Source organism: Thalia democratica, chromosome 2, assembly GCF_965202585.1.
Source record: "Thalia democratica chromosome 2, ktThaDemo2.hap1.1, whole genome shotgun sequence".
Taxonomy (NCBI): domain Eukaryota; kingdom Metazoa; phylum Chordata; class Thaliacea; order Salpida; family Salpidae; genus Thalia; species Thalia democratica.
In genome coordinates this window covers 49,731,466-49,795,070 of record NC_139166.1, presented here as the reverse complement: position 1 = coordinate 49,795,070, position 63,605 = coordinate 49,731,466, and the positions used below count along the sequence as shown (strand labels likewise).

At 25.9% G+C, this 63,605-nt stretch overlaps 3 protein-coding genes across 3 annotated transcripts; 1 reads left to right on the top strand and 2 right to left on the bottom strand.

Annotated features, from left to right (window-relative positions):
* Positions 1 to 2,915: 2,915 nt before the first annotated feature.
* LOC145829714 (uncharacterized) lies at positions 2,916 to 18,041 on the bottom strand. Its single transcript, XM_082937576.1, has 6 exons — positions 17,892 to 18,041; positions 14,311 to 14,580; positions 12,661 to 12,818; positions 6,566 to 6,739; positions 6,395 to 6,506; positions 2,916 to 3,853 (listed from the first exon to the last, which is right to left on the bottom strand). Exons 1-6 carry the CDS (start codon positions 18,018 to 18,020, stop codon positions 3,299 to 3,301), a joined length of 1,398 nt encoding a protein of 465 aa, XP_082793702.1. The 5' UTR covers positions 18,021 to 18,041; the 3' UTR covers positions 2,916 to 3,298.
* A 15,516-nt stretch (positions 18,042 to 33,557) lies between these two features.
* Positions 33,558 to 37,837, top strand: LOC145829824 (uncharacterized). Its single transcript, XM_082937694.1, has 6 exons — positions 33,558 to 33,701; positions 34,251 to 34,372; positions 34,845 to 34,877; positions 36,231 to 36,331; positions 36,451 to 36,821; positions 37,274 to 37,837. Exons 1-6 carry the CDS (start codon positions 33,592 to 33,594, stop codon positions 37,569 to 37,571), a joined length of 1,035 nt encoding a protein of 344 aa, XP_082793820.1. The 5' UTR covers positions 33,558 to 33,591; the 3' UTR covers positions 37,572 to 37,837.
* A 10,278-nt stretch (positions 37,838 to 48,115) lies between these two features.
* On the bottom strand, positions 48,116 to 49,720 carry LOC145829277 (mevalonate kinase-like). Its single transcript, XM_082937028.1, has 2 exons — positions 48,955 to 49,720; positions 48,116 to 48,665 (listed from the first exon to the last, which is right to left on the bottom strand). Exons 1-2 carry the CDS (start codon positions 49,592 to 49,594, stop codon positions 48,349 to 48,351), a joined length of 957 nt encoding a protein of 318 aa, XP_082793154.1. The 5' UTR covers positions 49,595 to 49,720; the 3' UTR covers positions 48,116 to 48,348.
* Between the last annotated feature and the right edge of the window lie 13,885 nt (positions 49,721 to 63,605).

Below are 63,605 nucleotides of genomic sequence, written 5' to 3'. Positions count from 1 at the left end.
AAACCAAAGAAATGAAAAAACTTAAAAAAAGTATTTGTATAAAAGCTTTTAAGGTGTTTTTTAACAGTAGATGTAGAGCTTAACTTTGACAAAAATTCAAGCATTTTTCGAGGCTTTTTTAAACTTAAAAAAAGCAAACTTTGGCTACATTTAAGCTTACATAACTTTTAGTATACTTTAAGCAGAACAGAAACAAACCCAGTTTTTAAAAAACGAAACCCCGCTCTAAACAATTAAATAAAAATCTTGCTTTAACTGTTTAGTCGCGAAAATAGCCAATGGCCACTTGCCAGCCCACTGTGTACTATTTCACTTTTGTAACCCTCTTTGTTCATAAACAATTTATGTTTAAAGTCAATTAAAGTATTAGTCATCTTTTAAGTAGCAGGTCATATGTGTAAAAGTTCTTAGTTTCACACACAACTATAATTTATCAGTATTTTTTAGTGCGACTCTATATAGCTTTTCCTAATCCTGAGCTTTTTTGTAAGTTAATATTTTAATACAACTTTTTCAACGAGTTTTATACTCCGCAGTACTTATTTGTAGGTTTTAAAAGCAAACTCAATGCATATTTGTTTAGAAATTCATGTATTTTACCGATTTAGATACCTGTTTTACTTATTCAAATGTTTTAAACATTGTCTAAAATCTCTATTAAAAAAAGTAGTTAGTTAAATAACATCTAATTCATTTTCTTAAAAACAATTAACAAACTAAACATGCTTTTTGAATTATAAATAAACAATACTTTTATAAGATAAAAAGAAGTAAATTGTGTTAATATCGACTAATTTAGCACTAATAAACTTCAGTATTATGTTTAATATAACATTCAATAAAGGTTTTAATGCAGTACGTTATTTTAAAGCAAAATTAAAACATAGTAAACAACAAATACCTGAAGCTAATCAGTTTATTTTAATTTTCTAAACTATATAATACAGTGCAATTATAAATTAATTAATTTATTTTTTTTAAGTTATGTCAGTTATTTAAAGCTTCATAAGTTATTTACTTGTTAATATAGTTATATCGTGTTGTCTGTACTATGGACTTTTCTGTCAATATTTGCTTTTTAAAAACTTTTTTAAGTTTACAAAAAATATTTAGAACATGTTAAATAGGTTAGATTTTCTGTAAGTTTTAGGCCCAAAAAACTTTTATTTTTGTTTTGAATTTAAATATTGTAAAACAGTGAAAAATATTAACCTATTCAAAACTTATTATTAAAATTACATGGTATATGTTATCATCTTTTAGAAATTGATTACTAATAAATAAAAGTTATTAAAAAAATATGTATAATAAAACTAATTCTTAATTATAATTGTTTAATCAAAAGCTTTCATTTGTTTATTAAGATTCTTAACATAAATTCCATAAATTAATAAAAAAAAATAAAAATAAAAATTTTATATTGCTATTCCATGTTACAATTTTACAATAAATGATACTCTATATATAATCTTAAAAACTCAAAAAATAAACTTTTTCTATATGCATTTAAAAATTAAAAGATACTTTTTGTATGATTTGACTGAGCTAAACAAAAACTAAAACAAAGTATTTAAAACAACACTGGAAAAACTTATCAACAGCTTTTCATCAACAGAAGTCAAGTAAGACAAAATTCCAACAAACGCATCACTCAGGTTTCTGTCGTACAAGTAGGACGAAGTGGCGACGATCCCGCAAGCTACGAGCGTTTCGTCCGCTACCAATTCAAGCTTGCAAGCGTAAAAGTTGTTCTCAAGGCTTTTCACTTTTACCCACAACTGCTCGTATATTGCAGCCTTGTTGTAGTTCAAGCACAGGAGACACTTAAAACACAGTTTATGCAGCTCATCGTTTTGTAAGTTGGCGTGGCTGCTAATCACAACGATTTCCACCAACATTTCAATGCAAGGGTACAGTGTCGGCAGCCGTGTGATTGAAAAGTTGGTTATTTCCAAGGCAAAATATTCACCGTCGATTAAATCGGAAACGCTAAACGACTGTTCTGTTAAGTTTAGCAGTCTTAACAGTTTTCGCGTTGAGGCGTTTTTGTAGTCAGAAACGAGTTTGTTGGAGATGATGATCGAAACATATATGAGTTTTTCCACGTGAATTAACAGACAGGGAAGGAATTTTCTAAACATTTCTTCAGTTGATTTTACTGAAGAGCTGTGCGTTGCTTTGATGAGGTCTTTCCATATTTTAGAGTTGAACCTTTTAGGGTGAACTTGCCCTTCCATGAGCCAGTTGAAGAAATCTGCGTTCAAACACGCATCTTCCACGTTGGGCAGAAACTGCATTACGTATTTTTTGAACCTGTTCGAGCGTAAAGACTCTTGCAAAGCTGCCTTGTTGTTTAAGATGACGTGAGAGAAAAACAGCTGGAAAATTCTGGCTACAACTTGCTCAAAAATGTTGAATGAAATTAAAACTATCTCTTTGTTTAAGTTGAGTACCTCGCAAACTGAGTACAAACTGTCCACTATATCTCTGTTGGGAACTTCGTTCAAAGTGTCGTAACCAAAACTTATTGCGAACTTTTGGTAGCTTCTTCTCTTTACTACATTTTGTTGTAGAATAGTTTTTAAACAGTCTTTTAAAAGTTCATAGTCAGTTTCTACTATAAAGTTCTTGTTATGACAATTCATTATTTAGTTTCTAGTATGTAAATCTGTTATAGTAAGTTTTGTAATAAAATAAAATATTTTTAACCTGCTGACACTAAAATGTTATAAAGTAGCTTTTAGATATTATACCTTTCAAAAAAAATTTAAAACTTTGTTCTGCTCTACATAACTACTAACTTATTTAAAGCTGAACAACTTTATGCATAAAAACTACGTGAAAGACTACAGTATCTATGTTTATGAGTTTAAATCATTCTAGAAATATTTAATAAATCAATCGAACTTGGCTTTTATTAAAGAAATTTTGGTCTAAAAGAAACACGATCAAAGAAAAGATAAATTTCTAAATAAGTTGGAATTTTTACACCAAACTATTAGCATTAATATTGAAGATAATCAGTGTTTTTAAGAAAAGGCCTAATGACATAATTAAACGATTTGATAATAATGAAGTACAATTTAAATTTCGAAAAAAAAAACTATCTAAACTATGATGAAATTATTCACAACATAGTTAAATACTTTGAAAATACCTCTTAACTATGTTCAAAGAATATGTTTCTAGAGGTTGATGTTAACGTGGGAAACATTAAGGCTATCAAAAAAAGTAAAGTGAAAAAAAATATACACATTATGATTATATGCAATATGGTTATGATTCTAACTTAAAAGGACTAGGGGTTCATTTGAATTGTTTCAACATCCACCCAAGTATCGTCGAACTTGAAATCTTTATTCGGATAAATTTGGTTGTCCCTTTCTTGACGAACAAACTTCATGACTACACTGCTCAGCTTGTACCGATCATGAATTTGCTTCAGTTTGTCGTGCAAACACTCCATAGATGGTCTCGTGTCGGGCGTTTCAGCGCAACAAAGATGAATGATCTTAAGCAGACCGTACAGCGTGTCAGCTTCAACCTCCTTACCGTCTTTTTCAAGGTCATGCAGATTTTCCCTGATGGGTTTGAAAAGTTCTCTCTCAAAGCTTCTGTATCTTTCGTAGAACGTTGTCGGGAATGAGTGGCTGGTATTGCAGAGGGACGCGTACAAACAAACTCCAAAACTGTAGACGTCGTCAGATTTTTTAGGGAGCACGTTACGTTTTTTATGTCTTTCTGGAGAAATAAAAAAAAAAGTGAACGGAACTCCAAGCTTTATTCGATCAATGGTCTGCCTATTATAAGTCTGAGTTGCTTCAGTAGTTCCGCCGAAGTCACTCAGACGAGCCTACAAAAAACATTTTTTATAATACTACTTGATATGTTAAATAGTTGGGTATACTAACTACAAGTACAGTAACATGCCATCTAGGTACAAACTGTCGGTATGGTAAGCACTTTTTATCCAAAAAACACTGTGTCCAATTGCTTTTTTTTTTTTTGGAATAATAAAAAACAAACTTTAAAGTAGTTTTACATAAGTATTATATTTTAAAATATAAAAACATAAAATCAAAGTAACCTGAGTTTCTAAAAATTTCAAGCTAGCCTGAACTATCCTGATTGGCCTAATTGACCTGAGATTGTGGTGACCACTACAAATACATATAAACAAAATAAATAAATTATAAACTTATAAAATTAACATAAGTGTTTAATTCATTACTGCCAATATTGACTATCGAAACCACAGTCTACTATGAGCACTACATAACTTCCTCCTAAGAGCAACACACATGGTTGCCACTGATCAAGCTGATAAAAATTTCCTGACTTTTTCCTGACTTTTTACCAATATTTTCCTGACTTTTTTAAATAAAACTCTTAAATTAAACTTATTCTAAAATACATAATCTAACACTTGAAACTATATAAAGCTTTCAATCTAATTTTAATACAGGTTAAAAACAGCAGTTTTTTGCTGAATTCTATCATCAAACTTCCAGTACATTACTTGAACCATCTGTGTATGATTGATGTTTGTGATAAACAGCTCTATCAGCAAAATTTTTGTATTATTACCTTATAAACACAGCTTGTCTGAAAAAAGACACCATTTTTTAGCATTTCCTAGCATAAATGTATATAGATAAACAAACGACATATAATGAACTTTTACAATTAATACCTTGAATTAATAATACTTTCATAAATTTTTACAGTTGAAACCTTAAAACAATAAAATCGTTAAAACAATAAAAGTATTAAAAAAAATTAGAATTTCCTAGTATAAATGTATCTAAATAAACGAAACGACATTATGTATTTACTTAAAACATGCTTTTTTTTATATAAATTGTTCACTTAGTTTAATAAAATCCTACCCAAACTATTTAATATAAAATCCTTGAACTAAATTCAATTAAAAAAGAATATACTTGAGTAACTGTAAAAAAAATACATAAAAAAGTAAACTATATATCTGTTGTATATAATATTTCCTCTTATCATTTAGTATAAAATTTGTAACAAATAAATATACTCTTATTTACTTAAAAAACTTATGTACTCTACAAAAAATACAAATAATAAGTAAACTTAATCTTGGCATATACCTATCTTATAACTTATTTTATAAATTTAAACTATGAAAAAATTATAAAGAGGTAAAGTATACACATTAACTTGTTACATAAAATACTAAACTAACTGCTTAGTTATAAAGAACTCAATTATTTACTCAAACAAAAAAAAACTTTGATTCTAAAATTATGCTAGATAAACTTTTGTGTATATATCACAGTTTCATTATGGAAGTGTCCTTGCTACAGATCATCAATACTAAAAAGCTTACAAAATCTGCTTGTTCAAGTAGGGTACTTGTTCAATATGTTAATAGAAAGTTTTTTAAATTTTATAAACGAATTTTACTAATTTATACCAGATGAAGGCATTGGAAATAAAATTAAATGTTTTTGTAAATTTCTAGGAAAATTTTGGAATATTTTCTGACTTTAAAGGACTTTTAATTAATTTTTACTATTTGAAGGCTTTGGAAAACAATGAATTTTGTAAATTTAAACTGACAAATCTGACTTTTTTTTTTTTATAAAATTTCCTGACTTTTCCTGACTTTTTTTCAAAACCCCCCATTTTTTCCTGACTTTTATAATTTTTTTTAATTTTTCCTGACTTTTCCTGATTTCCTGACTTTTCCTGACCGAGTGGCAACCCTGAATACACCACTTTATCCTTTACTGTTGTGTTTTCTACCTAGACAACCAATAAAAATGCAAAAAAAAATTAAAAATTAAGCAGGAGTCAAACTTTATAACACTAAACAAGCTTTTTTGAATAAACACAACTTAATAAAAACACGATCAATGTTTCATAAATGTTTATCTTTTTAATATTAATATTTTATAAAATTTACTATGTAAATCTTAAACGTAAAAGAAATGAAAAGATATACAAAAAACTTTATGGGTTGAATATAAACATATATATACATACACAAATAAATACTTATAAATACATACTACTCATAAATACTCAAGATTTTTAATATCAACAAATATGTTATATTTAGGATGAAAGTTTTTGTTCTTTAAAATCTTGCGTTAATAGTCATTTGTAAGCTTTAGTGGCTTTAAACATGTTTGTATTAGGCTTAATGTAGGTAATTAAAGACCAAACTTCCCTATGTACGCACTGCCGGTTAGGGTACGCACTTTTGCACTGTATCCAAAGTGCATACCTAGTTGGCAGGTTACTGTGTTTTACTACTTAATTTTTCAAACATTTCAAAAAATGTGTTTGTAAGATGCAATAAGACAAGGTTTTCAATTAACATTAAGTTTATAGGGCAACAAAATACATTATTTCTCACCTCAAAGTCTTTAGTAATCAAAATATTATCCGGCTTGATATCATTATGCGTCATCCGGTGTGAATTTCCTCTGTGTAAGTAGGCAACTGCTTCAGCTACTTGCAAAAAAATCCTGCAAAAGTTTGATTAAAATATAGTTTTGTTTTTAAAGTAAAAAAAACTAGCACCTACTTGCAAATCACTGAAGGCGGTAACAAATCCATTTCAGTCAACTCCCGCAAGTTTCCTCTACTGCAATACTCCATTACAATCGCTTTTCTGTTGTGTATGCTCGTTGTTTCATACACTTTTGCAACAAATTCGTTTTCGCTCGCTTTCATGTGATAATCGAACTCATGTTTGTACCTTCATATAAAAAGTTCTTGAATTTTAAATAAAACTGTTAGACATCAACAGTTTGACTAAAAAAAGTCGTATAGTAAATAAATATAAGTTAATTTAAAAGTCAACTGTTTAAACGTTTTATTGTAAACAACAATGTTTGTTATAATGCTCTAAATTGATTATAATTTTGTTTTATTAATTTTTAAAACTGAGCATTTTTTTTAAATGTATTTATTTCAGGCCTAACAAAAATAGACAACAGAAAGCAGCCTTTTCCGTTATCATTAAAGTATAAAAAAGGTAAATATTTCTTTTTTTTTTATAGTACAAGTTTTCTTGCCACTTTTTGTATAAAAATAAACTAAAAGTAAAAAACTTTAAATATTTTTAAGAAAAATTTATTTCTTGATTCTATAGAATATATCTTTTAGTTCCTGTTTTACAAGTATAATTTAGATAGTGAAATTTTTTTTTTAAGTTATCACTTCATAAAGTATAATTTTACCAAACATCAACCAATTGAAAAAAAAATCTTTTTACAAAAGTATTATAAGTTTTACCATAAATAATTCATTACTAAGAAAAATACATGATATTTAGAACTTTACTAAATATTAAATGTTTAAGCTTTTTGTTTTAAGTCTTAACCAACAGCTAACAACTAATGACTCAATTAAGACTCTTCTTCAATGACTTTTCTCAGACTAATTTACAGTAGACTCTGGCGAATCTACGCACATTGTGTCCACTGCAAAAGTGCGTAACTAAACGAGAAAACGTAACTTAACGACAGATAGCAAAAATAACTGATTATGATTTGATTAGAAACAGTTTGGCGGGTTTCCCACTTTTAACAACTTGTTTACTTAACTATTTTTCATTTAAGTTTTACATATGTATGTAGTTTAGTGCTGTAATGGCTATCTCCCTTTGAAATAACAACGATGAAATATAAGAAAAGTTTTTTGTAAAAAATTGTTTATATGCATCACAGTTTTTTTTTTAATTTGTTCCTTGCCAACACAAGATTAAAGTTATCTTGCATGGTATTAAAGAAAGATTCAGGGATTTATTGAGGTGGAACTAAATTTTATGCCATAAATATTTCGAGGAAATAAATATTGTACTTTTTTTGATTTAAAGGTATTAATTCAGGTTCAGACACAAAAGACATAAAGGAAAATTATTAGATTCAACAGGTTTATATTTTTATCTCATCCATCAGATAATTATTACAGCTTAATATAACTTCAAGAAAATTTTAGAGATGTATAAGAACTTAGCGAGTTTCCAAGATTCAGTACATAGGTCATAGAAGGTAAGTTATAAAAGACAAAAAGTACTATTTAATTAAAACTATCATCAATTACAATTTTAACCAACTTTAATTTTGTTTTTCAGTTACTCAATCTAAAATAAATAAATTTTATTCACAGATTTTTTGACTCATAAGAAAAATTCTTCTAATTTAAAGTTAGAGTTTTTTGGCATTTTGAAGACAAACTTTTTTTTAATCTAAGACAGGAGTGTATAAAAAAAGAAATACCTTTAAAAGAATTGAAGTCTCTTTATTGAAAAACAAAAAATAAACTTTTAGCGAACCTAAGTTTGCATAAAATTTGAAATAAAAAAAACATTTAAATTAAACAGTTTTTTAATTACACACGTTTACAAATTTTATATTTCAAAAATTAAATAAAACTTTAATATTCACAACAAAATGTAACTTTGAAGGTTTACTTTAGAATTTCACAAATGAGCCTAATGCAAACTTGGTAAAAAAATGCATTTACCAGCCTATTACCTTTAAGTTATAGCTAAACTTGTGAGTATTAGGATTCCAAGTGGTTTAAACGCAAAACAAAACTTTTAACCACTTGTTTTAAATGTCTAAATTTAAAAAACAAAAACAGTCTAAAATAGTAAATAGTATTGTCAACTTTTAAAGCAAAAATCTATCTGAGTTAATCATTTTTAAATTGCTGTTTGAACATTTACTAAATTAAAAAATAAAAAGTAATTAAAAAACTATTTAAAATCATATTGATTTCTATGAGCTCAGTGTTAAAAAAATAAAAATAGTTTACTTTAAACCAAAATCAGGGTTGCCACAGATCAAACGAATAAAATTTCCTGACTTTTCAAAATATTTATTCTAAAATACATAATCAAACATTTATTCTCCAAAATATTCTGCAAGATAAACATTTGTGTATACATCACATTCACTATGGAAGTGTACTTGCCACAGACCATCAATACTAAAAAGCACACAAAAAAGGCTTGTTCAAGTAAAGTAATTGTTCAATATGTTAATAAAATTTTTTTGCAGTTTTATAAAGGATATTTCATTAATTTATACCAGATGAAGGCGTTGGAAATAAAAGTAATTTTGTAATTTTAGTCTGACTTCAAAGGACTTTTAATTAATTTTCAATCATCTGAAGTTATTGGAAAATAAAGAATTTTGTAAATTTGAACTGACAAAACGTTTTTTCATATTTTGTCTGATTTCCTGACATTTTTTCAAAAACCCCCATTTTTTCCTGACTTTTGTAATTTTTTTTTAGTTTTTCCTGGCTTTCCCTGCAAAATGGGCCTTTTTACAATTACACCTTAAATATTTAAGGAATAAATATACAAAAAACAATTTTAATCAAGCATAATTCGGTTATTTTTTATGAAACTTTAAACTATCTTTGGGTTAAGGGCATTGGTGGGGGGGTAAACACCCTTTTTTGGTTTTTGATCTTATTTTATATAATTTTTACTAAGCTACAAGATGCTTTTTAGAGACTTAAAAATTTAAAATAATTTTTGAGATATAGCCGGTCAAAGTCGGAGGCAACAATAGGTTCTTTATGGGAGGCGCAAACTAAAACGGCAAAAATAGACTATTTCACTAAAAATCTATCTTCTCCTACGTTTTTTGAGATAACTACCTCAAATTTTCAGGAAATGTTCCTTGATATATCTAGAAAATTCTGTCGGAACAAGTTTTTTTTAAATTTAAAAATAAATATTTTATATAAATAATAAACAAAAAAAATAGTTTTTTTTTAGTTTTTTTGTTATATAAAATATTTATTTTTTATTTTTAAAAATTGTGTTCTGACAGAATTTTCTAAATATATCAAGGAAGATTTCCTGAAAATTTGAGGTAGTTATCTCTAAAGACGTAGGAGGAGATAGATTTTTAGTGATTTCTAGTTATTTGCAGTTTTAGTTCGCGCCTCCCATAACGATCCTATTGTTGCCTCCGACTTTGACCGGCTATATCTCAAAAATTATTTTGAATTTTTAAAATCTGTAAAAAGCATCTTGTATCTTAGTAAAAATTATATAAAATAAGATCAAAAATCAAAAAAGGATTTTTTGGCAACCCTGTATAAAGCTTATGGGTAGCTGTCTAAATTGCACAAGCGTACAAAATTGCACAAAGATAATTTTGCACAAAGGGTCACTTTTGCAGGAGCAGACAATTTTGCACAGATTTTTTTTCTTCTAATTCTTTTATTAATTTTTTTTTTGTTTATCTATTTTTTATATAACTGTCACGCCTAACCCTTACCCTCGGTAGGTAGCTTTTTTTCAACTAATTTTTTCAAATTATTTTTATTTAATTTTTTTTTTCAAAAAATTTCTTTTAATAATTTTTTTAATCAATATTATTTCAATAATAACTTTTATTAGTTATTTTTACTATCACTGTTACCCTAACCCTGGGTCAGTAGCTATTTTATTTTTTTGTTTATCTTTCAGTTTTCGTTTTTTTTTTATTCTTGTGCAAAAATATAACTTGTGAAAATTTGTCTTCGTGCAATTTTGTCTTCGTACAATTTTGACCCGTTCCCAAACTTTATAAAATAAGTAATAGTTAAGATATAAGAGGTATTTGGGTACTTTTTATAAGGCCTAATTTGTTTTATTTAGGGGAAATAAGCATATTACGTCACTAAACAACTTTCATGAAAAAACCTTAACAAATCAAGAATTATTTTTTAACAAAAAAAGATAACTCTCTCGTTTTCTTCAGCACTTGTCAATTCATAAACTCATACAAAAAGGTGATGCTAAAATATTCTTGTTGCTACAACAACATTAATAATTTTAAAGTGCACTCTATATTTTTCACTTTGATAAGAAGTGCATATAACTCTAAAATACATATAAAATTTATAAAACCAAAAAAAAAATTGGTTATATTAACACAAAAATTTGAATCACCAAGTAAAAAAAACGAATTTTCAGAAACTTTCACATATTTTTCAACTTTTTCTAGGGATTTTTCAGAATATTTCAAATTTATAGGGATTTAAAGGGAAGTGGGAACTTTGTAGATGACAATTCAAACAGTTTAAATTCTTTAAAAAATGTTTAAAAGACCACAACTCAAAAATGTACATATATTTAAAAAAATAAAAATGCGTCTAACTCTAACTAATGCCGACCAAGACTTTTTTGTTTTTGGAAAAAAAATATTTACTAAAAAACAATTTTTAAAGTTGCTAAAAACTAATAAAATATAAAACTTAATTTATCCATTTCTCAAAAAAAAAAGTTTTTAAATAAAAGTGTTTGTAGGTATTAATAGAACTACATACGTATTTCTTATTATTTTAAATATAATTATATTTTACTTTTTGTGTTACTTTTCAATATTATTAAATTTTATACTTCCATTCAGTTATCGAACTTACACTGTAAGTTTTTGTAATAACCTTTTTTAAAACTACTTAAAATTGTTTACAGAGTTATGAAAAGAATTAACAGTTTTTTTTATTAACAATTTAATTTATTTTCATTTAAAAACAATTATTCAGAAGCTTTTTTACTTAAAACATAAACTTTTGTCGGTCAGCAACTTTAAGAAATCAAATATTTACAATACGTTGCAAAATAAAATAAAAATAACAGTATAAAACCATATAACAATTTCAATAATTAATTAAACCTATTTAATTTCTGTTTTTTTTTGGTTGCACGACTATTCATATTCGGACATTTAAATTCCACAATTCAAATTCTTTAAAAAAAATCTAAGGGCCACAACTAAAAAAGTAATCTAAATTTGTCAAATATAAAAAATACATATGTAGGTCATAATGGGTAGCTGTCAAATTTGCACAAGGGTACGAAATTGCACGAGGGCACAAAATTACACAAAGATACTTTTGCACAAGGGGATAAAATTGCACGAGTTCAATTTTATTTGGATTTTGTAAAGTTTTTGATAATTTTAATTGATTTTAGATTTTTTTATATATACTATCACTGTTACCCCTAACCCTTACCCTCGGTCAGAAGCTTTATTTTTTTTTTATTAAATTTATGTTTATTTTTTAATTGTTTTCAATAAATTTTATTAGTTATTTTTTTATTTTCACTATCACTGTTACCCCTTACCTTTACCCTTATCAGTAACTTTTTTTTTAATTTATTGTTTAGTTTGTTTTTTTTTCTGTTTTTTTACTCTGGTGCAAAAATGACCCTCCGTGCAAAATTGTCTTCGTGAAATTTTGTCCCCTTGTTCAAATTTGTCTTCGTGCAAAAGTATCTTTTGGGAAATTTTGTGCCCTCGTGCAATTGAGTCTTTATGCAATTTAGACCTGTTCCCCATATTAATATCTACAAGCCATTTTTTTTTTGAAAAACATGAAATATTTTCTGAGATATGGCTTTTGTAAAGTAAAAAACATAGCTATTTTTAGTAATTCTAAAATATCTTGAAAAATATTTAAGATTTTTCAAAAAAAAAAAAGTTGCTTGTAGATATTTTTAAGAGCTACATATGTAATTTTTATTGTTTTCAAATTTATATTACTGAGATATAGTTTTAAAAATTTGTTATAAGAATTTGAATTGTCGAAATTTAAGTTATACAAATTTGAATTGTCATGTAACCTTTTTTTTATGTAACACAGTAAAAACTAAAAACTTACGTTTCTTTTTCTTTTTTTGGGACTTTCAAAGCCAGCAATCTGTTTGTGTTTTCAGTACTAACACATACAAAAACCATTCCAAAACCCCCTTCTCCAACGGAACCTTTATTGTTTTTAGGAGTCAAGAACCTTTTACTACCAGAAACATGACTGACATTCTAGAAAAATTTATACAAAGTAAGTAACTTTATCGAGTATTGGCAAACTTAAATAAATACAACTTGAAAATTAAATTTTATTATCTACAGTAACCTGCTAACTCTGAACGCACTTTGAACACAGCGCAAAAGTGCGTACCCAACAGGCTGTTCGTATCCGACAAAATTTAATTATCTACATTAAGCCTAATACAGGGTTTGTGCGCAATTTTTTTTTTCATTTAGCCTGACTGGGACCAATTTAGCCTGACATTTTTTCAAAGTAAGGAAAATCGCCTTTAGAAGTCATTTTAGATATTGGGGATGTTAATTAGTACTACTGTAGTCTCCGACTTCAGCTAGCTTTATCTCAAAAATATTTTGAGCTTTAAAAATCTGCAAAAATCAACTCATAGCTTAGTTACAACTCAATAAAATAAGACTAAATTGTGAATAAGGTGATTGACCCTTTACAGCGTTTTTCAGTTAAAAAGTACGTACCATACAGGCAGAACGTACCTAGTTGGCAGGTTGCTGTACTTAAGGCCATAGGGGGGTCCACTTTGTTTTTTACAACTTGATATTATTTTGTAGAATTTAATCTGAGCTATCAGACACTTTTAACTGCTTAAAAAAACTCAAAGTAACTTTTGAGATATAAGCGATCAAAGAAAGGGCATTCAATAGGTTCCTTATGGAAGGCGAAAACTAAAAATGCGAAAAAAGACTATTTCACTAAAAATCTATCTCCTCCTTCATTTTTTGAGTAATCTTTCTCAAATTTTTACAAAATGTGTATCATTAAACTTTAAAGAGATCTATTGTAGGATTTTTTTTAATTTTGAGTAAAAAAAAAATTATTGTCAAAAAACTAACCTTTTTTTTAGTTTTTTGTGGATAAAATTTTTATTTTTCAAAATTTCAAAAATTCCAAAATTCAGATTCTTCAAAATACTAAAAGGAACATTTCCTGAAAATTTGAAGTCTCTAGGTCAAAAAATGAAGGAGGAGATATGTTTTTAGTGCGTTTTAAAATTTCCAAGAAAATTGACCCCGAAAAATTTGCGGTCCATACGTTTATATTGAAAAATTTTTACAAAAAATTAAATATCTCAAAAGTTAAATGATATTTTTGAATTCTAAAAAAACTGGTTTGTAGTTTGTACTTAAAGCTTTCATATAAAAGCCTAAGTTAATTTTTGTAAAAAAAAAAATGTTTGACCCCCCTATGGCCTTAAACTTAAAACTTTTAAACTTCTAAAAAAATTTGATGATTTTAAAAACATTTAATGTTTATATTTTAAACTAAAAAAATAATTTTAGTCAGGGATTATTAGGGGATTTAAATGTTATTTAAATATTTTTAAGTGGTTTTTAAGCAAACTTTCTATTAAGGTAAATTAAAAAACTATATCTATTTTTTGATAAAAAGAAATTTTTATCTTTTAAAATAATTTCATGATTTATTATAATAATTATACAGAATATTTTTCAACTCTGGTAAATAACTAACATATAAATTTTCTGCAGATGAGACTTCTATTTGGTTTGAACTATCAGTTAGGGTTACCAATTCTGGCTTGAAAACTTTTTCTTCTGGATTTTTGAAAAAAGCTGTTGGACTAATTGAAGGGGTTGAAACAAAATTTTCGAAGTCTTTTATAATAAGACCAATAAATTTATCTTTTGCATCCTTTTTAGATTCACTAACACCATCTGCTTTAAAAGTTTTCGACCTCCCTTTGTAATCTAAAACTTTTATTTCTCCTTTACAGACCCATCTCTGAAAATATGATAATATTATTTAACTTTATATTATTTTAAATAAAAAAAGTAAGAGTTCTTCTTAAAACATATATGTTTGCATAAGAACAAATATGTGAACAATTATTTATGACTAGTTGCAGTTAGTAATGTCCACAACAATTACAACTAGTTTTTAAAGTTGATATTACAATTTAAATATTTAAAGATCAAAGTTTCAAAAGTAATAGAACATTTTTGTTTATCAAAGGAAAATAATTGCTATAAACAAAAGTACTAATTAAAGAGTTATGGTGCAATATATTTAAACATAAAAATTTAAAAAAAAAGACCTAAATCTATGAGGAGTTTAAATTTTAAGTTTTTGTGCTTTATTCTAGTATAAAATAATATGTTTTGCAATTAATTTAAACTCAAACAAACATTCATTTTTCTAAAGTAAACTAGTTTGAACAAATTTAACCTGCTCACAAATTGTTTTATTGTTATAAGTATTTGTAGTAAACATAAAATTATAAAAAATTTACAGGTGTGAAATAAATTATGAGTAAATTGTTGTGATATATTATACATATGCAATAACTTGAGGTTTGATAAAACAAAAATATTTTTCACTATGAATTTACAAAAGTTAAAGGGAATGCAAAAATTGTCTTAAAAATAAGACATGTTATGTACAAAAGGATGCTACATTTTGCTAACTGGCTAGTTAAACAATCAGGCTCTATTATATAGAAAAATAAATTATGTAAAACATTACTTACTAATTGAAATTATTTACTGTTTATACTTCATATTAGAAAAAAAATACTCTCATAGTCCGAGGTTAGATAACTGAGCCCCATATAAAATGTAATCTGCAAAGTAAAAAAAATGCAGCCTGTGATGTACTATTAAGCTATAAACATATTTCTATAAAACAAAAAAATTGTTGTGATATAAAATTTCATTTAAACTCTTAATTTAATGATTAGTAGCTGCTAGTGGTTTATCATTGCTTATTTCATCACATTTGCAACTTAAAATAATACTCTTTTGTTAATTACTAAATTATTTTATATATATGTGACTCACAAGGAAAATATTTAAAGTAGAGTTTGCAAGAAACTTTTTTAAGAAAATTGGTCATTTACTTATAAAAAGCTGCTGACCCTGATATACAGTATTTATTTACCTTTACATTTGTTATTCTGTTATATTAGGGTTGAGCAATCTTTTTATTGGTTTTTAATGTAGGGCAAGAATTGAAAAAAATCTCCTGCAGTTGTTAATTTTGAAAAACTAAACTTGAAAAATTTAAAATAAAAATTTAAATTGTAATCAAATTATATTTTAATAAGCATTCATTTGTACAACAAGTCATAGGTCAAAAACTTTTAGTGGTAGGTCAAATTCAGCTGATCGCTAGATTATAAATAAATAAAAAGTTTAAATAATTACATACAATACTAAAACTGATTTATATTAGGAATAGTCTATAACAGGGGTAAGTTTTTTATAAATCACTAGTTAATTTACATTATAGCCAATGTGTATGTGGGCCAAAATCAATTCAAAATTAGATACAGTAATCAGTATAAAAACTTTATTTAAAAGAAAAAATGTATTAAAATTAGCAATAACAAAGAATTAGTTGATGACTGCATTTTTGGAATAGCATGGCAACAAAAGATAAAAATAAAAAAGTGTTAAGACATAATAGTCTTACCAATAAGTACTTAACCCTCAGTCAATGCAGGCTTCGTCATGTTTTAAGAATAGGTGAAAAGCAAATTCTCAAGTCTTTGTAGTGGGTAGCTGTCAATGCACAAGGGAACAAAATTGCACAAGTGCACATAGGTACTTTTGCACAAGGGGATAAATTGCAGGAAGAAACTTCTGCACAAGCAGAGAATTTTGCACTGGCTGATTTTTTTTTGTTTTTTACTATCACTGTTACCCCTAACCCTTATCCTCGGCCAGTAACTCTTTTTTTTTATAAATTTTTTTGAATTATTTTTTTTTAGTTACTTAACTTTTTTTTAATAACTTTTATTAATTAAATTTTTTTTACTACCACTGTTACCCTTAACCCTTACCCTTGGTCAGTATTTTTTTTGTTTTTTTATTAATTTATCTTTTAGTTTTTTTACTCATGTGCAAAAATGTAACCCGTGCAAAAGTATGTTTGCGCAATTTAGTAACCTTGTGCATTTTTGTTTTCGTGCAACTTTAAGCCTGTTCTCCTTTGTTGTATAGCAAGTTGGTTGTTGGCAAACACAACCACGGTCGTCCAAAACTAAGTATTTAGGGGCTAATGTAAGCACAACCTAAAAGGCATGAACATAAGAACTTATAAATGGGAGTTGCTTGCAAATGACCGCGTCAAATGGTGATCTACTATACACAAAAGACTGAAAGAAAGAAAAAATAATTACTTCAAGAATTCGAAGCAGAGGAAGAAAATAAGAAGCAGGATGAAGTTTATCAACTTTATTGTTATTAATGTGGTTATATTTTTCATTTATCATTAGTTTGCTTTATTTTCGAATCGCTGTGTTTAAAATTTATTGTAATTATTTTTTTTTTCTTCCATGCCAACACACATAGCTGATTTTGAGATAAACACCAAGCTAAAAACATTAGGTAACTAAAAAAGTCAGGAAATCATAAAGTTTCTATAACCAAAATATTATACTCATTCTTTACTTTCATTCTTATACTGAAACAAAGTTATATACTCATACTATTATAAGGGTTGCAACTTTTTGAAGCAAAAAGCTAGTCTTAGTGACCAAAAACTAGTCTGAGCTACATCAAACTAGCATGAGTTTATAAGAAATTAAAAATAAATAAAATAAACTTGAAAAACTAAATTTTCAAACTTAAATACCTAAAAATATAATCACAACATCAAAATTACATAACTATGTATAAAAAACACACTTAAAAAAAAAAATCTTTGAAAGTAGGTTAGATTCAGATAAAATATAAAAATAAGCCTAAGTCAGCTGGAGTTTTATAAAAATTCAAACTATTCTGAGTTTGCATGAAATTTTCAAAAAAAAGAATTACGCTGAGTTATCTTAAGTAGTCTGAGTGTCTGTCAACCCTGTCTTATTTTGTTTCAGTTTAATTTATTACAAGTCTCAACTTCTTGTTTTACTTGTAACAGACTTATTACTGTAAAGTTTTTATTTAAACATTGTGAGAGATTTTTGTTTAAAGTAAAAAGTAGAACTAATTTTTCAACAACTTTTAATAATGTGTAGAAGCTTTTAAATTCAAATAACTTACTTTTGAAATTAAAATTAAATGTGATAGAACTTTTAGATAAAACATCAAACTTACAGGCATATGATCATCACCACCTTCTCTACTACAGGTAAAATCTTCTTCAGTATTTACTTTGTACCATTGTTTAATATAATTATAATAGCTTTTAACATTGTCAAAGCTATCTTTCTTTAAACTTGACATTTGTGCTTAAAAACTATCTAAATTTTCTATTAAAAGTAGACAGTTTTATTTAAGTTGTTAATACTATCTATAATTTTTTTTTTACAGAAAAACAACAATGTTTCACCAAAAATTGGAACTCCCAAGTCTGCAAAGTAAAAATAAATGATGACAATGGATAACTCAATAAACAGTGTAAAACATTTATATTTGAGTAGATAAAATTATTATTAGTATTGTCTCTAAAAAAATTTTTGTCAAGACCTCTTGTGTTAAAAGAATATTCTTCACACATACCTATCTTTAATATTAGCTTAATTGTCCCTCTTTACAACCAGCAATTCTGTTTAGTGATTAATCATTGAAAATTACCTGTGAATTTGCCTACATTCAGATAAACCTATTTGAATTAACAATAAATTAAATGAAAGTTATAATGCTATACTTAATAACAGATTTTTTTATTCAGGTTGGTAAAAATATTATTAGAAAGTATTTAAAACGTTTTAAATTTTAATTGAGGTTTTCTACAATTTTATTCCATAGTTTTTAAATTACAAGTTTTCTTGACCTGTTTTGTTGTTAAATTTATTTGAAATAAATAAAAGTGGCTTTGGCATATCATTAGTATTTATAAAATATTTAACAGGGCTGCTACACAATATCTTTTAACATTTTTTGTATCTTTTAACTAACATTCTTTGATTTAGATACTAACATTTTTGACTGACCAGCATGGCTTATAACCAGATGAAACACCATATAAATAAAAATACAGCTTAAAAATTTAGTTGTAGTGACATAGACTATTACCAACTGGCTTTTTCTTTCAATTTCATAATATTTTATTAGATATGTCCCCTGGATAATATTACAAAAATTTGAGCTGTTGGAACTTAACTTGTTATGGATCTGGTACATTTATAATTAACTTTTTACTTTTACAGTGCTAAATCTTTTTTTCTTTTTAACTTCAGTAAAGCAACACTAATACACTCAGTTTCTGATACTTCCTTTCACTGATAAATACATTTTTGATAACCCCTGAATGAATCAAAAAAAAGTTTGAAATTTACAAAACCTATTTTTGTGTAAAAAATTAAATTTTTATTTGGAAAGAAATTCAAAAACAACTAATTTTAAGAAAAAAAAATACTCAAATTTTGTTTTGAAATTATAAATTTCAAAGCATCTTTACTTACAAATTTTGACACTGCTATTATTGCCTTAATTTTTAGTAAAATTAAGGGTACAAAAACCAAATACTTACTATGAAAGAAACTCATCATAATCTACTTAAATAAATCTTATTCTAAAACATTTTTTTTAGAAAATAAGAAATTTAAAGTATTTAAATTGATAAACTGACATTTTGCCAGTGTTTCTAAAAAAATATTTTTCTGACACATAGAAATCCTGATTGTAGTGCTACTTAAATTCTTTTTTTATGCCATTGAAATCTGTATAAACTTTTATATCGAGTTCTTTTAAGTTCTTATCATAACATTTCCTAAGACTCAGCATTGATATAACATTAAGTTGATTTTTATATAACATGTGATGCATTATTTTAAATACAGAAAGTCTTTTTTTTTCATATAACATAAATTTTAATAAAATTTATACTTACCCTATATAGAAATATTGAGTTTTTAAAAAATTAAAAAAACCTTTAGACTGTAAACATATTTGTTACATATTATATTTACAAAAGGCTAAGAAAAATTATTTTGTTATATTAAATTAGAGCAAGCCACAAAGCAGAAACTTATACCTTATTAGTTAGAGGCTAGCTCTCTCTTTTATGTTGATTTATGAATAAGGCAATCCTATATTTACATCATGGCTGAGTTTAAAGTTTTACAATGTTTTTATTTTGTTAAGGCCATAGGGGGGGTAAACCATTTTTACAAGTTGATCTTATTTTATAGAGTTTTTTCTAATCTTCAAGATGCTTTTTATTGTTTTAAAAAATTCAAATTATTTTTTGAGATATGACTAGTCAAAGTCGGGCCGCATAATAGGTTCCGTATGGGAAGGGAAAACTAAAACAGCAAAAATAGACTATTTCATTTAAAATCTATCTTCTCCTACATTTTTCAAGCAATCTTCTTCAAACTTTCACAGTCTAATCTTTATACAATAACAAAAAAATGTTACTTTTGAATTTGTAAAAATATTTTTTTTTTAATTATTGTTATAAAATTTTTATTTTTTTAAATTAATTAAATTCTAAAGTAACGTTTTTTTCCATTTATTATAAGGAACACTTCCTGAAAATTCGAAGAAGATTGCTTTAAAATGAAAGAGGAGATAGATTTTTAGTGAATTTTAAAATTTCCAAGAAAATTGACCCCAAAAAATTTGCGGTCCATACGTTTATAGTAAAAAATTTTTATAAAAAATTAAATATCTCAAAAGTTATATATTTTTGAATTCTATAAAAACTAGCTTGTAGTTTGTACTTAAAGCTTTCATATAAAAGCAAAAGTTAATTTTTGTTAAAAAAAATGTTGGACCCCCCCCCCCTATGGCCTTAACGTCTCCACGTTTTGCAAAATAAAATAAAACTGTTCTGAAACAGATTGAAATTGATGCCTTAAACATTACAAAAAGAAAAAAAAATTGTGAGCAAGTTTTCCTTATAAAATTTTCTGTTCCAAAAATAACATTTTGATACAGTAAAGTAAATCTTTTTTGTAATCTTCAACTCCTAGCATTTGGATACAATTTTTACTTAAATGCATGTAGAATATGTAAATGACAGCTATTGATCTTCATTAGTTTGAGCATTTAATTGACTGGCTATTTTCACTTTCTTTACATAAAACAAATACAGTATACTGCTGGACCATCCATCAATAGCTGCATTTAATTGTTTTGGTAAATAGATAGTAGCGTTGTAAAGATAATGTAAAATCTTTTGATAAACAGTGTTAGATAATTTGAGATTATCGGTAAAATACACAAAAACTAACAATAATGAATATTTGAGCCTATTGCAGTTTAATTAAATCATTAAAATATAAGTCACAAAAAATATTTTACCATTTTTTCTCTACCAATTATTTTGATTAAATAGTGTAGTACCAAAACTGTAAGTGTATAAACCTATGTGGTTCTTGTTTATAATTAAAACTAAACTGTAAGTAAATATGATTTTAGACATTTTGAAACCTGAAAACCAAATTTTTAAAAAAGGTAAAATAAATATGAACAAATTTCTTAAAACTAATTTTGTTTTAAAGCTTTAAATATTTTGCTTTTAAATCAATTTTTGTACCATAAGTTTGTTTTATCACTCAAAAGCATTACCATATACTATTGTGTATACAACTAATTATTACCCAGCACTAAGTAGGGAGTACTTGAGTAATGTTTGCTAAACTTATTTGGACATATTAATTGGATGTAACTTGGCTTCATTTAATTAGGATTGAAAAAAATATATGTCCAAAAAGTTTACTGCCCAAAAAATCACATGTTTTAATGATTTTTGACTTAAATAGTAATAAAGTCACTTATACATCCTAGGACCTAGACTAATAATTTATATCTTAAATTTAAGATTTAATTTATATACATACATTTAAAGACATTTTAACTGCTTTTGATGTATTATGATGTCATAATCACATAATACATGCAATTTTGTCTGCAAAATGGTACTTTTTTCTAAGGTAAAAATCAAATTATTCTGCATTTTTCCACTTTGCTGAGGTTAGCACTCAACAAGACCTTCTCAATGTAATTCCCGAGCTGTATTATAATCTCACCATTGGAATAATGAACACTCTGGACGCATATGTAAAACATTATCCACATATTAAGGTGTTAAAGCCAACTTCTGAATTGTGTTGTAAAATTCTTAGTGTGTCTTCATGCCGCCCAAGTTTTGATTGACAAACAGAGAATATGGATTTGGAAAGAATTGTTTGTCAAATACACCGCATTCTACTAAGCTCAACTTATTAACTAATGAAGAACTGGCAGGACTTTCAACCCAAAAACTTATAATCTGAAAGGCACATTGCTAGATTAGGAAAGCGAGCAGCAGTGGCAAAGTTTAGGAACCAACACTTCACAGCAAAAGGGATAAGAAATGATTGTACATTACTTATATCTGATTCTTTTCAAACTAAACATGAAAAAATTAATAAAGTTGTAAAATAATTTTTGAATGAGATTAAGCAAAAGTGGAACAAAAAAAATTATAGCTCAATCAGATTTGAAAAAATTAAAAAGGGGTAGAAAAGGGATCAATACGTGCAGAAGCTATTGCAAAAGTTGTAATTGTGTAAAAGTTTGGGTGGGCCTGCAGTGAGCGTGGAAGAGCTGTGTTCTATTCTAAAATCTCATCCTGATCAAAGTTAAGTTAATGTTTGTAATGAGTTAATTTACTTTAGAAATTCACACATATCTAAGTGTTATACAATCCTGAAATTTTTTAGTTAAATGGAAATACCCACAACAAAAAACTTCTAAACTTATGAGCTGTTGTTTCAGAAGATGATGAGGGCTTGCTATGTTCTTTGCCAACAAACGCTGATGCATTAATAATTGTTTGGGCTTTTTCCCCACTAAACTTACAGAAAAAAAAAAGAAAATATTGTGCTAGGGCATATTATGCCACATTAATTAGTGAAGGGTCATCAGACACATTGTATATTGCTACTTGTGAAGGTAAAAATGTTGAAGGGACTTACAAAATGGACCACCTCAAGAGAGTTCAAGATGGAAGAAATTCAAAGTGGAATACCTACCTGATTTGCTGAACTTGGATATAGATGCTATTCTTGATTGTAAGATTGATGGGGAATGGAATGTTTCTTATGAAAGATCTTTTACTGAAAAATAATATCCATATAGATTTTTTTAGTAGAACTGATGTCTTTTACAGAAGGTTAAATGATTGTTTTCTGTATTTTTATAGGTATAAACCTTTATATTTCTAACAGATAGTCCATTAGATTTTATCAATCATGTGACAGTTATTTTATAATAACTATTAAAGTATCAGTAATTTTGCAGTAATGTTAAGTGTTAATACTAAATGATACAGTGCAATGTTTGTTTTATTTTGCAATGTTCTTTATTTTTATATTATAGTCTTTATTTTGCGGTCATTAACTTAATGCTTAATGCCATATACATTCTATATCAGGGTTTCCCTAACTTTTTTTTCAAATTGCCTCTTTTGAAGAAATTAAAAAGGCTATTGTCCCCTCCAACAAGACTACCATATAAAACACCTAAGACCTTTATTTTATTTTTGTTCTTCATCTGCAACTCAAGAATATCAAGTGTAAGTTTCAAATTTACTAATAAAAACACCCAAGACCTTTTTTTTTTTGCTCTTCATCTGCAACTCAAGAATATCTAGTGTAAGTTTCAAAATTACTAATAAATACACCTAAGACCTTTTTTTTTTTTGCTTTTATCTGCAACCACGGTTTGTGCACAAACTTTTTTTCATTTAGCCTGATTGAGAACAATTTAGCCTGACATTTTTTCAAAGTAAGGAAAATCCCCTTTAGAAGTCAATTTAGGTATTGGGGGTCTTGATTAGTACTATTGTAGTCTCTGACTTTAACCAGCTTTATCTCAAAATCATTTTGGCATTAAAAGTCTGCAAAAAGCAACTCATAGCTTAGTTACAACTCAATAAAATAAGACTAAATTGTGAAAAAGGTGATTGACATTCCCCTATGCCCTTAACATAAGAAATTCAGTGATAAGTTTTAAAATAAGTGTTATATCTAATCTATTACTAATGAACAAATTTAATATATATTACTAAACACAATTGTTCAATTTAATTAAGCACTAAGTAAAAACATTATAACCAGAAGAGTTATAATAAATTGACGGGCATTGTGTCTTTTATTAAAATTTAAAATGAAATGCTTACACAAGTATTAAGTATTAAAATAAGCAAAAATGTTTATTATAGCATTTTGACTAATACTTAAAATTGATGCATAATTATAAATACTTAACTCTAAATAAATACAGTGATTGTTGACGTCGTATCAGATTTAAAAAGCTTACATTTACATAGAAAAAAACCTTTAATGTTTTGTTCTTGTAAAGAAAAATGAATTGTACCTAAAATTTGTACTCCCACAAAACTTAGTACTTATATCTTAAAGCTAAGTTTTAGTGTTGTGAATGTCTCTAATAACTTTAAACAAACAGTAAAATATATGAATAAACTGCTAAGAGTTTTAATCTAAAAAGTATTTGGTATAAAGCCTTTAAATTAGAAATTAAAACAGTTCAACTAACTAAGCTCTGAAAAACATCGCTGAAGTAAACAAATTCAAACAAACAGCTAAGTTGTTGAACTAAACTTTAATGTTTAAACTGTATTTTTTTTATCGAGTTTCATAATTATGACGTATATAATCTACTCAAAACAAAATAATGAAGATTCTTAAATTTTTTTAGAGATTCAACAAAAGGTCTTAAGCATTTATATTTACAAACACTGACTGATTTTGTCTTTAATAACTAAATCTTTATTTAGAAATAAGTTCACATTTCAATTTGATCTTAAAAATATTTCTCAATTTTTTTTATCAAAAATTTTAAAGCATCTGAACTGAGAAAAACTGAGATTTTCAAACTCTTAAATAAAAAAACTGATTTAGTCTGACTTAGCCTGACGCGCACAAACCCTGTGCAACTCAAGAATATTTAGTGTAAGTTTAAAAATGGCCCAAAATTTTTAAATTTCCTCCCTTCTCTTTGCCCCTTTACCAACTATTGCACTTCTACTTACTGAAATTGGCCTCAGGGGGCAATAACGCCCACACTTAGGAAACAGTGTTCTATATGATAGATTTTTCATTTCAAATCAAAAATTTACTAGATAACATGTAAAAAATTGTTTAAAATCACAGGTTTGTAAGTGATTTTTGTACAAAATTCCAGGTTTTTTATAATTTCTCAAAATCCAGGTTTTTCTAGAATTCCAGGCTTTTTGGAAACCCTGCCTACCCTTACACTAGGCTACAAAAGTAAGTTTTAGTGATTTAGATATTTTTCAATTTATCTAATGTTTCCTTTTTTTTTTGTAAAACTGCAAACCAACAGAATCCACCTGCCACCTGCATTTTTTTTTGTAGGATTTTTTAAAGTTAGGTTTTAAAGAAAATAAATATTTACTTTAATAGTCTAATATCATCTTTTAATTATAACAATCTACTATTTCTAACAAATCATTTTTAATTTTCTTCTAACCATTTCCTTTACTTGCCTACAACAAGCTTATTGACAGAAATGTACTATATTATATAGTGATACATAATTTTAATGTACTTAAGGGACCTTTTTTTATTGTAAACTTAACCCATACATGTTTAAATATATTCATACAAGCATGTTTCAAAAAATTTCATATCCAATTTTTTTAGTTCAATACAATATTTGCGGTATGTGTTGTTTATAGACTACACAGAATTTTATAGCTTTATTTTATTTTGTATATTATGTGATAACACTTTTAAAAATTGAAATTAATTTGTTTTTTACATTAAATGTAATAAATAAGTTAAAATTTAATAACTGAATAAATAAATGAATACAGAAATTCCATCATTAAATAAACAAGTAATCTTTAATACCATAACATCTTACAACATTTATACCATAAGTTAAGTAAAAATACAAGAATGTTCATTCATTGAATTAAGATAAATACACTATCAGCATGCTTCAGCATTTAGTTCTTTAAATTTCAAACTCACTAAGATGATCGAAAGAAAAAATAATAATTAATTGCTAACTTACAAAATATAAACTATTCTTTTTAGTATTGTTACATGCTTAAATCACTTTTTATAGTAAAAAAATAATAAACATACTTACTTTGTTTAAAAAGTATGTTTTTACTCATATTTAAAGCAGTTAAAGAAAGGTTACAAAATGAAAATTAAAAGCATAATGATTTAAAATAACTGCCACCTAAAACAAAAAAAAAAGTTTACAGATGTTTTGTTGTATAAACAATATGTTAAATATGCTATCATTATGCTTCGCTTCTTTCTCTGACTTATTTTTACTTGGAGCGAAATTAATATTTATACAAAAGAGTCAAGTATAATTACGTAATAATCTATAAGTTGATCTTAAAAAGACACTACAGAACAAAAAATTTAGATTTTTTTTTTAATGAAATATAATGCATTAATTTGAGTAGTAGTTATTTGCTGTTAGCTTTTATAAATTGCTAAATGTCAATGAAATTTTCATGAGTGAAAAATTAAATCTTAATAAAAATTAAGACTTTTGAAAAATAATGATAGTTTTATAAAATGAACTTGATAAAAACTAGTTATATAAACTGTTTGATTTTTTGTTGAATTACAAGGTTGTTTTTATAATCATTATTAAGTAGTCGATGCTTACGTTTTTCTTTCTGACTTTTTATTTGAGGCTTTAGATTTGTTAACATTTTCTTTTTTTTATTCAGGTGCATAATGTGCATCCTTTAAAAAAACTTACCTGTTGTATTTATATCTTATCTTTCTAAATATGATTAAATAGTTTTGTTGCGTGTATTTTGTTTAGGTTTGTAAATGAATTTTTATGATTTCAGTGGTTTTCTTAAACTGTTTTTCGGTTAAACTTATAATAAATTTACTGTGTATTCGGGTTTTAGAGGAGCTCTGTAGATTAATTTTGATTGTAGTAAAATTGGTTGTTTAGTGAGGACCAAGTTACGTTTTTTTTGGCAGCTGTATAGTGTACTAATTGTCATATTACTATTGTTTTTGTTTAAGCACTTACCTATATGTGCTATTCTCTTTTTGAAAAATTTGTACGTTTTTTTTTTACCTTTTATCTTACATCTTCGTGAGTTTATTTGTTTAGTTCTTTTGGTTATACAGGTCTTATCTGATTGGAGTATTAGTAGATCTTCTCTTATTCAGTATTCAAAAAATAGAGATTTTTTTTACATTATATATTTCTAAGGATATAAAGACAAAAATACTATTTAAAAAGTAACTATAAAAATTCAAAGTTAATAGTTTGCTAATAGAGAACCGAGCGAAGCAAGTTCACTGGAATATATGATAATAACAAGTTCACACAGTACTCTTTCTTTATTCGACTAACTCTAACACATGTTTCTGTGTTTAAAAAAGTTAACACACTTCAAAGAAACTTTGTAAAAAATCAAAATTTTAAGGAAAGAATAGAAGCTAAAGTAGCTGTATAACTGTATACATATGTTTCTTAAAAATAATAATTACTACTATAGATTATTGTAGACTAATACTTAATAATAAATATAATATATAATGAGATTAAAGAAATATAAGGGATTACATGATCAAATAATGATAGTTTTAGTAAAACTTACATGGATCATGTGACATGTTTTACATAAAAACAGTTTAGATTTTAAAAAAAGTGTGAACCATTTAAAATAGTCTTAATAAGTGTATTAAAATAAGTTTTTTTTTTGCTACAGTGATCGTTAGAAAATTAAAAGTTTTTGAAATTTATAATCGGGAATATTTGAATATATTAATAAAATATTAGAAATTCGAAAAAAAACGACAACCCTTGAGAACACATCAAACTAAGAATAGTAAAAAATATAATAAAAATATTTTCTAAAAGATCCGTTGGAGTAAAAACTCAAAAAAATAAAAAAATTTCTAAAGGACCCCACTAAAAAATTCAACTCCATATCCAATAGATTTTTTTTTCAATCAAAGGCAAAGAAGCGCCCAAGAGAGCTAGTAGGTTTTATACTGCAGGTTTATACTTAGCATATGACCACCTTGTTATTTTACATTTTAACTTTCATATATAATACAGTTTACTTATTTAATATTTAAAATATCTGTATGGGATATTTAATTTAAACACTCGACTGCTACTTTATAAATCAGTTATTTTTTTATTTATAATTATTAAACACAGTACATATGTAATTTAAGTCATTGTGATTTTATGTATGTCGCTGCAACTTATCTATCGGTCAGTACTTTGTAAGCTCAATAACAAGTTAGATTTTTTTTTGTGTTTTGATTTCTTAAATCTTAATTTTTTTCTATTTTTGATTTTTACATTTGAACTAAATCTGCTTCCTAATTGTATTTAACTTTGATTTAATCTTTACAAGCATTTGATGTATAGTATACATGTTACATCGAGTTTCTGTGACTTTTATTGTCTTCGCCGTTGTTAAGTTTTATTAAATTTTATTGATTCACTTACTAATGGTTGATGTTTTACTTTTGTTCAAAAAAGATTAAAAACATAAAAACTAAATTAACAAACTTTGCAATACAAATTAAACAGTTGAAATAACCTCATTTATATTTTGACGTAATTATTAGATGTAATGAATGTATTTCGTTCATTCATTAACAACAGTAAATTTGAATCAGTTATTCTTTCCATTTAACGTGAGTGCTTTATTTATATTATGATTTGTTGTTTTATTGTTTATTTTAGTTTACTTTAATTGTTTTAGACTTAATAATTAGAAATATTATATAGTTTTATAACAGTCGGATTTAGTATTAAGTATTTTGCCTATTATTAACTATTATGTGTAGAAATTATTTTATTTTAATAAAAAACATGTATACACCCACTTTATTCTATGCATCTATTCTTACATTACAGTAATCATTTTTTTATTTTTATACAGAACTCAGTTGAAGTGTGTTGATTCGTTAACACACAGAAACATATGTTGGTACAATAAAGGAAGATTACTGTACAATTTGTTTTTATTTATATTCCAGTGAAGTTATTTCACTAGGATCTTTTGTTAGCAAACGATTAAACCTATATTTTGAACAGTTATATTGTTAATATTATTTTTGTTGCTGTTAATACAATTTTTGTTATTATGATTTTTATTATTATTATTGTTTGTATTTGTTAAACGTTAAAAAACAAAAATCTAAAACTTGTTGTTTAAAAATTCTTTGTAAATGAATAATATTTAATGTCGTGCTTTTTATTAGTGGTCTATTAACTTTGCAATAATTTTTGATAATTAATGTTAAGTTTTATGATGATTCTTAATGTAGTAGTAAAGTTTATAGTTATACTATCAAAAAAAATTCTAATAAAATTGTTATTTAAACAAAAACAGTTAAAAGTGTTAAAAAAGGTGATATTTTGACATAAAATATTTTAAAATGCTAAGAAAACTTTTTCAATATTCCTTTTAATGATGCATTGAAAATAAATTTTCTTCCTAACTTTGCATCTAGAAAAACTATCAGTTTGTATACATTTTAAACTTATTAGTTTTACCTAAACTTAAGAATAGTTGAGGCATTTAAAGTTTTTTTAACTAGTTGTTGTAAACATTATAGTTTTTGAAATTTTATGTGTCTTACATCTATTCCTGGAGTCGGCAAACTACGACCTGCGAGCCAAACTAATTTTCTTTAAGATATTTAGTTTCTAATTGTTACTTTCTACAACTATTTATCCGTTATTATTATTTTTAATTGTAAAACCGCTGCTATCAAAAAAAAAAAGTTTGATTTTTTTTTAATCTAACGATTGTAAATGTTATGGACCTGGAATTTTTTATTGATAGCATAGCCTCTTAAAACATTTTTTTGTAGATATATCTATTGTAAGTTTTATGGTGTTTGACTTTTATATTGTCATATGTTTAAACGCGAAAAGTTGAGTGTAAACATTCTTCAGAGAATAGAATAACCTGAAGCAAACTGTTTCTATAAGCATTGTTGTTGTTGAAAATATTCATATTGTGTTGGCTGGCAACTCGATAACCGAGAGGTCTTTTTGTTGCAGGTCCTTAAACCACCTTTTTGAGGGTTTCGTTTTCAAGTATGCAGCAAAATTTATTGTAATTTACACTTTTTGCACTGAAATTGCAGCTTTATAGCAAACAGGTTGATAATTGTATGTAATACATGTGAGGTAGCTTGAGAATTGTTCAAATTATTCGCATATTTGCTGAGACAGAATTAAAAAAAAAAAGTTTTTTCAAAATTTGATTTCATTTATTCCGTTATTCCTAACCCACCTTACCCAAAAATATAAATATAACTTGAAAAATTAAGTTTCTATGATTAAAGTTAAAAATGACATGAATTTTTTTTTCTGAATCATCACGTATGATTTGCTACATTAGACTAATGATTTGCACAATTCTCAAGCTACCCAATGTAATGTAGTAATATGCAAACACAACCAGGTTAATCTCATAGCCGGGGATTCCCACAAATTGAATTTATTTTTTTTTGTTCAACTATTAATTATTGCAGACAAATTTAATCTTTTATTTAAGTAAACAAATACCATTGTTGGTCTTTATCCTGAACAATCCTGAGTCATTGGTTGGCATTTTCTTGTTTGAGGTTTGTAACACACTCAGGGTAGCTAAGACTAGTTTGAGATTTTTCAAAAACTTTACTATTTTCAGCTTTTTTGAAAAAATCAGGCTAGTTTAGATAATTTTCTTTAATCTTAGGCTAGTTTTTTTTTAAATTTGTTTTTTAATTTTTCAAAATCTTTACAAATTATTTTTTTTAGCTTTCAATTTGTTTAAATTTAATGATATTTTTAGATATTTAGGCTTTAGTAATGCTTTTTAGTTGTTTTTACTCATAACAATTATTTTTTCTCAATAATCATAAGCTCTGGCTAGGTTTTGAAAACCTGAGTGATTAAAACTTTTAATCACTCAGGTTTGCTTAACTGGATTAAAGAGTGTTTAGAATAAACCATTAATAGTATTCCTTCTAATTTGAATTTAAAAAATCAAGTTTTGTAGTATTTTAATGTATACTAACTTTTGAACTTATTTTATTCTATCACTATATAGTTTGTGAATTGGTCCTTTAAAATTTAAAATGCTAAAAGTTCTGTATTTTAAAAGATTTTTTTTTCTGTCACAAGAGTAAAATTTATATACAAATGGTAAATCCTGCCTAACTTTCTATTTTAAATTCCATATTTTTCGATTGAAACTATAGTTAGTTTATGCTACTAATTATAACTAAATGCTCAAGCATTTTTATTTTGCTTCAAAATTTGGCAAATATATTAAATATAGAACATAATCTGTTTCTGTTAACCTAAATTTAATTTTTCCTTTTTTTTATTTTAGAACAAGGTTGTCACTAACTTAGGATAACTCCTGCTAGTTTAATCTTTATTAGAAAACTGAAGCCAGTTTGAAAATTTTAATTTAAAGCTAGAGTTATAAATATTTTTCATAACACAGGCCAGTTTTGATATGTTCCTTAATCTCAGTCTATTTTTTTTGGTCTGATTAGGATTTTATTAAGTCTTTTGTTACTATTTTAGTAAATTTAGGTATTTTAAAGTTTGAGTAACAGTATTTTCTTAATTTTTGGCTCATGTTAGCTTATTTTTTTCCATTTTTTATTTATAAAACTCAGGTTAGCTTGATGTAACTTGGGCTAGTTTTTTGTCCCTTAAGCTAAAATTTTGCTTCAAAGAAAGGCAACCCTGTTAATAAATTTAGCTAATAGTAGTTAAATTGTATAAGTTTTAGTACAACTATCTTTTTCAAAGACTACGTTGTTTGCCACACTTATCTCAGAATAGTTCAAATTTATTTAGAATCTCTGCAAACTAAAAGATTTTTGTTAAAACACAAGGAAGTTTTTTGATTCAAAGCTCTCTGTAAAAACAATTTTTTGACGAAGTAGAGTTTTCTGCAGACAAGAATTGTCAGGGTTGTTTTAAACTCAAAACACTCACTATAATTCAGGATATGTAAAAAAAATTGAGAATCTCAGGATGACATAGGCCAGCTCAGGATATTTTGAATTTTATTTTAAACTCCGGATAGTTTTTTGTTTAAAGCTCAGAATAGTTTTAATATTTTTAGAAAATCTCAGCAAAGTTTTTTCTAGATTTTTAATGAGATTCAGTTAATTTATTTTCGAAATTTCCTTATGATATTATTTATAATGAATAAAGAACTTGATTTTTATCTAACAAAGGATTTGAAATAACTTTAAATTAATCAGGACAGATAAGGTCACTAAGGACAGTTTTTTTGACTAAAATAGTGGCAACCCTGATTTGTAAACTTTTTGTTAAAAACATTTTCATTCTAAGTGTTAAGATAAATTTATATTTTTATGTTAATGCATTCATTAATTATCATTTCAAAACAAAACTGTGATTAGCTAAGGACCGCATTCCAAGCTATGAAATTTTTTATACTTACAAATAAAGATGTTTAAAACAGAGTTCTAATTTTAAAGTTTAGTAACTATAATGACACAACAAAAAAAACTTATTTTTGGTTTGTTAAATAGATTTTTATTGTGGCATCATATCTAATGAATGCATTGGGTAAAAACTAGAAAGTGGTTTTGAAAAAGCTTTTGGTAGTTAGTATATGAATTTTATAGTTAAAAGTGCACTGTGTTGTTACGTACTCCAAAAATATATGCTTAATTTTTGTTAAAATTTAAACAAAAGTAAGTTAAGTCTTATTTCAGTATTTAACTTTAAATAGTTAACTCATGATATACCATTCATTTTTTGCTATTTATTTAATTATAATAGGAATGTTTACGTAATTTCTTTTACTTTGCAGTTAGCTCAGATTTATTGAGGGTGTCCATTTTATCTTGAAACCTGGAAAATCCTATAGTTCTAATACTAAAAAAAAGTTTAATGTGACTGCACCGTCAAAGTAATTCTTTCTTTTTATTTTATGTAATCCCTTCTGTCAGCGTTTGATATATACATTTATCACAGAAACAAGTATTGCATATTTTTTGCAGGTTTAATTGCTCTATTGAAAACAATGTGCTATTTATAAATATATATCTACTTGTATAACTAAAATTATAAACTAGTTAAAACATCTTTAAAATTTGCAAAGTTCTAAAAGTAATAGTTTTTAATCCAAACTTTTATAGCTACATCATAATGTTAATTTGTTTATAAATACTAAGTTTTATTTAGCAGTTCATTTCAGTAAAAGTTATGTTTATCAGTTTTAATTTCCAATACTTCCAGTTCTTATTAAAATGAAAGCCTTATTGAAAAGCTTATTTTTTTAATAAGCTAAATTATATTTTGTAACTAGCATTCAAATATTAATATTATTTTTTACACATTTTAAGAATAGTTTGTTTTTTAAGTAGTTTTAGTTTTTTAAATTTTAAAATAATTCTTTGAAATATGTTTTATTTTTATCAGGTTGAACTGAAGTTTAAAACTCTAATTGTTACTTCTAAAATGAAAAGTATGCTATTTAGCATTAACTTTTTATACTAGAAAAGAACAAGAAACTTTTACTTTTAAAAACCTAAAAGAAAGTTTTAGAAATTCAGTGGCCACACTGTTTATTGTAACATTGTTTTTTATGTTTGTACAAAATCCTTAATTGATTTCTTACAATTAAATATCTGTAATAGTTTATTTTTTTCAGATTTCTTTTAGGAATTATAGTTCAGACTTTGAAAAATCCAATTAAGTTACCTGTATTAAAACTACATCAAGTTTAAGTACTGGATTGTATTTTTTTAAATAGAAAAATTTGCAGAAAATTAAAATATTATTTTAGACTAGTTTGTTTGCACAAATGAGTAGTAGTGGTAGGACAAATTTAAGAAAAACAAAAAATATGCATACAACATCGTACAGAATTACACAAGATCATATAAAAAAAGTAAAAATGAACCCAAGATTTAGGTGAGTTTAAAAACGTATAATATTTTCAAAAAAGTTTTTTTTTTTCAGATAATGAAGTTTTTCCTAAGTTTTAGTGGTTATCAAACTTAAAAGTTTTGATTTATTAATTATCTGAGAGCTGCAATACTTATTATACACTGTCTAATTTACAAAGCTAATCGCATTTATTTATAAAATAAAAAAATAACTTTTCTTAACTATCATAGTTTAAATATACTTATATCTATGACAATAAATCTTTGCTTGTCTTTCTGTGCACTGGTTTAGGTGTAGAACAATAAAAGTACTAAATTGCTTTGTTAAACATTACTTTTTAATAAGAATAATAAAAAATCTAGCTTTTTAGAGTAATTACGTTTTAGTATATTAATTTTTGTTTAATATTAATTATATAGTTATTCAACAGGTATAAAAAAAGAATTAAATCATTAAATTTAGTATTGTTTTGATGCTTAAAATTTAATTTTTTTCTTTAAATTTTTATTGAGTATTAAATTAAAATTGAAGTTTTCTATACTACTTAACATCAATAACAAAAAATGAACGCAGAACATTTTACAAGTGTAAAAGGTTTAAGCTTGTACGAGAAGCAAAAGTTACCAAAGGAGAGGCTGAAAAACTTCTAATTGATCAATGGATTGCAATGAGTCAACAAGAAAAACTTAAATATGGTTTTACTGAGAATATTTATTTACAAGTAGACTATGATATAAACATTATACTTTTTGTTACAAGATGTTAACAAATGACTGTTTTTAATGTAGTAAACTTTAAAGTCTTTTTTAACTATATCTTTTATGCTGTGTTTTACAACAGGAAGTAAAAACATACATTTTGAATGGCTTTTACATTGTGTTATAAATGAAATGTATATATTTGAAATTGTATTAAATATTTTTCTGTTGGTCAAAGATTCTTTAATATGAGTTTATCAAAAAAAAAAAAGTTGCATATCTAAATTGATTTTGCGTTTAAAAAGTATTGTTTAGTTAGATAGTTTATTTATATGCTTTTAAACATTCGGACTAAACAATTAAGTAGTGTCAAATTCTAAACAATACAGAAGAAAATTAGTTTAAGTTGAACTACCTTATGAAAGTAAAAACCTTTTTTTAACTAAATACCTAAGTAGTTTGTTTTCAGATCCAGAAAAAGAGAAGTTACAAAAATCTAATGGTAAGTTGATAGAACTGTAAATAATTCACTTAAGCAGAAACTCTATGCAGAGCAGAGTGCATATTGTTTTTTAGGCGTTGTTATATAAATAATCTTTATACTGCTGAAATTTCGTCAAACTTTTTAGTTAACATTTGAAATTCAACTTTTTTGTTTTCTTAAGATATTATTTGTTTACAAGTACGTTTATACTTTATATAAAACAAAATATAAACAGAAATAATTTCTGTCAACGCCCATTAGTGCTTAAATCGTGCTTAAAATTTCTCTCATAACATTGAATAGTAATAACTAAGAAATTTCAACCTTAGAAAAATTAACAAAATGTAACACAACTGTAATAATTGATTGAATTAAGCAAATTTTTAATCAGAGAAATAAAAATGTAACAGTACTGTATTATTTAGCTAAATAGAGCATTAAATTAATCAATGTAAATTCAACAAAGTAAACAATATGGTCGAATAGACCAACATTTTTTGCTTTCACACTTCTGATTTCAGGCTTAAAATGTAAATTTGGTTTTAGATTACATTACTATTATAAGCATTCAAGATTAACAATACAGACATACCACCTATCCTTAACACCAGCAATGCAATCTATAAGTTTTTATGTTTTTGTAAAGAAAAATATGTGGGTAGAGCCAGTACTAATCTAATAAACAGATTTAGTCAACATTGACTAAAATCTACTAAGCAATATTACGTTGTCTAACAGAAAAAAGGATGTTGGTAAACTACAAAAAATAAATAGTAGTTGTCAATTGGTCATTATTTAATGAATTATTCGGAACCTTTGAAAAACTATATTTTCAAAATAATATAAATAGCGCGTAGTGATTTCCATTAAAAAACTCGAAAATAAATTTAATTCTAAACCGGAAACCAGAACTCTACAAGCAGTTTTTTTCTGAACATAATATTTATTTTGTTGAGTTCACATTGACTAATTGTATGCTTTATTTAGTTAATTGGTACAGTGGTGTTGAATATTTATTTCAGTCATTAAACGTTTCTTTATTCAATTAGTATTTTCATTTACTTACTTCAACTTAGAAATATCAATTCACAAACAGTTTTAATTTTAATATTGGTTTATTCATTTATATCTGGATTTCCAAAACTAATTTTCCAAAACGCCCCATGGAGTGAAATTAAAAAAATAATCGCGCGTAAAGACAATTTTTGATTTATTATTTCCTTTATAAAAGTAAAGAAATAAAAAAGTAATAAAGCTAACTATTTTAATTAGTTAGAACTATAAAAGAAACTTACTAGCATATAAAAACATTATCATTTTAAAAACTTTCCTAGAAGGAATAATTTTAGTGCTATTGTTGCAAATTTTTAGACTCTGCATTATTAACAAAGGGGAAAGACTCTGGATCCTCAAAGAAACTGCTTAGCAAAAACAACGACGAGTATTTTAGTACTTCTAACAATAGTGTGCAGGTTAGTTTATTAATTACTTAACATATTCAATATTTACAAATTGAGATGTATTTAGAACTCATAAATAGAAAAAGTCAAACTATCTACATACATGTTGTAAAACATTAGTCAAATTCAAGGAAACAACCAACAAGTTTGTCAACGTCGGATCCAGCATGCTTTGTCTTCCAAGTCATTTGACAGGTCAAATCAACCTAAATACCGCAGAAAAACAAAACAATCCTCATTCTTTCATGCAGTCTCAACTGGTGATCGGAACTCAAGAAAGCGACCACACAGAAGGCATTTGCTCATTTATAAAACAACAACACACGCACATGGCAGATTTAAATCAGCCTGAAAACTTCAAGAAGTTTAAAATTCCTGTTAGTTTTACTGATTATGCCGATTCTGAGGACGAAGACTCGCAAATTCAAATTTTCACTCCCGAGTTTTTGCAATACAACAAAAAGAAAGAGCAGCAGTTGAAAAATGCTTCTAAAACTGCAGGGTTAGTTTTTTATTCTTAATAAACTTTTTTACACTTAATGAAATGTTTAGGTAATTTCCAAATATCTGCAATTGCTCCTTAAAAAGCTATTTTTATAATTGAAACTGTTGTTATATTTGGCACAAGTACTTAAATAATAATATAAACAAATACTTTTATATTTAAGTTGTGTTTAAAACCTAATAAAATCTTATTTATTATAAACAACAGAATATAGGTGTATAAATAGTTAATGTGGTTTTAAAGTTGTATGAAAAGTTATATTTAAGCTATTAACTTTTAATTTTGATTAATAAAAGTTTACATAGCTTATACGTAGTTTTTATTTCTTGCCAGTTAATGATCTTTACACTAAAGGTCTACAAAGCATCATTAGTAAAAATAATAAATTAATAATAATTATTTTTTTATGATTACTTTTTAGTGTATGTAAGAAAAATATTCATTAACAGGAAATTGTCTTCCATCAACAATATAATGTTGCAAAACGATAAAAGCAGTGAAAAAAGGTTACTAGAGCAACGCAGTCTTATACAAACAAATAAAAAGAAGTTAAACGACCTTCGAAGTAAAAGTAACGATACAGAAGCTTCATTCGTCAAGTCTTTTGCTAACCTTAAACTTCCAACTAAACCTGATTTGAAAATAGAAGAGAACTCTTTGGAGTACTTAAAAGAGTTAACTAAAATTTTGCAGGGAAATGATCATAACAACTTTAAAGCAAAAGTTTTAAAAAAACTTAGCAAATAAATTTTTTTTTGTATGATTTTGAGTCCTGTTTATTTATTACTTTATGATTAAACTATTTTTTTTCAAAAAAGAAGAACTCATTTAATTTCTCAATTTTCTTTTAAATTTACTAAATGAAAAGCTAGTAAGATAAATGTACATTAGAAAAGCTAATGTTCTGTTGGTAACATGATTTTTTCGTATTTTATAAAGTATATACCTCTCAATTGTTGTTGTTTTTTTTAATCAACTGAAAATCAGAATTTGTTTATGTTAGTTTATTGTCAAATTGTTCATAAAATTTGTAAATTGTAAGACATAATGTCTTTAAAGTAATGTTAGTAGGTAATTTATGAAGTAGGTAATGTTGTAAAATCTCTGAAAATACTTAAAGTTCATGTTTAGTTAATAAATAAGTTTAATAAATTATTTGTTTAAAATGCAGAAAGTATGATATTTTTAAATGTAATCGTTTTATATTGATATTATGTTTAAATAATTGTTCAAGATAAGAATGTATCTACAAGTAAAAGTTTTATTAAAGGTTTTTCTAACTTAATAGAGCTATACATACTTAATATCAAGAAAAAAGAAGCTGATTATATAAACTTAATAACGTTAACTACTTAAAACTTTGCTTTAGTTATGAAAACATTTACGAATTAAATTAAATAAAAGCAAGGACGATTAAACCTGTTTTTTACTTTTTTAACACTCCAGTTGTTAATACTATTTGAATTACACTGTTTTTTTACAAAAAACTGTTCAGCTTAGTTTTTCAAGACAATCTTAAAGTCTTGCCACTGGCTAATAACATAAAAAGTAAATCAAATTTTATTAGTAATTTATTTATATTTTTTACCAAAAAGCTTTAGTTATTTATTTTTTAAAGACATATTCAGTTATTCAAGCTAGGTTTCACTTTATTCAAAGTTACTTTCGAAAATCCTGAAACTAGTTGGAAAACTATTACTGTTTGCTATAACTATATAAAATATATAACGTCGCTATTTTTAGCAACCAGTACTCCTTAAGCTTAACTACATTAAATAAAAACTAGGTTTATAACTATCTTTTGACTACGCTGCGCTATGTAAAAGTAGGTCATTTTGATCAGTGGTCTTTAAACTTTTCGAAAACTGCACATTAAATTACTAGGAAGAAAATTATGTGCACCATAAAAAAAAAGTTTAAATTATTAACGAAAACCCAGTTTTTATGTTTTGATAAGAAAATATAAACATAAGGTGTTAAGAACAGCTAATGTATGTTATAGTATAATAACTAATAAGAAGAACGAAACAAAATTCATTTAAATTTTTTTTTATAACTAAATTTTCAAAGCGCAAAAAAATGTAATGTGCACAATGTGAAGACAACTGGTTTAGATGTATTCTATCTTTTTAACAAAACAAACTAACTAGTTAAGTTAAATAAGACGAACGTCTATCTCACAGTTAGTATTTTTATATGAGCTAGCCTTTGTAAGTATTAACTATCTTTAGTTTAATCTACCTGGAAGTAATAAAGTTGATGTATCATTTATAACTAAACTAGTTTTATTAAAAAGCTCTATTCATGAAGTTCTAAACTTTTTAGTATAATGTATTGGTAGAGTTCTTTAAACTAGGACTGAACAATACATATAAAAATGAATTTTATTTAGTTTTATTTTTAGCATAAAACTATTTAAAAAAAAAGAATAACCAAAATTCTAGGATCTCAAGCCGTACAAGTCAAATTAGAAAAACAGCTTTTAAGATTTTCAAAAATAGGTAGATTTTATTTAGGAAATCAAAAATTTATTCAGTAATAAAGTTTGAAAAACTTCAGTAACTAGCGTAACATTACCTAACTCCGATAACTAATATTTTATTTACACAATATTTTCAAGAGTAACTATCTAAAAACGAAATAAAGAAAATATGCTAAGTAGATAATGATGTAAGTATCAAGGAAAGTTTAAGCTGTTTGGACTGATTACACTAAACATTTTTTGTGGGTGAACTAGGTAATAATAGGAAAGTGTTCGAAAAAAAAAACTAATATTTCTGGGAACAGAAAAAATATTTCATGCGTACTACTGAGCTCATTAAAAAAAAAAACTTCAATCCTGTAATATAAAACTGTTATCAAGTTGGTTTTTGACAACCACTACATTTAGAGCATCTTAAAAGTCTAAAAATGTCTTTAGGATTAATTAAAAATTGTATAGGCTTTAAACACAATTAGAGAGAATTTTAATTTAAAAAATAGCACTCTTTTTCATTGAATAAGGTTTTAAGGCAATTGTATTTTAATTAGTTAAGATAGTTAACTAGACAAAGTATTTTTTTATAGTTTAGAAATAAGCTTTTTTTATAATTTTGATTTTTATTACACATAAAACTAATACACAAAGTTTGTTGTTGAACACTAAAAGATCATCTTATATATCGATACTGTTTTGTATTTATTTTTTTTTGCATAAATAAACTAATGATCCTTATTTACTTTTTGCCAATCTATTATCTAATCAATAATCATCAGATGCTTTCTTATAAGTAGTAGTCTATCGGATTTGGATTTTGCCGTATCCGGATCGAATTACGGGAAGCTGAAGTTTCGTAGATATTCAAAATAAGATACTTGCGTTTTTGAACATTTGTTTGCTATAGACACGTTTTCGTAAGAAATTAATGGAGCTTACAATTCTTATTCAATTTAGACAAGAAACATCTTATACGATTTGTCTTGCTTTGCAGATATAAAATTTTTGGTTTAGATTAAACAAAAACATCAAAAAATAATAATTGTTTGACCTCCAAACTCAACTTTTTTTTTCTAGCTTATTCTACATAAACAACTAAGTTTCTTAAAAGATTTGTCGAACTTGCAACTCTTATATAACTTAGGTAAAAGTACCTCAAACGATTTGTCTTGCTTTTTAGATATAGAATTTTTGGTATAGGTTAAATGAAAACACCAAAAAATATTATTTTTTGACCTAAGGTTAAACTTTTTTTTCTTGTTTGTTCTATATTAAACAATTAAGTTTCGTAAAAAAATAATGGAGCTTTCAATTCTTATTTGATTTATACAAAAGTCATCTTAAACGATTCGACTTGCTTTGTAGATATGAATTTTTTGGTTTGTATTTAAAAAAACATCAACAATTATTATTTTTTGACCTGAAAGTTCAACTATTTTTTTATGTTTATTATATATAAAACGATTAAGTTTTTTAAGAAATTGATAGAACCTAAAGTTCCTATTCAATTTATACAAAAACATCTTAAACAGTTTGTCTTGATTTGTAGATATGACATTTTTGGTTTGAATTTAATGAAAACATCAAATTTTTTTTTTCTAACCTAAGAGTTTGTTTTTCTTGTTTAGTCTATATAAAACAACTAAATTTCTAAAAAATTATTTAGATTACTACTCTTAAAATTTGAAATAAAAAACATCTTAAACGATTCGTTTTACCATGTATTAATGACATTTTTATTTAGATTAAATATTGACAACGAAATAAAATAAAATTTAAATGAGATTTAAAGAGTTTTATTATTCTAATCAAAAAAGTAAAAGTATTTAAATTTTAACGATACACTTCATTTTTTTTTTCGTTTGCTGCTTATTTTTTAAGTTATCTGTTAATGAAGTTTAAAAAAATTATAACTATTATTATATTTTAGTTTAATTTTATGTTAATTGTTACTTTTTTTAACTGTTACAAACTTTCAGCTTCTAAAATTGAGATTCCAATTTCTACTCTTTTTTTATCAGACTTGTTCACCGTATTACTAAATTTTACTTTTTCATGTGGCATTGTTATAAATACTCTCAGTATTTCTTCAGCCATCTGCATAGAATTTGCTGAAATATTGAAATTTAATTTAAGTTAAAGCAATTTCTTGTTTACTTAAAATGTCTTATTTTCTAACCTTAATGACATGAATGCCACAACTTTTTCCGTCTACTTGTTGCTCATGCTTAATAAAACCTCCTTCCTAATTATTTAACTATTCGATGCTTCCATAATCTATTTTAAAAGTAGCGCTTAATATACATAAAACTGTTAAAAAGTTTATCTTATTTGATAAAAATACGTAAGATACTAAGAGCTTTATTTCGGTTTGACGAAGGCTTTTTGTATTTGTAAGTGAATCAGACTCTCCTGTTACAAAGGAACCCAAAAATGTAGATTTTTTTAGCGTTTAACTACTGTAAAAAAAAATTTCTTTACATAAAAAGATCTTAATTAATATTTTTATTAAACTATTTTTACTTACGAACAGTCTCCGGTATTTGTCATTAAGTTGAAAGAATGACAGTATTGCCTCGTAAATGTAAAGTTGTTTTTGTGATTTAATGTTCATTTTAAATTTAAAATATTTACTTTTTTATTTTATTTTTAAATAGTTTTTTTACCTAAGTTACAAATTTAAGATGATTTTTATCACAGGGAAGATCTAAAAATAGATGTTGGGGTATAATCCCTCAATAAATCCAATATTTTTTCCACTTTATTAATTAAGCGAATGAACTTGTTGCCAAAAATCTACAAGTAGTTTATCAATGAGCACTTATTTTGAAATATTTCACCAAATAAAAATAACTTACTGCATTGTTTAGATAATAACCTAATATTCAAAGAAATCCTACCAAAAAAGTTTTGTGTATGCATTTGGCATGTATGCAAAACTACAAACCTTTTCAAAAATACCTTACTCCATCTATTTTATTAACTGTTTAGAAAAGGTTAACGCTTATAAACTTTAATAAACTATTAATAAGACTAACAGCTTTAAAATCGTTTGAGATGTTTTTTATCTAAATCAAATAAGAATTGTAAGTTCCATTAATTTAAAAAAAAATTTAGTTGTTTTATATACAATAAACAACAACAAAAAGTTGACATTTTAGGTTACAAAACAAAAACATTTTTTGATGTTTTTATATAATCTAAACCAAAAATATTATATTCAAAAATGTTATATCTGCAAAGCAAGACGAACCGTTTGAGGTATTTTTTGTCTAAATTGAATAAAAATTTTAATCTTTATTATTTTTTAAGAAACTTGGTTGTTTTATACAGCATAAATAAGAAAAAAAAGTTTAGCTTTAAGGTCAAAAAAAAAAACGTTTTTGTCTAATGTTTACCAAAAATGTCATATCTACAAAGCAAGAAAACTGTTTGAGGTATTTTTTGTCTTAATTATATAAGAATTGCAAGCTCGATTAATCTTTTAAGAAACTTAGTTGTTTTAAATAGAAAAGACAAGTAAAAAAAAACTGAGTTTGGATGTCAACCAATTATTATTTTTTGATGTTTTTGTTTAATCTAAACCGAAAATGTTATATCTGCAAAGAAAGACAAATCATATAAGATATTTCTTGTCTAAATTGAATAAGAATTGTAAGCTAACAAGTGTTCAAAAACGCGAATATCTAACTTAAATATCTGCAAAACTTCAGCTTGCTTCGAATAAGTTGGAAAGAAAAAGTTTTTTTTATTGTGAAAGTAAAGCGTCGAAAATTGGAAAAAAATTTGCACTAAAATTATAATAAAAGGGCCCTAAAAATAAACAAGCTCTTAGCAAACATTACAAATTTATAGTGTTAGATACTTTTACAAATAGTAACTTGACTGTATAAGTTTACAAATGTTCTTAAGTATTTTTTAGTAGTATTTAAAAAAAGTACTTTTAAAGAAATATTTTAAATTTTCACTCCAAAAAATAATTTTCTTGTAAAAAATACATTTAAAGTATGTTGATTTTCTAATAGTTTTTTTTCTCTATTCGTTTTATGTCACGTTAACACTTTTTATCCATACTTTTTTTTTTGATTCTTCTGTCAAACGAATTTGTTAATTTTATTCTATGCTCTTTAATCTTTAAGGAAATTGATTGACTTTGAAATTAATAAAACAAGAAACCATATAAGTTGAAATCTATTATTTCTAAATGAGTTGTTTTTGAATTTTGACAACTCCGTGGAACTGTGTTAATTTGCCAGTTCAAGAATGAAAAGTTACTATGCAACTTGATTTTAGGTAAAAAAAAACTAACTAGAAAATATGTATTATAAATTAAACTATAGAAATTAATAATAGGTAAAAAAATAGCAACATTGTACTCGTAGTTTAATTATGCATTTGTTTGAAATTTTCAAATAATCAGGATCCGCCAAAATCGTTACTTTTTTAATACTTCATAATTTCAATATACAGCTAAACCAAAATCGTGAATCGTTTTCTTAAGATTATTTTAACTAGTTTAATCTTATACAAAGTTTGTTTCTACATTACACTATGGTGTTATCTTGAAACATTATTTAGTTTGTTAATTAAAAAAAAAAAAACTTTTTCTAGTTATAACTCTTTTAGTTTTATATGAAACTCTCAAATTGACTTTAGAAAACTTTCGTCCATTCTGTTGTTTTAATTAAAATATAAAATAATGAACTGGTTGTTTCTTAAATGTTATTGTTTATTTATTTTAAATTCTTTCCATAAAGTTTAACACTTAGATCATTAGACGATAAACTTTCAGTAGACTGATACCTTGGTTCATTTAAAAAAAATATATAAATAAAAAACAATAACTAGTGATGAAATTAGTTAGAAATTCCGTGGAATAGTAGTTATCTCTATTTTATAGAACGTTTTTTGATATTTCTTATTTTGTAAGATGTTTAGAAATTTAATAGATCAAAATTTAAATAAAAACAGTTGTTTTTTACTTACTATTTTTAGTATAAACATTTTTTATAAGATGGTTTATGTACAAAATAATTTGTTGGTTTTTCATGATTATTTTAGCCAGTATTTATTTCGGCCATCATCAAACAAGTTTGTGATGTTTCGCGCTATCAAAAATAAATAATGAACTAACACAAGACCATCAACAACAGCATCCGAGATAACCTAGGAACGGTTTCGTCCTTATTAGGACTCACCAGGCAGGTAAAGTCGCGAAAAACCGCTACAAAGTATTAATAACTAGTTAGAACTGATCAAACGAGCGTAGACTAAAATCTCACAATAAGCTGACAATGTCTTAGACCAAGGGTCGGCAAACTGCGGCCCGCGAGCTCTTTTTTAGCAAAAATTATACATTTTAAAAACAAAAAAATTTAAAAGTCTTGTATTAAAAACTTACAGTTAGACTTTTAAATCAATAAAAACTCTTTATTTGTATTAATATTGCTTAATTTATCATAAAACTTTCTACTGATTACTAGAACTTTTTTAAATAAGTGCGGCACTCAAAAGTTTTTTTTCTAAATATTGCGGCCCACGAGCAATTTTTCCTAGGAAAATTGGCCCGCGAGTTACATAAGGCTGCCGACCCCTGTCTTAGACATTGGGCTGTGAACAATTTTAAGTGTCAGTTTTCTTGGAATTTACCAGCAAACGGTCGTTTCAATGCATATGCATTTAGCCTGCTTGGTTAGGTCTCTAGCGGTTTCTCACAACTATAACTGCCTGATGAGTCCTAATAAGGACGAAACCGGTCGTAGGTTATCTTTAATGTTGTTGCTGATGGTCTTGTGGTTAAGTTCATTATTTATGGTTGTTCTAAATAATTTGAATTAAAAATTGATAATACTATATTTTAAAAATTAAAATTTTAATTGTTTTTCGAAATATTTTGCATTTAATTGTTTAATACTTTAAGTAGATTTACTAATTTAATAATTATGTTTATGCTAATAAACAGTGTATTCTTATTAAATTTTGTTGAATTGTTTAATAAATTTTATCCTTGACTATAAAGAATTAAAATATAAAAAATAGTATTAAAGTTTCAATTAAGACTATTCTACAATTGTTCTTACAGGATTAAAAATTATCATGGTTTTTTGTAAATTTTAAAGTAAAAGGATTTGAAACAAGAATATATATAAGTCGTAGTAACTAAGATACTGGGTCGAAATATAAAAACTAAGAAATTTGTTTAAAGAACTAAGATAAGTTTTGAAAACAACGGAAAATGTTGTTTTGAGTGATAAATTAGAGTGAAGTATTAGTAATATTAGATTTATTAGTAAACTATGTTGAAATATTACGTTAGAATAGTCAGAAAACTACTTATCTGTGATTTATATAAATAGTACTTCACTCGTTTATTTAGTTATAATATGAAAAAATTATATAACGTCGATATAAATTTACTAGTATACCGTATAATAGTTTTATTTTTGGTTGCCACATGCTATAAAAAGGGTCAAAAAACTACAAACTGCGACTAACAGTTTATTTGTTAAGTAATTAAAATTATAAATATGTTTAATAAAAATTATGACCCAATCATAGTTTGGTGTAAAAATTGGTATTAATCTAAATTATAGTTAATTAATGTATAACCGATTTTTTTTGCTTAAATTAGATCGTAAAAACGTTAATTCTTTAAATCTAGCCTAGCACGTTTATTAAAACAGGGACGGGTCAGATATGCTTGAAGGGTCACTTTTGCACAAGAGTAAAATAAAAAACTACCGACTAAAGGTGTAAGGATTGTTAGGGGTAACAGTTAAAGAAAAAAACATATAAGAAAAAAAAAAAAAAAAACAATATATGTATTAATAAAAAAAAAACCGACCATGGTAGGGCAAAGTTTTTTATCAGCGGGACGGATCAGGAATAAATTAGTCCTTGGCGGGCCGTATCAAGTATACGGACCCGGTCGGATAATCTCTTTTTAGATCCGGATCTTAGTTGGAAATTGTTATTCGGATCCGGCCGGATACTAATTTTATGGATCCAATTAAACACTACTTCGAATTTATTTAATGAATTTATTTTAAAATAGTTGTCAATTACTTGTTGGGAAAAAAAAAGTTACTTTACTTAACATTGATATAAACAACTCATTATTTATTCAGGTAAAAATGACATTTTTGACTAGACCATTGTTTATGAATGCTATTGACATAGTATATTTGTAAAAAATAAGATTTAAAACAAAACAATTTGCTTAGGGTAATTTGACAAAAGAATATTCCAACTGAGTTTATATAAAAAAAATATTAGGACAAATTTGTGTTTTTATTACTAAACATAAACTAAAAAATAAATTTAACATGTTTTAAAAGTAGCTCTTACGTTTTGTTTAAAAAACATGATACATAGCTTTATACAGATTTTGTAATATTGACCTTGGGGGGTCGGACTCCATAGAAATTTAAAAAACGTTTGGGGGGCCGGTTACTTAACTCTGTTGGCCGTACGTTGCCAACCCTAGGTTAGGGCCTAGGGGTAACAGTGATAATAAAAAAAAAAATTTAAAAATAAAAATGACAAAAAAAGTTACCGACCAACGGTAAGGGGATTTTAAAAATAAATGAAAGTGCGTGGGGTGATTTTTTTTAAACTCATATTTTTCTTTAGATCAAGTAAAAAATATAAAATAATATTATTAAATTAATTTTTTACCTAAGTTCTGAGAATTGAAGGTTCTTATTTAACTTTAATAGTTGGACGACTTATTTTTATAAGTCGTGATCATTAGTAACATTTTTGATGCCAGTCATAAAAAGAAGCTTAAAAGTAAGGAATTTGAATTCGATTATACTATAATAGCTATTGTTAAATTTAGCATATTAGAAGTTCTAATTTCTTAATTAAAAATAATTCAAAAGTAAATTTTAGTTATTATCAGAACTATAATAATTATTGATGCAGAAGAAAAATTACAAAAAAAAATTGACTGTATCCTGGACTGATTTGAGAATTTTATATAAATCCTGTCCAGAAATATTTTATTTATGCTGGATATGAAAAAATATCATTACACTAATATTCAAAAATAATATAATATTTTCATTATAATGTTAACTTGATAGAACTTTATTAACATTTCTTAATCACAGATATTATGTTTACTCTAATAAATAAAGTTCGTTTTTGACAAACTAAATCTTGCATACTTTTTGAAGTCAAGGATTTACATATCAGTCCAAAAAGGTAAGAGAATCATGTGTATTTTGTAAAAACTGCGATTTTTAAGAATAGAAAGTAGCATTAAATATATGGTATTGTAACTTAAAATTTAATGTGCATAAAAAAAGTGAATATATATTTTTCTAGTTTTTGGAAAAGCGATTACTATAAAACAATAAAGGTTTAAGATAACTTTAATCTAATTTAGCGATATCAAGTAATATAAGAATGCTTTTAAGTCAGTAAAAAAGGTTGTTAATTTTAATAGTATTTTTACAACTAAATATTTTTTATAAAACTAGAGAAGTATTAAATTCTATCAAAAAAATTGTAATGATCAACAAATAAGCTAATTATGTTCACTAACAAAAATTTTTATGGTTTTTGAAATCATATAGAAAAATTTAAAAAATTAATTTCCTACATAAAATAAAGCACAATAATCTTTACAACTCTAAGTCTACAATAAGTACATAGTACTATATATCTGACTAACTTAAAATGTGTGTGTATTAAAAAAAGTTTATAAGTGTTTGTCACAAATTTGATAAAGCGATTATTTTAAACAATCAAGGTAGATTATTACAATTTAATTTGATTTTTCTTTTTGTGAGGAAAAACTACCCTAAAATAAAAAAGTTTTCTCCTTTTTACAAAAACTTAAGTTTTCTGTAAATATTACGAATGAAACATTTAATTTACATCTAAACATTTACATTAAATTTTTATCGATGATATTGTTGTGACCAGCTAATTATTTTTAAGTAACAGATAAGTTTACACTTCTTAAAGTCATATAAAAAAGTTTTTAAAATAAATTTCCTAGAAAAAAAAAGCACAGTAAAAACTTTACCAATTCCAAGCTTATACTTCTTGGTAGTCTTCAATTTTAACTCCCTGACAACCGAATTTCACATTGAAATGTTCCACTTCACCGTCCAGCGTCAAATCGCGCTTCAGCCGGTCAACTTTGTCCTCGCTCGCCCCATTGAGCATGATGATGCAGCAGCCTCCGCCACCAGCTCCCGTGATTTTGCAGGGCAGCTCTAGGTTGGAAGAAGTTTGGTAAATTTTAGTTAAAACTTGGTGGCCAGTTCCAAGGCAGTTGAGCAGATGGTTGTTCATTTGCATCAGGTCCTTGATTTTAGTGAGGTGTTGGGTTTTGGTTGTTTCGTCTGATCCTGAACAAATTGTAAGTAAATATGTGCTTTGGTCTTAAGTGAAGTCAAAAGTTTTATTGTTTATAGCCATTCTTTATTTAAAAAATTGTGTCAAAAATTATTCAGTTTCTGCTAAGTCATTTTTAGTCTAAAAACAAAATACCAAAACTTTTTATCTAACAATAAAGGTTAACATATATAAGCTAATATAAAAAGTAGATGTTGTTGGTATCTAAAAACATGTTAAATTATAGTACAACCTAAAATAAGTAAAATTATATATTTCAACTAAACATAATAACAAGCTAACCTTCAAGAGAAAATTGGATAAAGCATTCTTCCGCCATGTTGGATATCTGATCCATTGAGTGTAAAACTGGCTCAATTACTTCAATGTATTGCTCATAATTTTTTTTAACCTTTTCCACAATTTTTTTTGTGTCCCTAGAAACGCAGCTGTTAACAACAAGCAGATTGAGTTGTGGTGGTTTTGATAAAAAGTTGTAGCTCCCACTTTTGTAAATAAGAACACCTCCAAATGTTGAAACAGTATTGTCTACTCCGGACGGACTGCCATGGTTGAGCTTCTCCAACTCATAAGCAAGATCATTTATAGTTTTCAAACTATCTGTATCGAAATTTTTCGATGGATCTAAGTAAAAAGCGCTAAAAAGAGTTAAAAAAGCAGCTGATGAAGCAACAGAGTAGGCGGCAGAGGAACCCAGACCGCAGCCTGTTGGCAGCTCAGAAGAAACTTTAACTTCAATCGAGTCGAATTCCTCTTTACAGTGGTCAACAGATTTGCAGTAAGCAAACAATAAGAGAACTACTGCTTTTTGGTGGAAATTGTCAGCTGAAGGCAAGTTGTGGTGAACAAATTTTGTAATGACATCAGATGAGTCTTTGTGGTTATCTGATATATTTGTGCGCAGATTGGATATACTTTTCATTGTGAATAATAATGAGGTAGTTTTATCAAAAATTACTAAAAATTCTTTTTTATCATCAGTGTAGCCACAAGTTTCAACTGTTATTCTTGAATCAATGGCTCCTGCTATAGCTTTTTTCTTGTAAACTACAGAATGATCACCAAAAAAAATTATTTTACCAGGAGCACTGCACCTCACTGTTTTCTTCCTCATATTAGTTCTAATTAATTAAAGTTGAGGAAAAAATTGTTTAACTTTATTTTTAGACTAAAAATTTTTTTAAGAAATTACAACAGCTACACTAGATACAGAAATGATCACAAATAATAAAACTACTTTTTGTAATATATGTTTTATTTATCTAGATTAATAAAAATTCACCTATTTAAAAAAACTAATATTCCATGATTTTATAAACATTTCATTTTAATTTAAAAAGCAATTACATTTTAACACTTTAAATGTTATTGCTATTGTCTTTACAAATAAGTAAACGTCAGGATTGCCACAGATATAAAGAGAAAAATTTCCTGACTTTTTAATAAAACTTTCCTGACTTTTCTAAATCAAACTCTTAATTTACATAATCAAACACTTGAAACTGTATATATTATAAAAATGTATTATTTTTTTAGAGGTTAAAACAGCAGTTTATTTGCTGAATTCAATCATCTAACTATTATTACATTATTTGATTCATCTGTGTATGATTGATGTATTTGCAATAAACAACTCTATCAGCAAAATACTTGTATTTTTTAACTTATAAACACATGAAATATTTCCTTTTATCTTTTAGTACACAACTTTTAACAAAAAAATCTCTATTCTTACTTATTTTTAAAACTTAAGTTATTCTAAATAAAATTATATAAAAGTATACTTAACCATTGCATATACCTCTTTTATGACTTATTTTTGAAATTTAAAAAACTTTGAAAAATTATATAGAGATGAAGTATACTCATAAACTTGATACATAAAATACTAAACTTAGTACTTAATTATACAGAATTTAATTATTTAATTATACAAAAAATATTTTAATTCTAAAATTCTGAAAAATAAACTTTTGTGTTTATATCACAGTTTCATTATGGAAGTTTCCTTGCCACAGATAATCAATACTAAAACGCATACAAAAACTGCTTGTTCAAGTAGGATAATTGTTCAATATGTTAATAGAAAAATTTTGCAGTTTTATAATGGATATTTTATCAATTTTTACCAGATGAAGGCATTGAAAATTAAGTTATTTTGTAAATTTATAGGAAAACTTTGCAATTTTAGTCTGAATTTAAAGGATTTCTTATTAACTTTTTACCATTTGAAGGCTTTAGAAAACAAAGAATTTTGTAAATTTGAACTACAAAAACTGATAGTTTAATAAAATTTTGTCAAATTTCCTTACTTTTTTTCAAAATCCCCATTTTTCCTGACTTTAGTCATTTTTTAAAGTTTTTCCTGAGTTTCCTGACCTTGTGGCATCCCTTAAAAGTATATATATTTTTTATTTTATTTAGATGTGTTGTTTAAAATTTAAAACTAATAGTTTTACTTCTATTGATATACATAATGCCTGTAAAGTTTGTCATAAAAATTTTGAAACTACAAATGTGGATTCTATCTATTGTGATAAATGTATGAGATGGATGCATTTAAACTGTTGTTGAATATCTTAGCATGAGTTTAGTTTTTATGTTAATATTAAGATCCTTTTTATTGTATTGACTGTGTAAAAGAACTAGGATTAAATACTGTTGGGAGTAATGATTTTTGCAGATCTAATTAAAAAATAATCTTATCTAGATGACTGTTTGTTTTGTGAAGGATGCTTCAAGTGGATACATTTAAAATGTACCACAGTATCTATTAAAAGGTTTGAAATATTGTGCAAAAACGATTTACCCTTTTTTTTGTGAAACTTGTGAATTAAGAATGCCTGTTGATAAAAATGTTTATATTTGTTTAGTGTGTAAAAAAATGTAAAAAATAATTGTGTATATTGTGAAATGTACGGCCAATGGCCACATTTTAAATGTAGTAAAACTTTTAGTTCCCAATTTGTTTCTTTTAGTAAATCTAATGAAACTTTTTTGTTTAAACTGTTTAGTACAGGTTATACCTTTTAGTTTAATTAGTAATATAGAATTTGAAAACCTTTACTTATAAACGTAAAATACCCTTGTAGAGTATGTGGTAATGCATGTATAAATTCTCAAAATAGGATTAAGTGTGATTTGTGTATGCATGGACTCATTTAATATGTTCAACTTTAACTCTTAAACAATTTAAAGTCATGTAAACAATTAGGATGAAACTTTTTTGTATAAAACTTGTTATAGTAGTGTTTTTCCATTTTGTAAAATTAATAACACCAAACTACTTCTGTTAAATTATTGTCTCACTAATGAAAATAATATTTTAAAAATTGATACAGAGCCTACTACTGCTTGTTCACAGTACACCTCTGCAGACACCCTAAAAACATAATTTTGAATAATGAACTTGGCTTTTCACATGTAAATATAAGAAGCTCAACAAAAAACATATCCCTTTTAAAAGAATTAAGGATTTCCTACAGATATTTACCTGACATAATAGGTGTCTTTGAGACCAATTTAAATAATAACAATACTCTTGATTTGATATTGTTGAACAAATACACATTGAACTACACAAATTCTTTTTTTAAAGTAGGAAGAGTTGAAATATATATTAACAACTCTATAATATATACATTAAGAAGTGATCTCATTTTCCATAGTGCTAATTAAGAATCAATTTGGGTAGAATTATCAGTGGGAGTAAATAGTAAAAATTTTTAATAGGGTTAATTTATTGCCATCCAGGGACCTCAATTACAGAATTTACCCAATAGTTTTCAGAATTTTTATCAAACATTATACTACAAAATCAAGATACTTGCATATTTAGGGATGTAAGCATAAATTTACTCAAAAAGATAAGGAAAAATCAATTAAAAACTATCATGATGAAATTTGTAGCTTTGGTCTTACTTAAGTGATTAATGTTCCGACCAGAGTTACTAACCTGAAAGAAACATTGATTGATCAATTTTATTACTTCAACCCGCAAAAAAACTCTTAACTCAAATGTACTTTTATTAGATATTTCTGATCATTTCCTACTCTATGTAAACATAAAATATTGTAACTAAAATAAGACTAACATAAGCTCTAAAATTCAGTCTTACCAAGACTTTTCTAAAATTAACACTCAAAAACTAATGATTTATACTTCTACAACTTTCAATAAGCTTCAAATATGTAAAATTATTAATTCTAAAGACTTTATACATTCAAAGTTCGACTGCTTGATAGATAAATTTAAAGAAATAAGTGGTAAAATTATTCCTATGAAAAAATATTCAAAATCTAAATTAAAATTTAAGTCAAAACCCTGGATTACCAAAGGTAGTCTTGAATCTATTAGGCACAAAAACAACCTTTACAAAATACTTTGCAAAAGTAACTTTATTTACATAAACCGAGTAAAAGAACATAAAGTTTACAGTAACAAATTAACAAAAAAAAATAAAAAATAAAAATAAAGGATTTTGAAAAAAAACTTCAAAATTGTAATAAAAATTCAGCAGAGACTTGGATGGTAATTAATGATATTTTAAACAGTCAGAAAAAACATAGACTTGATATAAATGAAAAATATTTTGTTAATCCAGATGAAATTGTAAACAATTTGAACCTATGTTTTTCCAATGTTGGAAAACTAACTTATCCAAAACAGGAATTTCATCTAAACTCCTCTACTAATAACCCAAAAAAACAATATAACAGTTTTGTCTGGTTTGATGTACATGAAAATGAAATAACTAGAATCATAAAAAGTTTAAGTTTAGATAAAGCTAGTGGTGTAGATAGTATTTGTATTAGAATCTTAAAGAAAATAAACTATTATATAGCTCCAGTTATCAGAGAACTAACTAATCAGGGTAGCTGTCAAATTTGCACAAGCGTTCACTTTTGCAAAGAGACATTTTTTTTAACTTTAATTATTATTATTTTTTTTACTATCTTTCTTACCTCTAACCCTTACCCTTTATTGGTATTTTTTTTTCTTTTTTATTAACTTATTATTAGTTGTTTATTTTTCTTTTATTAGTTATTTTTTCATTTTTATTTTTACTATCACTATTACCCCTTACCCGAGGTCAGTAACATTTTTTTTTACTCTTGTGCAAAATTGTAACTTGTGCAAAATTGTCTTTGTGCAATTTTGTCTTTCTGCAATTCGACCCGTTCCCAACTAAAGCATTTCAGGAAGGTAATTGCCCAAACTGTTTAAAATTAGAAGCTAAAGTTATACGTATATCTAAAGCAGATTCAAAAACACTTCCAGGAAAGTATTAACCAATTTCACTTTTGTCAAATATTAACAAAGTTATAGAAAAAGCCATTTATATTTGTTTATACAAACTTTTTACTAAGTTAAATATTTTGAATTCTTCTCAGTTTGGATTCAGGGAGGGAAACTCTACTTTCTTAGCTCTGTCAGAGTTTGTGGAAAGTACATTGTCCTGCTTTGATAAGGAAAATACAGTTTGTGATGTTTTATTAGATCTGAGAAAGGCCTTTGACTGTGTTGATAAAAAGATTTTGTTAGACAAATTAAAAAATATTTGAATAAATAGAAAAATGCATAAGTTATTAAAATCCTATTTAATTGAAAAAAAACAATTTGTTAATTTTGGAGGGTATGAATCAGACTCGGAGGGTATAGAAGTAGGAGTGCCACAGCAGTCAGTATTGAGACCACTATTTTTTGGTATATATAAATGATCTACAAAACAACACCAGTTGAAAAGTATTACATTTTGCACACGATACATTATATACAACATTTAAAAAAGGCAAGTACAACACAGACACTGCAAACCTAAATTATTTATTGGATAATGTATCAAAATGCTTAAAGGATAATAGGCTTAAACTAAGTATTGATAAAACAAGATGCATGTTATTACGTTAAATTAAAATAGATTATTGGTATACATAATTTTATATATTAATATAGATAACTCATTTATAAAGAAGGTAAATACTAAACAGTTACAAGTACTTGGGTATTACAACAGATAGTAATCTAAACTGGACTGAAAATATAAAGAGTTTAAAAACTAAATTAGTAAAATATATCGCTATTCTGTATAAAAAAAGATATTTTTCAAATAAAAAATCTTTATACTATATCTTCAATTCCCCTTTAATGAGCCACGTAAGGTATGGTTTGCTATGCTGGGGTAGGGCCAATAACGTAAAATTAATGAGATTAACAGACTTATAAAAAGAGCAATAAGATGCATTCATTTTAAAAATTGGAAAGAAAATGGTAGCAAAATAAAAACAACAAAGAAAAAACTAAATATTTAAAATACGTTCAAATATGACTAAGGAATTTTTAAGCACAAATTCAAAACAGATGTACAACCAGTTAATTTTAAGCCTTACTTTACAAACATTAATACAATACATAATCATCTGAGATTTTCAGAAACAAACTATGTTTTACCTAGAGTAAACAGTCTTTATGGTCTTAAACCAAAATCCTATCTTGGTTGTAAACTATGGGAAGAATTTCCTAGAAACTTAAAAGATCAGAGCTATCTTGGAGCATTTCAATTTTAACTGAGAGATAATTTACTTTAAAGACAATCAGAAAAATATCATGCTTAATCTTTACATAACATTAGTTTAAATATCTTTGTTATTGGTGTTTTTGGGCTGATTGCTGTTGGTCTCATAAACTGGGTGTAAATAGAACTGGATTGGTTGAAGTTGGTTTTATTATTATTATTATTTTTTTACTGTTTCTTGTATCTAAAATTTAATAATGTTGTTTCATCCTCATTGACAGTGTGATTAAACAAGTAGGTGTATTTTTTTTATTATTATTTGTTTTACTAGATCTTAAGTGTTAAATCTGTATCAGAAGATAGAGATCCTAAATTTAGGTATATAAACTTTATATTTTTGAGTAATTTTAGTTGTTTAATTTTATTTGTTAAAAATTTAGTTTTATGTTAACTCTATTTAACTAACTTATAATTATTTTATTATAAGTTAGTAATAATAATCCTTGAAAAGACGTTAAAACGTATCCGTGGTGTCAACTACTTGATAACTGAAAGGTATTTTTGTACACCAAGTCATTGCACCAAAATTTTTGAGCGCTTTGTTTGTTCTTCAATAAACTATTGTATTGTATTATTATTAATTTAGTTTTTCAGAGTATTTATTAAGTCTTATTGTTTTTATTTTCTAAGTTTAGCTGTTCAGTAGTAGCAGTGATTTTATTTTATGTAATTTAAGCAAATTTAATCAATTACTAGTGCTAGATTTTATTGATTAAAACTGGTTTTTTTACAAATCAATAAAACAGTTGAACAAATATTTAACAATTTCAAACTTTTACCTTCCTACATGCATATATACTAAAAAATTATAGACACTGTTTTAAAAAACATGGTGCTTATACAGTACTATGATCATACTAAATTGGTTATGGTCGGTTTTAGGGGCGCGTATTTTACTTATTAAATTCATCTTTTTCAAAGGTACTTTTTGACATTATATTCAATTTTTTATATTAGCAGGGCTACGCCCTGCTAATATTTACATTTATTATCATAGTTGCTACAGTACTAAACTATATTTACTTTGGGCACATGTCAAAATTGCATTACGACAAAATTGCACGAAGACAAATTTGCACGAGATGACAAAATTTTACATTCAAAATTTTTCACCAAGGGTCAATTTTGAACGAAGATACTTTTGCTCACAGACAAATTTGCACGAGAGGACAAAATTTCAGGATAGGACAAAATTGCACAAAGACAATTTTGCATCAAAGGTCAATTTTGAACAAAGATACTTTTTCACCGAAATTTCCGCGGTGGGAAAAAGTTTCAAGAAGACATTTTGTAACCAAAATGTATGTTTTGATGTTTTTAAATGACCGCCAAGCAAGGGGCGACCCTTGGTGAAAAATTTTGAATGTAAAATTTTGTCATCTCGTGCAAATTTGTCTTCGTGCAATTTTGTCGTAATGCAATTTTGACATGTGCCCAAAGTAAATATAGTTTAGTACTGTAGCAACTATGATAATAAATGTAAATATTAGCAGGGCGTAGCCCTGCTAATATAAAAAATTGAATATAATGTCAAAAAGTACCTTTGAAAAAGATGAATTTAATAAGTAAAATACGCGCCCCTAAAACCGACCATAACCAAATATTTTATGTATAGTGACATTACCAATTCTCCCTCTTATTTAGTTTTGAGTCATTTGTTGCATTTTTTGTGGTTGCTCATGTTGGTTGATGGTCAATATTGGCTGTAATGGGTTAAAAAAGGGTGTTTACCATTAATTTTTTTTTTTTTTTCAAATGGATATATAATTACCTTAAAGTTTTTTTTTTCATACTAGCTCAAAGTATTAGTTATAATAATGGTGCGCAGCTTGATGACCGAAAGATTTTTCTCCACACCAATCAATTAACCTTAGTTGTGAGTGACACTTTTCTTCTAAATAAAACTTATGTTTTAGTCGTGGACAAGATGTTAAAAGGTATCAGTGGTGTGCGACCCGATAACCAAAAGGTTCTTTGTGCACCAGGTCCTAGGACCAAATATTTTGAGTGTCCGTTTTTAATCGTTCAATAAACTATAATTATGCACTGTAAATTACAACTGTTAACTTAAAATTTTATAAGTAGTAGCACCAAACTTTTTACTTACTATTTTCTTTAAAATGGGTAAGCACCTTTACAAAAATACTACTTTTTAAGGGTAGCTTAAAAAACCTGCAAACCTGCAACCGCTGAGTCAGCAAAAATTTAAAAGATGTTTTAAATTATACTTTTATCCCTAACCCATCTTATCCAAACATACAAAAAACATATCAAAAAAAAAAAGTTTATAGCTTAAATAAAATATTATAAAACAAAAATTAATAAATAAAAAGTTGACTCAGCAAATATGCAACCTATTTGCTAATTTTTCAAGCTACCCTCTGAAAGTTTTCAAAAACTACTATCTACTACAACAATGACATACTAAACGATTTAACGATTTTTTATGCTTAGTATATTTTGAGTTTATAACTTAAATTGAAACAAAATAATTGTTATGTAATTTTTACGATGTTCAAAGTCAAGCTTATATTTTACTTGCTTTTGCTATAGAAAAGTTAAATTCAAAACCAATAAGGTAAAAATTTTTAATTTAACACTTGAAATAAAATACAAAAAATTTTAGTTTTTTTTTTATGGTGTCTGAGTTTTCAACTTAAAAAAAAATATATATCTAAGATGATTACGATGATTTTAGTCAAACTAGTTATCTACTAAATGTTTTAGTACCCAAGTTTAGTAGAAAAAAGTATTATTTTAAATTTCAAAAAAGTGCTTAGTTTTACATAAGTTATCATTTTATTTCATACCAAAAACCAAGTGCAATAATTAACCCTTAAGAAGATTATTTTTTTACAAAAAAAAAGAGCATCATTTCTAAATTCAATTGTCAATGTGGGTAGCGTTAAAGTATTCTAAATAATTTTGCACCTTGTTAGTTAAACTCCTAGAAGTTTTAACTAATGATTTATCAGTAAGTGTCGAAAATCTTTTTAAATTGGGTTAAGTTACGAATAAAAGAAAAAAATACTTTTATTCGTTTGGCCAACACTTAAATGACAGCCACAAGTAAGTCAGATACTTGAAGAATTTAAACTTAAACTCTTTTTGGCTAAACAGTCTTAAAGTTTTGTTAACAGTTTGGTTTGAGAATAACTTAGTTGGGTCATTTTTTTTCGACTATACATACAAACAGTTGCAAAAGTACAAGGGTCCTTATGCCTGCTAAAAAAGACAAAAATAACGTTTTCTCACAATTAGGCGTGTCTGATATGACGAAAATTGTCGTATACAGACTTGAAATCTGTCGTGCAGTCTAGAGCTTAAGATGTTAAAAAAAATTTTAAAGTTATGTTTACTGCATCGTAAATTAAGTTTAGTATATTTATTTTACTTTTTAACAAGCTCAAGTAGAATTTTTGTTTGTTGTCCTACTATACTTATCTAGATATCTTGTTCATTTGTCCCTTCATGTAGTTTAACTAAAGTATAATATTTGTTTTCACTGATGTTAAAACGTTGTTTTGTCTATAAACAAAAAAAAAAAAACGATCGTCTCTTCTAAAGAGCTAAGTTATTAAGAAGAGAAGACTGCTAAATAAAAAGAATCATACTATGTAACTATTTCCTGTTAAATAACAAAAGTATCTTCGAATAACACACTTATTATTTGATAAATTGTCTAATTGAATATTTTATTAGTTGTGTACAATTGCAGTTTATCTGCATAACCTTATCAAAAACTAATACTAATTGTGCAATAACAACGCTGAAGTAATTATTTAGACACCGTAGATATAAATATAGTTCATTATTTCATTCATAATTATTTTTAACCTTTATTAATTTTGCAAACCCTAATTAATGTATATTTTTTTAATAACACATTATAAAATTTATTCCGCTAAAATTTTCACATAAGGTACAGAGATGTTATTTTTATGAATGTTTACTTTACTAATTGGATATAAAAGTAAGTTATTTTGTTTGCTTGTTAGTTAAAATCTTAAGTAAAAAAATTACACTAAATTTAAAAATGAAGAAATATTTATAGCCACTTTATGCATACTAGATTATATATTTTTTTAACAGTAATAGTTTATAATTAGTGTTTCCTACTACAAGTACACCCGACACCCGATAAGACTTGTCCAATGCCAAGTAATATTGGTGCTATATTCAGTTCAGGATGGAGAACAGAAAGCGGTCTGTAACAAGTTTAAAAGAATAATAATCAAAACATTATTTCTTATATTTGAAATAAATTAAGATTTATTTTCTAGACTTTTGGTACAATAGTAAACTAAACAGTTGCGACAACTTATTTTTCTTGAGTATAAATATAAATTTATAAATTTTTATTGAATAAGTTATTCCTCCTAAGAGAGCTCTACAAGAAGAAGCAAATTAAATGACAGTAACGATATTACATTTAGAGTATACTTGTATACTACAGTGTTTTATTAGCAGGGCAATATTAATGATATCAAACTAATTTAGCATTTTAGTAAAACTTTTTTTTCTACTTTCTGTCATTAAAAGAAACATTTTCACGTTGCTTCAGAAACTTCCACCAGTTTAATGTACATACTTGTTACAGTTGTACTTGTTACTTGTTGTCCATTAAAGCGCCTCAACATTTTTTTAATTAGATTTTTGTTTTATTTAATTTATAAAAGTTTAAGATGCTAACCTTAATAAAAATACTTTTTTTTTATTTTAGCCTAAACTAGTTGCACTAAATTACAGCCGTGTATCTTGATGATCGAAAATGCTTTCTATTTGTTTGGTTCTTTGACAATACTTTACAGCGTCAATGGTTAATCGTTTTCAATAAACTAAAACGATTGAATTTGAAAAGAAATGTGAGGATACTAAAGTAATATTTTATCATAGCTTATATTTACAACTATGTGATTATACCAGCAACTTCAACTTTACGAGTTCGTTGTAGTATAAAAACAAAAAGTTATGGTACTATTTTAATGATTAAAATTTTTTTAAATTTATAAAGTCGTATACTTAAAAAAAAGTTTAAACAAACAAACTATTTTAAATTTATTTTGTAATTGTTTCACTATTTTTGCATATATTCTAGTTATGCTTTATAATAAGAAATAAAATAACATTTAGTTTTAAACTTATTTTTAGCTCTGTTTGCTGTTACTTTTACTCTTTTTTTGAGTGTAATTTTCTATAATTTGCAAAAATTAATAAAGATAATCAAACTGGTCAAAAAACAAAGCTTCGATGCAAAAATGTATAAGTTTTAATTGAAAAATAATTTGCTAATTAGAAATAAAGTTTTAATACTTCTAAAATTACACTGATATTATAATACAGAATAGTAAAGATAACAAAATTGTAGCTTTTTATTTGTGCCTATAGTAGTATGAAAATTAATAAAGCTGTTACTAACTATGATACCAATTAGTAAATGAGGAGTAGCTGTATGCAACAAATTAAAATGTAATATTTTAATCACTTTTTGTTAACATTTCAAAGCAGTTCACTTTATAAACATTTTTGTTGCAAATGCTTTAAGCAAAGAAACGTAAGGTTATAAGTTATAACAGTTTAGGAAAAAAGTAAATGATATATCAAAATATTTTTTTTTACTTCAGTTGACAACAAAATGTTTATGTACAGTCCAGTCTAACAAAATTTAAAACAAAACAAGTATAGTTTTAAATAAATGTTTTTAAATAACTAATAAAACTAAAAAAGAAGGTAAAATATGATTATTTTTTTTTGATATTTAAGAATAAAAAAAAGTTTAAGAACTTGGTTATTAAAAGAGCTTGATAGACAAAACTTAGTAAAAGATTGCATTAACAAACACCTTAACTTAACAAGCTTGTGTAGAGTGTAGACAGTAAATAAAACTGCTATAGTTATAATATTTACTTCAGCTTGTTTATTTAAGAATAAATTCAAATATACTTCAAAACTTATTTATTTTAGTATGTAACTCAAAATAGTTTAAAAACATTTTTAGTAATTTTACAATTAAATACTAAATGCTTCATCATAAAAGTTCTAGGCGTAGAGACCAATATGATTCTCAGGTAAGCTAATATTAGATAAGCTATAGCTATATTTGAGTATTATAGAAGTTTCTAAAATAAATTAGAAAAATATTTGTAGTGCAACTCTGGGAGGAACTTATATTTAGGTACAAATGATCATCTAAAACCACTTGAAAGCTTGATAAACAGGTTACTATAAAAAAGTTTATAATGTCAGCAAACGTTACTTTATTTTGCTTTTATTTTATTAAATGTTTTATTGTTTTAAATAATTAAAGTAAAATTTTGTTTCAATAATTTATGATTAGTTTTATTCTAGCTTTGTATAAAAATTGAAACTTTACACATTATCTACAATCATGTTCTTTTTAAAAGAAAAAACTTACCTTGACTAATAATCATGTTAGTGACAAAATTTGATTTTAAGGTAAAACATAATTAGTTATAACATTTTCAGAAATGCAAGCAAAAACATTGAACAATTTGTCCACAAAAGAAAAAGCAAACCTCAGGTACGTTAATTTTTAGACAAATAAAGTGTATTAGATCTAAACATACTTTAACTAACATTGTTTGTTCGAAGCAAATATAATTTCACACTTCTGACGTAAGTTTTTTGATCTGCAGCATTTAAAAGGTAAATGTTCCTTAATTTACAAAGTTGTTTTAACTATAGTTCAATGAAAAACCAAGAGAAACCAACAGTTCAAAGCTGTTAAGCAAAATAGAAAACAAGCTGGATGATTACACTATAAAGCATTCGTATGAAAACTTTATGTTAGTTTGTAAGAACAAAATAACAAAAAAAAAAACATTCATGTTTTGCATATCTGTTTTATAAGTATTTTTTGTCAATTTCGGTGAAAAGTTAAATTCATTTTGTAAATAGTTTAACATTTAATTAAATGCGCAAATTGTTCATTTCTAGAATCAATGAAGTATATAAAGATTTAAAGCATCAGGTAGAGTCGTTAGAACTATATTTTCAACTTCAAGAAGGTAAAATTATCCCTAAAAATGCTCAGGTAGTTAATTTTGATTATTCTCTTCATTCATTGTTTTTACAGTTCTGAAATTTAAACTTATTTAGGTTTTCTAAACTAGCTTTACTTAAACTTTTAGAAAATTGAAACTAGTTTTGTCTTAAAACGACTCTATAGTTTAACGTGCGTAAAATCTTTTAAATCTACTCATTAAAGTTAAAACATTTTAAAAGACCATAAAGCTTTAGTTTTTTTATTTTTGTAAAATATCACAACTTTTAATGATAAACACTTTATTATTATAACACCTAATTAAAACTTCTAATTAAAACAAGAATTTTCAAAGTTTACAAACTTATGATACAAGTATAGAAACTCAAAGTCATTGGTTTTAAACATAATTTTTATAAAAAAAAAATTACAAAATGTTAATCATATCTAAATAACATATTTTTACTTATATTTTTTATATATGATAAATATTGAAATTCAAGCTAGTTTTCAAACTTACAAAGTAAAACTTCGGAAACTTACAAATCTATATTGAGTTCTTAATTCACTAGGTTGAAAACTTCTCGTTGACAAATATTCTGAATAAAGGAGTTTCTGCTGTAAGCAAAGGTGCAAGCTTGATAGGAAAGGGTTTGGATAAGGCCAAGCAAGGAGCACAAGCTGCTACAAAATCAAATTTAGCAGAACTCGCTGGTTGTTTTTACTGTTTGACTATTCTTTAAATCATCTTAAAATCTATTTTAAAGTTATATTAGACATTACCGTTTCAATGGTCTAAAAGTAAAATTGTTTATAAAAATTAAAGTAAGTTTAGTATTTATTATATTTTTAAATTTAAAGTTTAAGTGTTAAATAATTATTCTATTTACTTTTGACACATGTTTTCATCTATTTGATTTTTAGTAATAATTTATGAAATACTAACAGGTCCTGCTTCAGGAGCGATAAAATTCATACCGGCTATTTCGGACAAGTTTAATAACTACTTGGACAAATGGAAGTCAGGAAAGGCGTTGGAACAACTCAAGAATTGTGCGGACGGAAAACTTATACGTGGTTGGAAAGGACTTAGAAAGAAGATAGCAAGGTATACATAAAAGTTTATACGCATTGTACTAGCATTTATCAAAAGAAATCCAATAAACAAACTTTTGGAATAAGTTGTTGTGCTTTAAGTATCAGGTTAGTTACTTAAAATTTTTTAAAGAGTTATTGTGGTATAGGTTCGGCAGGTCTGCTACTACATAAATTAATAGTTAAAGTTTAGTTTGTTTTTCTTTAACTGCTACTGGTAGACTAAAGACACAAAGTAAAAACATGTATACAGTTCATCC

What these genes read in the sequence shown, in the direction of transcription:
- LOC145829714 (XM_082937576.1), bottom strand. Translation starts at nt 18,020, where the DNA reads ATGTCAAGTTTAAAGAAAGATAGCTTTGACAATGTTAAAAGCTATTAT. An exon ending in CATCTGCAGAAAATTTATAT is followed by an intron (nt 12,819 to 14,310) that starts GTTAGTTATTTA and finishes AAATTTTTCTAG; the next exon opens with AATGTCAGTCATGTTTCTGG. An exon ending in CCAAAAAAAGAAAAAGAAAC is followed by an intron (nt 6,740 to 12,660) that starts GTAAGTTTTTAG and finishes TTTTATATGAAG; the next exon opens with GTACAAACATGAGTTCGATT.
- LOC145829824 (XM_082937694.1), top strand. Translation starts at nt 33,592, where the DNA reads ATGAGTAGTAGTGGTAGGACAAATTTAAGAAAAACAAAAAATATGCAT. An exon ending in AAAATGAACCCAAGATTTAG is followed by an intron (nt 33,702 to 34,250) that starts GTGAGTTTAAAA and finishes AAATGAACGCAG; the next exon opens with AACATTTTACAAGTGTAAAA. An exon ending in CTTCTAACAATAGTGTGCAG is followed by an intron (nt 36,332 to 36,450) that starts GTTAGTTTATTA and finishes GTCAAATTCAAG; the next exon opens with GAAACAACCAACAAGTTTGT.
- LOC145829277 (XM_082937028.1), bottom strand. Translation starts at nt 49,594, where the DNA reads ATGAAAAGTATATCCAATCTGCGCACAAATATATCAGATAACCACAAA. An exon ending in TATCCAATTTTCTCTTGAAG is followed by an intron (nt 48,666 to 48,954) that starts GTTAGCTTGTTA and finishes CAATTTGTTCAG; the next exon opens with GATCAGACGAAACAACCAAA.